The sequence below is a fragment of the Monodon monoceros genome, unplaced genomic scaffold (assembly GCF_005190385.1).
Source record: "Monodon monoceros isolate NGI ecotype Baffin Bay Population unplaced genomic scaffold, NGI_Narwhal_1 Super_Scaffold_18, whole genome shotgun sequence".
NCBI classification, from domain to species: Eukaryota; Metazoa; Chordata; class Mammalia; order Artiodactyla; family Monodontidae; genus Monodon; species Monodon monoceros.
The window spans coordinates 58,610,664-58,682,752 of NW_021703774.1; the positions used below are offsets into that span (position 1 = coordinate 58,610,664).

The following is a 72,089-nucleotide window of genomic DNA, read 5'->3' on the forward strand; positions in this document are numbered from 1 at the left end:
TTATCTCTCATTTTACAGATAATAAAACAGGTTTGTCTAACTCAGTGGTTCTCAACCAGAGATGATTTTATTCCCCAGGGAATGTGTGGCAATGTCTGGAGGTATTTTTGGTTATCACATTTTGGAGAGGGGAGACCTACTGGCATCTAGTGGATAGAGGCCAGGGATGCTGCTAAACATCCTATAATGTACAGGACAGTCTCCACAACAAGGAATTATCTGGCTCAAAGTATCAATAGTGCCAAGCAAGATATTCTGGTCTAATGTCATTTCATTTACTTGTTGAACCAAGATTCTAACCCAGATATTTGGAGTCCAGGAGCCCCTGCTCTTTTTAGCATCGTGTGCCACGGATTTCAGGCCCTGCCACTACCTTGGTTAATATCATCTCCTCATTAAGAGAAAAAGACTGATGAACTCCATGAAGTTCCCTTGGTGCTTTGTGCTAGCTTTGAAAATTGTGGTTGTTATTAATTCTCTCCGAACCTAATTTTCCTCAACCATAAAAATGGTTAGCCTAGAACTATTGGAAGATTAACTGGTCTGTCACATGTAAAGCACACGGTTGAGTATCCAGCACACAGTAGGTGCACTTTATTCTACCCCTCCCAATTTTCTCTCCTCTCTCTTCTTAACTTCAGCTCTTCGTGAACTTCTTTAACTTTCTCTGCTGCCTGCAGTATGAGCATTTTTAACATTTAACATTTTAGCTCTCAAGCTCTCATTTAGCTTCAAATGGCAAAAATGTGGGTTCCATCATAGGAAAGAAAAGGATCACACAAAGAGAGGCAAGCTTGAGGAAGAGGAGGACAGACTGGGTATACCAGGGTTATTCAAGATGTTCCTCAGCTAAACGGTGAAGCTGGCAGATATTCTTGTTTGGAGGAAAATATGAACGGTTCAGCAGACACTTGCCATCTTTCCTGAGAGTACATATATAAAGACCCTGTATTTTGGCCACATAGCGCTGCAGCCAAATCCTAATTATACACAGAAGTTAAAAGGGAAAAAAGAAAGTGCCCCCAAATGGAATCCTCCAATAATTTCCAGTCAATATTTTAGGTTAAGTATCTGTTCATCTGGGGCTACCACCTTCTCCCAGGCACTAGGATGAGCCATGCCTTCTGCCTTTCCGATAGCTTGTCCACGGAGCCAACAGGTCTTGTCCAGATTGCTCTAGTAGATGTAGATCTGCTCTAGAGTGACATCGTGAGTGTATACTGTTTTAACCAGCAATGTACAACAGGATCTGCCCCAATCCTAAAGTAACTCGCTCAGAGGGATGTGTTGATTCGAAGGCCTTTGTGGAGGCTCCCCATTGAAATCAGGCCAAACAGCATATTCAGAATTTCTCAAGAAGGGATTACATGCCTGAGGAGGCTTCCAGGTAGGAGTGGATCCAGGTTCTAAAAAGTCTCACCAGAGGAGCTGTGGCTTTCCATAACTTTCCGAAGAACTTAGGCCTAATAGCAAGTATGGGTGAGGATGTAGAGAAATTGAAACACTCATACCCAGCTGGTAGGAATGTAGAACGGTGCAGCTGCTTTGGAAAGCAGCCTAGCAGTTCCTCAAAAAGTCAAAAACAGAGTTACCATATAGCTCCAAAACTCCACTCTTAGGTACACATCCAAGGGAAATGAAAACATACGGCCACACAAAAACTTGCATGTAAATGTTCATAGCAACATTGTTCATAGCCAAAAGGTGGAAACAACTCAAATGTCCATCAATTTATGATGGATAAATATCATGCAGTATGTCCATACAGTGGAATATTGTTTGGCAATAAAATAAATGAAGTACTGACACATGCTATAACATGGAAGAACCTTGAAAAAATGCTAACTAAAAAAAACATCACAAAAGACCACATACTGAATGATTCCTTTTGTATGAAATATCCAGAATAGACAAATCCACAGAGACAGAAAGTAATTTTGTGGTTACCTAGGGCTAAAGGTTGAGGAAAAATGGAGAGTGATTGCTAATGGGTACAGAATTTCTTGTTGGATGATAAAAATGTTCTAAAATTGATTGTGGTGATGGTGGTAGAACTCTATGAATATACCAAAAGTCATTGAATTATATACCTTCAATGGTGAATCGTATGGTGTATGAAGTATATCTCAATAAATCTATTAGAAGGAGGAGAAGGAGAAGAAAGAAAAGGAGACAAAAAGGAAAAGGAAGAAGAATCATCAAGGCATTGGAATACTCATTGGCAGAGTCTCTCCAAAACATCTCAAGTTCATTACTACTAGGAAGTGAGACAGTCCAGTGATTATGCTGTGGGCTCTGGAATAAGTATGATTGAGCTGGGGTCAGATAGGCGTTAGCATGACTGTGTTACTCCTTACCAAGTGACTCCTGAAATTTAGGTAGAGTTTTCTGATATAACTTGTGTGTAGTGGTTCTACAGCATGCATCAGGTCACCTGGAGGGCTTGTAAAAATGAATATTGCTGGGCGGCACCCCAGAATGCCTGATTCAGTAGGTCTGGAGTCGGGCCAGAGAATTTGAGTTTCTAACAAGTTCTCAGGTGATGCTGATGCTGCGGGCCCTAGAACCACACTTTGAAAACTACTGATCTAATACTGAGTTCTTGACGTTCCCCAGGGCCTACTGAGCATACTTTGCCAACAACAGCAGAAATTCATAGTGCAAATTAATTCGTATGTGTGATTTAATATTAATAATTTTATCAATATTTTATTTGGCGATTATTATTATTATTATTTTTGCAGTACACGGGCCTCTCACTGTTGTGGCCTCTTCCATTGCGGAGCACAGGCTCCGGATGCACAGGCTCAGCGGCCATGGCTTACGGGCCCAGCCGCTCCGCGGCATGTGGGACCTTCCCAGACCAGGGCACGAACCTGTGTCCCCTGCATCGGCAGGCGGACTCTCAACCACTGTGCCACCAGGGAAGCCCGGCAATTATTTCTAAATGTTGATATATAATTAGTGGACTGCAGTTTTGATGAAATGATGAAAGGAACCACAGTCTAGGAATCAGAAGACCTGGGGGTCATGCCCTTCCGGCCCTAGGAATTTGAACCAAAAAAGTTCCTGACCACAGTTTCCTCACCTGTGAAAAACAAATCCCAATAATGCCTCACTAATATATACAAGGCTGTGAGAAAGATAATATGATAACCTAGTTGAAAATGCATGGCAAATTGCATATGCGTTAAACGTACATTCTTAATGTCTGTTCAGGACAACCAGTCTCTGGGAAACCTCCAGCAATGGGCTGCAAGTCCTCAGTTTCTAGAATCCCCTGAGACACTGCATGAGTTAGGATGCTATCAACTCTAAGTAACAAGAATCTATACCCAAACTAGACTAAACTCTAAAGATGTTTACTTGTGCACATTACAGGGGGTCTAGCCATGGAAGCTGTAAACTGTAAGATAAAAGAGGTCTGCAGAGAATGGGGAACAGGAAGGGCCTGGAAATTGTTGGGAAATGAATGTGTGATAAAGATGAGTGCTTACAATGATTTGCATTGTCTCTTGGAGCTCTTTAAATCTTAAGACATATCCAGAATGCAGGATATAACTCATGAGCATCAGGATGATCCGTTTTAAAACCTCTACAGTAGTGGTTCTCAACCTTGGCTGTACATGCAAATCATACAGGAAGGTTTTAAAGGATACTCTTGTCTGGGCTTGGTTCAAAAGCTTCTGATCTGATGGATCTGGGGTGAGGCTCAGACACTAGTGTCTTTCAAAAGTTCCCCAGGTAATTCTTAAGTGCTGACATGGTTGCGAATAATTGCTCCAGCATATCATAAACCAAAGTGGTTGCCCTAAGCTTGGAGGACTCCAGTTGCCAGCACTGGGGAGTTACTTAGGGATAGGAGTGATAGGACAGTGGTCCCTAATCTTTTTGGCACCAGGGACCGGTTTCAAGGAAGACAGTTTTTCCACGGACCGGCGGGGGAGGGGAGCGGGGGAGCTGGGAATGGTTTCGGGATGATTCAAGTGCTTTATATTTATTGTGCACTTTATTTCTATTATTATTACATTGTAATACATAATGAAATAATTGTACAACTCACCATAATGCTGACAGGAGGTGGAGCTCAGGTGGTAATGAGAGCAATGAGAAGCAGCTGTAAACACAGATGAATCTTCGCTCCCTCTCCCGCCATTCACCTCCTGCTGTGTGGCCAGGTTCCTAACAGCCTGCAGACCAGTACAGTCCGCAGCCCAGGGGTTGGGGACCCCTGTTATTGGAGAAGGTGGTACTAAAACAAACTGGGACTCATGCCTATTCAGCCCAGAGCCTCTTCCCCTCCCTTTGATAACTACATCCTCAGAGCAAATTACACGCTTGACACACACACAAATATACACACGTTTGCTTTCCTCCCATGTGTAACTTTCTCCTTCAAGGTTACCTTAATTTAGCCTGAATGCCATCTGGTAAATATGCTATAAATTGACAAGGGGTGGACTTCATAGTGTGATTTTTTTCCCCTGGATCCACATTCCTTTAGGAAAGTGGTTCTTAAACTTTGGTGTGAATAAGAATCACGTGGAAGAATTTTTTAATGTAGATACCTGGGCATCACCTGTGAGGTTATGATTTAGTAGGTCTGGAGCCCAGGAATCTGCATTTTAACAATCTTCACGGGAGCTTGAGAAATCATTGGTCTACAACCACAATTTTAAGAAACTTCCTGAGGGACAGCCCTGATGAAAAATGGGAAATACTACCCACTTAGGAGATGCCCAAAGGGCTCAAGAAATTTGAACAGCTAAATCACCAAAGAAAACAGACAGATGACCAATAAACACATGAAAAGATGCTCAAAATCATTAGTCATTATGGAAATGCAAATCAAAACCTCACTGAAATACTACTGGAAACCTAGTAACTTGTTAAAATGGTTAAAATAAAAGAAACTGCAATTTTTCTGGGAGGGATGCACTATAGTTCAGCACCTGAGAAATCAGGTAGTTTCTTACAAAGTTAAATATACACTTAATCCAGTACTCTCACTCCTAGGTATTTGCCCAAATGAAATAAAAATTTCTTCTCACAAAAACCTATTCATGGACGTTTATAGTAGTTTTACTCATAACTACTAAACACTGGGGAAAAAAAACAAATGTCTTTCAACTGGTAAATGTATAAGCAGTCTGTAGTAGAGCCATACCATAGAATACCACTCAACAGTGTAAAGGAATGAACTATTGACACTAACACACAACAATATGGATGGATCCAGAAAGCATTTTTCCTAGTGAAAGGAGTCAGACAAAAGGCAACATATTGTATGATTCCATCTATTTGACATCCTGGAAAAGGCAAAACTACAGTGACGGAAAGTAGATCAGTGGTTACCAGGGGCTGGGTATTGGGAAGGATTTGACTACCAAAGGGCGTAAGGGGACTAGAGGGTTGAGGGAACTGTTCTGTGTCTTGATTATGGTACTGGTTGAACGACTGTATGCTGAACATTAGAAGAGATGAATTTTATTATATGTAAGTTATACCTCATTAAAAAGAAAACTCAACACAGAGGGGAAAACCACCAAATGATAAAAAGTGGCTTTATTCAAATTAAACTCATGACGTATTTGTCAGCCCAGCACGGTTTCTAGGTGTAGATGGGTCAAATTTCAGCAGCTCGGAAGGATGTTTAAATGTAGCGATAATGCCCAATTTTTCTCTCCAGGGGCCCATAGTACTTCCCTATGTGACTTAAAAATTCTCAGAGTAGCCTGCAAACTGGCATTCCATGCTTATAACTCAGGGTTAAAAGATGTTGGGCTGAGAACTTAAAGTAGGTATCTAGCCTTGCAGAAATGTGAATAACTCTGACCCTTCAACCTATTATTTTGGTGTTTTGAAATCACTTTCTGCATATTTGTGTGGTCCTGGAAGGCTGGTTTGGAGAACAAATACAGGGGTTTGCTAGTGGTGGGGTTGGGGGGGGTAAGGAAGAGAGAAGTGAAGTGCTAAGAGATGAGGTACAAATTTGCTCCTTTTTTCAAGTGAATGTTTCTGAGGTGTGTGAAGCCATTTGCTTTTATAATCTATCTGCTAAGTTGTTCCTCCTCTAGGGAGTTTCTTCCATTTGCATGTTCCTTACATTTTCTTAGAATTCCACCTTAAAACAAACTGAATGTACTTATGGCCAATATCTCGGCGCTGAAAAGTTTTGCTTAAACGATGACACACTGCAGTTGGAGCCTGCTTGCTCGCCCACATCTGGAAGCCACATGTCAGCAGCAGCTGTATAAAACCAGCAGCCCAGCAGACATAGGGTGACATTTTTTGCCAGAAACCCAGACAGCATGGACCTCACTCTTCTGTGGGTGCTTCTGCCACTGGTCACTGTGACCTGGGGACAGTATGGAGACTACGGGTACCCATATCAGCAGTACCAAGACTATAGTGATGATGGGTGGGTGAATTTGAACCGGCAGGGCTTCAGCTACCAGTGTCCCCATGGGCAGGTGGTGGTGGCCGTGAGGAGCATCTTCAACAAGAAGGAAGGTTCTGACAGACAGTGGAACTACGCCTGCATGCCCACGCCTCAGAGCCTGGGGGAGCCTACAGAATGCTGGTGGGAGGAGATCAACAGGGCTGGAATGGAATGGTAAGAGACAGCGGGCTGCACACGGCCGGTATTATCGCAGCATATCCCTCTCACTGGGGGATGCTTGATGCTCAGGGAATAGCACTTACTAGAGTCTGGGCAAGTTCTACCAGGAACCTTTCCATTGCATGCTCTGGGTGGGGCAGGGTCACTGCTGAGCAGACCGCATTACAGGACAAAAACCCAGAATGGGAGGGTGTCCATGGCAGGTGGACTCTTCTGTGGTTCTGTTCCTTCCAGAAGCAGCCCTACTCTCAGTTTGGTCCAGGACTAGTAGGGGTCTGCGAAACGTTTACCAGTTCGCCAAAAGTTAAGTACAGAAATTCAAAGTATTTATGGAACTTTATAGCAATTTAACATTATTGTGACATCCAAGTGACATTTTAGTTTGGTAGTAATTTATTTTGACTGTTTTACAAAAGTATTGGTACCCAATAGTTTGGGGAAAATAAACAATGGGACGTTCACCACAGACAGTTTGAGAAATATTGATATAGAGCAAACGAATGGGGAGAGGGGTCAAAGAAGCTTAGGCAAAGAGAAGTGAAATTAAATAGCTCTCTCCTGCCCCGATTAAATGTGCTCTCTCAGTTTTGAGTACCAAGGTCCTTCTCTCTGTCTGAATTTAAAATGGGTTTCACTGCTGGGAAATAGTTTACTAAAGTCTTTTGGGGAGAAGGAATGTTCTCTTCTGACTGGGCTCTGCCATGGTTAATGACATGGAAATGGTCTGAGCCTGTGTCTTCACTGTGGGGTGTGACTGTCTCACCCTAGTACTTGGTCAGAACCCATCCTAGGAGCTATGGTCTGTGAGGCCAGTTAATCACAGCAGCCAGGATGAAAGCAGCACCACTGGGTGGGTCGGGGGAATGGGTGGAAGCAGGCCCTGTGGAAGGCTGTCCTGGGGAAGAGGAAGCCCACCTGGCAGGCTGCTGTTATGGTAACTGTAGAGAGAAGATTCTTTGAGGACTCCCAGCATGCATGTGGTGTAATGGGGGTTAGGGATGGTCAAGCACAAAACTCTGAGGATCACTCCAGCAGCACACAGAACAATGATGGGAGATCAAGAGGAAAAGACTGATGGGTGGAGGGGACCTCTCAGTAATAAAAACAGCGGCCATTGATTGAGTGCTTACCCTGAGCAAGCACCATGCTGGGTGATTTCTATGGATTATCTCATTTAATGCTCAAAACAAATCTCTAAGTCATTTTATAGGTAGATAGAACGCAGTCTAGAGATCAGGGGTTTCCTCAGCTAGGAAGTGGTAGAGCAAGGATTTGGATTCAGTGAGTCTCAGCTCCAAAGTGTATGTGCTTAGCCCTGGTGATGGGTGAGACAGACTTGAGAGTCTGCTCCCTCTGCCCATTGTGGGCTCAGTCAGCACAGCCAGGGCCACAGGACTGGACTCAGGGCAGTTCTTCATCCTGAGGATGGAGGGCACTGCAAATCACAGCAGAAGCCAGCCCTGGAGGGATTGGACGAACTTGTTTACTACCATGACTGAGGAGGGGCTCAGCCAGCCTGTGGAAGGGATGGGGAGAGGGTCACACAGGCAGCTTCAGGTCAGGGGCCCCATTATTGGGCCTTTCTCATCCCCCTCACTGCCCCTAGTGAGCAGATTTAATTATCCAAACCCCCTTCTGACAGATGGCTGACTCCGAATCCAGCCTCACCTCAATGACTGACAGTCTCCAGTGGTTCTCTGTAGCCAGGCCAGTTGCCTGGCACAGAGCATGGGGATGCCCAAATTACAACTGTCTGTCTAGTCCTCCAACTTAGGGGGCTATTATATGGGTGGGGCCCCTTTCTAATGTTCCCCTTGTAGAGCCACAGCAAAACACACTCAGATGATTTCTTAAGCCCCAAAGGAAGAGCCCTGGGCTCTGAATCAGGAGGCCTGGATTTAGATCCTGGTTCTAAAGACAACTTGCTGGGTGACCTTGAACCACGGGTTCAGCTCTCTAGGCTCCCACCACATTTGGAAAGTGAGCAGTCAGACTGCATGATCTCGCAAGGTTCCATGGCTCCAGTTCTCTTTCCTCTGCTTGGCTCTGAAAAGACAGTTGGATTTTTCTTTCATTCTGTTGATTCTTGTGTTTACCCCTGCTAGGGAGAGAAGGCAAATTATGTTTAGTTTCAAACTTGCCAGAGTGTGACTGGTTTGTCATTAACTCCCAAACTGTTTGAAGAAAAGTATGAGAGGGAGTAGAAAGTATATGATTTTGTTTGACCAATGCGAGTCGAATGAGAAACTGACAGGCACGATCTCTCTTCCACCTTCTCTTCTTCCACATTTTTGAGTATGCAGAGTCAAGTGATATTTTTTTTCTTTCTCCCTTTCCACCCTCTGTTTTCTCATCTCCTCCTCCATTAATCACAGAGTAAAAAATGTACAAACATGAAAAACAGTAGGACTCAGCTGTCCCAGGACTGATCTCAATTATTCCAGAGGCATTTTTGTTGGATGATTATTGCTTTGAGTTTAGACTCCAGTCTCAGTGAAAAATCTGGAAGGAAAGAAATTGCTCATAAACTGGGGAACAGTTATATCTTCCCGTTGGCTGCAGGGTCTTAATCTGTTCCGGAGGAAGAGTTGACAGTTTTGTGCAATTTGGCTGCCTTGTATAACTACATTAGTTGCAGGCTTATTTTAAAAGGGGATGAGGAATCTTGAACACAGATGTGACAACAGTACATAGGGTCTGCTAAAGACACTTGCTAATTGGAGCACAGTCTTTAAAAAGTGCTTCCGCCGTGGTTGAGTGACTTGTAACACTGCTGTTTGGCTAGGGTTTCTCTGTTGAAAATCACTTCTTCAGTTGGCAGATTCTGAAGTGTGCATGCTTGTCCCTCACTAACAACTGCTTGGAGGCTTTATCTGGGTTCCATGAGTGGCATTTTGCCATCTCAGAGCATGCCTCAGTTGTTCTTGGGGAGTCTTCTCAAACCTGGGTTGACCCAGGCTGCAGGACATGTGGGTCCTGTGTGGAATAGGATGAAACTGGAATTTTGTAGTGAGGCTGAGCTGGAGTGAGGTGGAAGGGGCTCTGGTCTTAGAATCAGGAAACTTTGACTTGCAGCTCCTGTTTCTATCATATCTGAGCTCTGTGGTCTTGGGCATTCAGTTTCTCATTCTGGAAAAAAAGAAAAGAGTGTGACACCCACCTCACAAGCTGTTAGAGGGTGTTACCATGATGCTTACAGGAGAAAGTGTAGGAGAACTCTAAAACAAATCTAAATCTAAAACAAATTCTTGGCACATCATGGACAGTCAATAAAGATTTTGTGAATCTGAAATTTGATGAGGCTAATTTGAGGCAAACCAGCTTTTTACATGGAGTCTGAATTCAGAAGAAGAGCATTCAGTATATTGGCATCTGCTTTTTCCCCAGGGCTTCAAAGAATTCCCAAGAAGATATTTCAAAAAGGTAGCTTCTTTTAGAGCTAATTATTTGAATTTATGAATTTACCAAAGATAAGTCGCATGATAGAGAAGAGGAAGCCATGTTACTTCCACAACATTCCAAAATCATGAGCTACTCCAAATTTTGGCAGTTTTATCCTTGGCTAAGGTACAAGCCCACGTAAGAGCATATAATTCAGCCTGTTAGGCTGAAGTAGCCATAGATGAAGGTACTGCCTCAACAATATCAAAAGAAGTTGCAATAGCATACTCAGCACAGCAGTTGCCATTGTCACCTTTTAAATAAGAACTACTAGTGAACCATGACTAGTCAACATTCCCCAAAGAATTTCCTACAGATCATTTACAAGGAGTCAGTAGGTGATCCATCAGTGTTAAGCAGTCAAGAGGAACTTCATCAGTGACAGAGGGGAGAAGAGTAGCAGAATTAAGATTATTACAGCATAAAAGAGTGATGTGAGGAACAGCTAACAAAAGGACTTCTTATGAAGTGAGGCAGCTGAGAAATGTTGAGTGTGATGAGAATTTTCAGGAGAGCTTCTACTGAAATGGTGAAATGGTCCTGGACAAACCTCAACTCTAAGTCCTTAGGTTTTCTCACCAGTAAAATAAGAGCATTACAGGGACTAGTTAAGGGACAGTGAGGCCTTGAGCCTTGTAATCTTCTAAGATGGTTTTTATGCCTTGAAGGGCTTCTTTACTTACAGGATGTTGATTAATTCTGGGAAGAGGTTTTAAGAGATCTATCTGAGTCTTGATGGGAGGTGGCCTGTGAATTTTGCCAGTATCAGCTGTAGATTTTGCCTATGCGGAGGGTGGTAGTTGATTCAATAGGGGTAGATGCTCAGTGTTTCCAGAATAAACTCTAGTACCATCAAAAACAAAGCAAATAAAAGATGTCAAAGAGTCATTTAACTCACCTGGTTGGCTGCTTGTATAACTACTGTCAATTCTAGAATTGCTTTCTCCTTTTGGGAGAAAGAAAGTTCTATATACTTCTCTAAGAAGTCTTGACCTAATAAATGGATGGGCAGAGAAACTAAGGAGAAAGGGGTATGTGTCTTTCAAAGGGCCTAAACAAAAGGGAATACGTCCAAGGACAGAAACCTCTTGAGGTTTATTAGAGATCCCTACTATTTGAATTGTTTTAGCGCTACAAGGCAAGGGGTGATTGACAGTAGAGGGGTTGAGTACCAGGAGTGTGGCTCCAGTGTCAGTGAGGTCTGGAAGAGATTTATCCCCGATCTGGAGAAACGTTCTTCAAGTCAGTTAAGAGGGAGGATTGGGAAGAGCTCCTATAGTTCCCAGGAGCTTAGTCACTGAGAACCGGGAGGATGTTGGAAAAGGCTGATTAGAGGGCTGAAGGCACCTAAAGCACTTAAATTTGTAGCAAATTCTTTTCCAATGTCCTGGCTTTTTGCAATAATAGCAGAAACTCGGGGTGGGTGGGGGATCATTTAGGGGCCTTCACTTGCTGGAGTTGAAGGTTAAGAATTTTGTCAGTCTTCCTTTTAGGTGACTCATTTAAAGTATGAGAGAGCTGGTTTATCAGATTAACTAAACCTGGAGTGGACAAATTTTCCTGTTCTGTCCTGGTCCTTTTTACCAGAAGGGAGATGTTCTGGGTCAGCGTATGACTAAACATAGAGTTACAAGCTACATGGGTGGAATCAACATCTGAAGAAAGACCAGAATTTGCTTTAAAAATAATATGAAATCTATTGTAATAGTCATAAACAGGTTCATCAGATTTTTGTGTGCAAGCCTGAATTTTGTTCCATTCAACACAACAGTCTTTGGAAAAGCCCTAGGAATTCCTCAACGAAGTCACTTATTGATTGCCTGAGTCTGATCATATAATAAGTTAGTGGGCTGGTCTCATGGTTGTAATTCTAGAGAACTGTCGGGCTTTCCTCTACTAACAGTTTTCATTCAATGCTGGGCCTGGCCTTCATCTACAAGCATATGAACAAGCTGATGTTAAGTCTTAGAAACCAGGTTGATAAATCTGAATGACTATATTAATTCAGCAAATCTGTGAGGATCTCCAGTTACTTTGGGAGAATCTCTGACCTTGACTCGCAGTTCAGCATTAGTCCAGGAAATATAAGAAATTAAGGGTTTGTCCTCTGGATCCCCCAAAGGCTTAATTTTAAAGGGATAGGTTCTGATAAGTTCAGAGGAAAAGGGAGTGAGGAGAGTTTCAGAGAAAAGGGGAAGTCTGGCAAGAGAATTAGTATTGGGGAACTGGGGATGTAAGGGAGGTGTAGGCAGGCAAAAAGAAGGGAAGGGGGAAGCTGGCACTGGAGGTGGGACCTGAGCAGGAGGAGGAGTGAGACAAGATGGTGCTGGAGATGGAGCCTGAGACAGAGAAGCCAAGGAAGAAGAGCCTGAGGCTTTGGGAGCCATGTTACCTTTCTTTAATTGTTTACCTTAGTTCATCTTAAAATCTTATTTTGCAAAGATCCAATTTTAGGCTGCTGATAATGTTTGGAAGCCTAAAAATACCAATCGAAATAGGCATTCCATTTAGTTTTGGAAATTTTAGAGCTATGGTTGTCCAATTTGGTTTTAAGAAAAGAACGTTTAGGGATTTCAAAATTCCTCATAATGGTCATTGATATTCTAAATTGCTTTCAGTTAGGTCAGTCCAGTTTGGTTAGACATGCACATGAAGAAGGACCTTGGTTTTCAAACATAAAATGGGCCAGGATCCCTGTAGGAAAGGGGTACCCTCAAAATATTTAGATAACTGGGATCCTATTTCTCAGAGCTTTTTCTGTAGAGTAAAATAATTCTTTTCAAACAACTTAAGCAGCTCAAATAGCTCAAACAGCCTGCAGGCCTAATACCAGCCAGTTCTAAGGGAACAGTCTAGTCCTGGAAGAGCCAGGCAGGAAGCTGCTCATCACAGTTCCAATAGAACAGCCCCTATTCCTGAAGGAATGGGCTGGTGGCTAGCCAGTTCAAGCTGGATAAGTCTGATTTCAAAAATCAGGCCGAAGTGCCAAATGAGTAGTCGCATACAGAACAAGGTCTTAACCAAAAAAGATGAAACCTTAAAACAGATCCCAAATAAAACCTGGAGAGCTTCAAAATGCAAAGAGGATGAAGCTCAGATCCAGGAGAAAGACTTGCCCTCAAACCCCAGGGTAAGTTAGAAAAGCAGTGAGCAACAATGAACTCAATGTAGTACCACACCTGTTTGCTTACAAGCCTCAGAGTAATCAGGGGTCTTCACTGGACCCACATATGGAACAACAAAATGTTGACCTAAAACAAATAGACAGCCAGTTATAACTCCAGAAAAAAATGGGTTTATTTGGAGGAGCAAAGAATTGCAATTTAGGGTCTACAACTATAGTGAGGCATGCACAAGTCCCCCACAAAATGGAGAGGAGAAAACTCTTTTATAGAGGGGAAAAGGAAGTTGGGGGGCCTATATTAAACAAAGTTCATGGCTTTTCATTGGTTGTGTTATGACGATCTCTCATTGGCTGAGCTCTTGCCAGGCAAGAAGAGGAAATCTTTCTTCTTCTATTGGGCTCTGCTATGTTTGAAGGGTATGAGAGCACCCCTTTCTGGTCTCCTGACTCTAATTGAGGTTTCTGCTTATTAATTTTTTACAGTAGGAACTCAGTTTTCCATAATCTGATTCTAACTGAGGCCAAGGTTCTGTCTAGAGCAATCCGTCCTGATTCATTATTCTGATCATTCAGTACACACAGTGCTCACCTCTTCAGAGAAGTTTTCCCAGACCACCTCCTCTAAACCAACGTCTCTCACACTCTACTCCCCAAACTGCGTTACGTTTCCCGCAGTGCTCTTGTCATTACATGATTTGTATTTATAGTTTGTCCCCTTCAGATTATAAGCTTCAGGAATGTAGGGACTTTGTCTCATTCACCACTGTATAGAATATTGCCCAGCACTAGAATAATGCTGGCACATAGTGGGCCCCACTAAATATGTAGCAAAAGACCAAGTAAGACTAGTTAGTGCATCGAGCAGCTCACAGTGCCCTCAACAAAGAAGCCTGAGATCTTCCTGCAAGGGAAACCATTTTGCTTACATTTTTTAATTTAATTTTTTATTTTATATTGGAGTATAGTTGACTTACAATATTGTGTTAGTCTCAGGTGTACAGCAAAGTGATTCAATTATACATATACATATATCCATTCTTTTTCAAATTCTTTTCCTATATAGGTTATTACAGAATGTTGAGTAGAGTTCCTTGTGCTGTATAGTAAGTCCTTGTTGATTATTTTCTATATAGTAGTGTGTATATGTTAATCCCAAACTCCTAATTTATCCCTCCCCCCCAGTACATATATACAGGGGAATACTACTGAGTCATAAAAATGAATGAAATAATGCCATTTGCAGCAACATGGATGGACCTAGAGATTATCATACTAAGTGAAATAAGTCAGACAGAGAAAGACAAATACCATATGATATCACTGATATGTGGAACCTATTGATACAAATGAATTTATTTACAAACAGACTCACAGACTTCAAAAACAAACTTATGCTTACATTTTTGATTCTCAATATTCCAGTGTCTATAATATGGGGCTCAATTTTATTGTACACATCTCATTTTGGCTTCTTGCATTCACCACCATGCAGGATGGTCTTTTTTGACTTCCTGAAGTTCTCTAAACCATGTGCAGAGGATGGCTGACACACTTGTTAGCTCAGGATAAATTCTTTATTAGGTTTCCATTATCCCACAAATCTTAATGTCCCAATATGCTTTTAAAAATACAATAGCAAAACTTTTTATTGCAAAAGCCATACAGGCTAAATGCTACATGGTATCCTGGTTTGGATCCTGTAACAGAAAAAGTACATTAATGGAAAACCTGGTAAAACCTAAATGAAGTCTGGAGTTTAGTGATGTACAATGTTAATTTCTTAGTGTTCATAAAGGCACCAGAGTGATGAAAGATAACTTTAGGGTAATCTAGGTGAAGGGCATACATGAATCCCATGTATTATCTTTACAAATCTTCTGTATCTCAAAAATTATTTCAGAATTAAAAGATTAAAAAATAAGGATGCAGGCTGGTAGAGTATATATTGGGAGTTTAAAAGGCAGAGTGTAACAGAATCACAAAATCTCAGCGCTGGGAGGGATCTCATGTAAAATCCAGAACAACCTCCCTACATCATAGATTAGGAATTAAAGCCAAGAGTGAAGCAATTGAAAAAGCAGTGAAACAAGTACATTAAGTATAAGTGCTATTATCTTAATCCTAATTGATATGGTGCTTTATAGTTTATAAAGTATTCCTCAGTCATACATTCATTTGCTTATTCATTCACTACCAAATGTTTATTATCACAAACTTTGCCAGACTCCAAGATTATGAAGATAAATAACATACAGTCTATGCCCTTGTGCTACTCATGGTCTAATCTTATTAGATCTTCACAATAATACTGCAAGGCAGCATTACTATTTCCCCCATTTTATATATGAAGGAACATGGTTCAGAAGCATTAGGAGACTTGCCTGCTCATAGATAGTGCAGAGGTGGAACCCAAGCCACAGTGCTGATGCCACAGTGCTGCCGGTGAATATTAAATGTTGGTGGTATTTTTGGTCTTGAATAAAGTTGTAGTCAGTTCTGGTCTAAAGAAGATATCACGCCTATGTAAGATTGACCTCTGAGGGAAACAAGGTTGAGTGTGGGAGAATAGAGTTATAGCAGATCTAGGATTCTTGCCAACTTTCCATCTTGGTCACTGTCCTGAGATCTAGCAATCAATTGTCTGAGGGAACTTGGGCTTTGCAAAATGGCTCTTGGCTGTGCTCATAGGATGGTAAACGTTCACTCCTCCCAGTAGGGGATTTGCTTCTGTCTGCATACTTGTCAGATATAATATTCCTAATGAATAAGAGATTTCCACAGAATTAGGATACCTTTCTTTCTCCTCTCTCTCTGTGTGTATGTGTGTGTTTCTTCAAGGTATCTTGAAGTAATTGAAAGAATATGGACTTTGGAGACAAACAGAACAGTTCTCAAAATGCAGCCCCACTACTAACTTTAGGCAAGTCATGTCAACTTTCTAAGCCTCAGCTTCTACTTCTACAAAGACAATGCCCCAGAATTGTTGTGAGAATTAAATGAGATAATATATATGTATTATTGGCTGTGTGTCCTTTGGGGAATTACTTAACCTCTCTAAACCTGAGTTTCCTTATCCATCAAATGGTGGTGGTGGTGGGGAACTGATTATCCAAGCCCATTTCACGGGATTGTTTTCATGATTAAAATAAATAATGCAGGTATAGTGCTTAACACAATGGCTGGCACATGGTAAGTCCTATATAAGAGTTATTTATCCTTACTATAATGACTACTCCCTGGAAACTGAAACTCAAAGAGATAAATGTCACACAGTTGGTAAATTATAAAGCTGGAGTTGAAATATACAAATTGCTAGATTACAAAGACCACTGATAGGTAACATTTCGTTTTGGGAACATATAATTCAGTATACATATTAAGTGTACAATATGAGTGTCAAATATTTTTCACATTTCAGATAACACAGTGGTAGTATCAGATCTCTTGGTTAACAAATATTGTAAATAATTGACTTCAGGAGCTCCTGTGGTTAATTAAGCCTGAAATCCCTGCGTGACCTGGAACTGTTCTCAGGCCAAAAGTGATCTCAGGACACAAATGCATCTCATAATATAACCTGGATCTTCTCAGAGGCCTTTGGGTTAGCCTCTACTGCTTGTATTTTTCTAAAACAGGGCAGGAGTTTGTGTTTTGGGAAGAATTTCTATTTCTCCCTTGTCCTGTCCTATGGCTTTCTATCCAGAGAAGCTGTTCAGCAGTTCATTTCTGATTCACCATCTTGAAACCTGCTATATACTAGCAGAATTAAAACCCGACATGGAGAAGATAGCAGAACTCTTACCCAGATGTGGGCAGGAAGAGAGCAGACAGCATATAACTCAGCATTATTTAAAGAGACTGTTCATATCCCCATCATTGTGGCAGGGGGGCCAGTAATCAGTGGTACAGTGTTTACCTTCAAAACCCGTGCACTATCCCACGATGAGATGGTTCAGAGATAGTACATGTTAGGTGAAATGTGTGATGGTGACATCAATGTATCATGAGGAAGAAAAATCAGCAAGAGTTACAATTGTCAAGAAAGGAAGATTTCTTGGAGCAGGTGAGCTTCAAATTATGTTTTATCATCTACTTTCTGAGGCTAATCTTACTGCCCCACTGGAAGGGTTCAACCTTGATAATTCCTAATGTAGGCTCCAACAGAAAGTGTTTTGTGGAGACTAAAATGTAGCTTCTCTTTCCATTTAATTGCAAATATTTATGATAATAGTAATAATAACAACTACTACCTTTCCTGCCTTCCTGCCTTTTTTTTTTAAACATCTTTATTGGAGTATAATTGCTTTACACTGTTGTGTTAGTTTCTGCTGTATAACAAAGTGAACCAGCTATATGTATACGTATACCCAATATCCCCTCCCTCTTGTATCTCCCTCCCACCATTCCTATCCCACCCCTCTAGGTAGTCACAAAGCACCGAGCTGATCTCCCTGTGCTATGATAGCTTCCCACTGGCTATCTATTTTACATTTGGTAGTGTATATACGTCCATGCCACTCTCTCACTTTGTCCCAGCTTACCATCCCCCTCCCCGTGTCCTCAAGTCCATTTTCTACATCGAATCTTTATTCCTGTCCTGCCCCTAGGTTCATCAGAACCAATTTTTTAAAGATTCCATATATATGTGTTAGCATACAGTATTTCTTTTCTCTTTCTGACTTACTTCACTCTGTATGACAGGCTCCATCCACCTCACTACAAATAACTCAATTTCGGTTCTTTTTATGGCTGAGTAATATTTCTTTGTATATATGTGTCACATCATCTTTATCCATTCATCTGTTGATGGACACTAAGGTTGGGCCCATGTCCTGGCTATTGTAAATAATAGTGCAAAAATGAACATTGTGGTACATGACTCTTTTTGAATTATGGTTTTCTCAGGGTATATGCCCACTAGTGGAATTTCTGGACCAAAGAGTAGTTCTATTTTTAGTTTTTTAAGGAAACTCCATACTGTTCTCCATAGTGGCTGTACCAATTTACATTCCCACCAACAATGCAACAGGGTTGCCTTTTCTCCACACCCTCTCCAGCATTTATTGTTTGTAGGTTTTTTGATCATGGCCATTCTGACCGCTGTGAGGTGATATCTCATTGTAGTTTTGATTTGAATTTCTCTAATGATTAGTGATGTTGAACACTTTCATGTGTTTGTTGGCTACCTTTATATCTTCTTTAGAGAAATGTCTATTTAGGTCTTCTGGCCATTTTTGGATTGGGTTGTTTGTTTTTGTGATATTGAGCTGCGTGAGCTGCTTGGAAATTTTGGAGAAAAATCCTTTGTCAGTTGCTTCATTTGCAAATATTTTCTCCCATTCTGAGGGTTGCCTTTTTGTCTTGTTTATGGTTTCCTTTGCTGTGCACAAGCTTTGAAGTTTCATTAGGTCCCATTTGTTTATTTTTGCTTTTATTTCCATTTCTCTAGGAGGTGGGTCAAAAAGGATCTTGCTGTGATGTATGTCATAGTGTTCTGCCTATGTTTTCCTCTAAGAGTTTTATAGTGTCTGGCCTTATATTTTGGACTTTAATCCATTTTGAGTTTATTTTTGTGTATGGTGTTAGGAAGTGTTCTAATTTCATTCTTTTACATGTAGCTGTCCAGTTTTCCCAGCACCACTTATTGAAGAGGCTGTCATTTCTCCATTGTATATTCTTGCCTCCTTTATCAAAGATAAGGTGACCATATGTGCGTGGGTTTATCTCTGGGCTTTCTATCCTGTTCCATTGATCTATATTTCTGTTTTTATGCCAGTACCATACTGTCTTGGTTACTGTAGCTTTGTAGTATAGTCTGAAGTCAGGGAACCTGATTCTTCCAGCTGCATTTTTCTTTCTCAAGATTGCTTTGGTTATCCAGGGTCTTTTGTGTCTCCATACAAATTTTAACATTTTTGGTTCTAGTTCTGTAAAAAATGCCATTGGTAATTTGATAGGGATTGCATTGAATCTGTAGATTGCTTTGGGTAGTATAGTCATTTTCACAATGTTGATTCTTCCAATCCAAGAACATGGTATATCGCTCCATCTGTTTGTATCATCTTTAATTTCTTTCATCAGTGCCTTATAGTTTTCTGCATACAAGTCTTTTGTCTCCTTAGGTAGGTTTATTCCTAGGTATTTTATTCTTTTTGTTGCAATAGTAAATGGGACTGTTTCCTTAATTTCTCTTTCACATTTTTCAACATTAGTGTATAGGAATATAAGAGATTTCTGTGCATTAATTTTGTATCATGCTACTTTACCAAATTCATTGATTAGCTCTAGTAGTTTTCTGGTAGCATCTTTAGGATTATCTATGTATAGTATCATGTCATCTGCAAACAATGACAGCTTTACTTCATCTTTTCTGATTTGGATTCCTTTTATTTCTTTTTCTTCTCTGATTGCTGTGGCTAAAACTTCCAAAATCATGTGGAATAATAGTGGGGAGAGTGGGCAACTTTGTCTTGTTCCTGATCTTAGAGAAAATGGTTTCAGTTTTTCACCATTGAGAATGATGTTGGCTGTGGGTTTGTCATATATGGCCTTTATTACGTTGAGGTAGGTTCCCTCTCTGCCTCCTATCTAGAGAGTTTTTATCATAAATGGGTGTTGAATTTTGTTGAAAGCTTTTTCTGCATCTATTGAGATTATCATATGGTTTTTACCTTTCAGTTTGTTAATATGGTTTATCACATTGTTGATTTGCATATGTCGAAGAATCCTTGCATTCCTGGGATAAATCCCACTTGACAATGGTGTATGATCCTGTTAATGTACTATTGGATTCTGTTTGCTAGTATTTTGTTGAGGATCATTGCATCTATGTTCATCAGTGATATTGGCCTGTAGTTTTCTTTTATTGTGACAACTTTGTCTGGTTTTGGTATCAGGGTGATGGTGGCCTCATAGAATGAGTTTGGGAGTCTTCCTCCCTCCTCTATATTTTGGAAGAGTTTGAGAAGGATAGGTGTTAGCTTTTCTCTAAATGTCTGATAGAATCGCCTGTGAAGCCAGCTGGTCCCAGGCTTTTGTTTGTTGGAAGATTTTTAATCACAGTTTCAATTTCAGTGCTTGTGATTGGTCTGTTTATATTTTCTATTTCTTCCTGGTTCAGTCTTGGAAGGTTGTGCACTTCTAAGAATTTGTCCATTTCTTCCAGCTTGTCCATTTTATTGGCATATAGTTACTTGCAGTAATCTCTCATAATCCTTTGTATTTCTGCAGTGTCAGTTGTTACTTCTCCTTTTTCATTTCTAATTCTATTCCTGGTTCAGTCTCGGAATATGCTTTTCTAAGAATTTGTCCATTTCTTCCAGGTTGTCCATTTTATTAGCATATAGTTGCATTTACTAATCTCTCATGATCCTTTCTATTTCTGCAGTGTCAGTTGTTACTTCTTTTTCATTTCTAAATCTGTTGATTTGAGCCTTCTCCCTCTTTTTCATGATGAGTCTGGCTAATGGTTTATCAATTTTGTTTATCTTCTCAAAGAACCAGCTTTTAGTTTTATTGATCTTTGCTATTGCTTCCTTCATTTAGTTTTCATTTATTTCTTATCTGATCTTTATGATTTCTTTACTTCTGCTAACTTTGGGGAGTTCTTTGCTCTTCTTTCTCTAATTGTTTTAGGTGAAAGGTTACATTGTTTATTTGAGATTTTTATTGTTTCTTGAGGTTCGGATTGTATTGCTACAAACTTCTCTCTTAGAACTGCTTTTGCTGCATCCCATAGGTTTTGGGTTGCCGTGTTTTCATTGTCATTTGTTTCTAAGTATTTTTTTATTTCCTCTTTCCTTTCTTCAGTGATTTCTTGGTTATTTAGTATTGTATTTTTTAGCTTATATCTGTTTGTATTTTTTCACATTTTTTTTCCTGTAATTGATATCTAGTCTCATAGCATTGTGGTCAGAAAAAATGCTTGATACAATTTCAGCTTTCTTACATTTACTGAGGCTTGATTTGTGATCCAATATATGATCTATCCTGGAGAATGTTCCATGAGCACTTGAGAAGAAAGTGTATTCTGTTGTTTCTGGATGGAATATCCTATAAATATTAAGTCCATCTTGTTTAATGTGTGATTTAAAGCATGTGTTTCCATATTTATTTTCATTTTGGATGATCTGTCCATTTGTGAAAGTGGGGTGTTAAAGTCCCCTACTATTATTGTGTTACTGTTGATTTCCCCTTTTATGGCTGTTAGCATTTGCCTTATGCATTGAGATGCTCCTATATTGGGTGCATAAATATTTACAATTTTTATATCTTCTTCTTGGATTGATCCCTTGATCATTATGTAGAGTCCTTCTTTGTCTCTTGTAATAGTCTTTTTTTTTTAAGTCTATTTTGTCTGATATGAGAATTGCTATGCCAGCTTACTTTCGATTTCCATTTGCATGGAATATCTTTTTCCATCCCATCACTTTCAGTCTGTATGTGTCCCTAGGTCTGAAGTGGGTCTCTTGTAAACAGCATATATACAGGTCTTATTTTTGTATCCATTCAGCCAGTCTATGTCTTTTTGTTGGAGCATTTAATCCATTTACATTTAAGGTAATTATCAATATGTATGTTCCTATTACCATTTTCTTAATTGTTTTAGGTTTGTTTTTGTAGGTCTGTTCCTTCTCTTGTGTTTCCTGCCTAGAGAAGTTCCTTTAGCATTTGTTGTAAAGCTGGTTTGATGGTGCTGAATTCTCTTAGCTTTTGCTTGTCTCTAAACGTTTTATTTTCTCTGTTGAATCTGAATGAGATCCCTGCTGGGTAGAGTAATCTTGGTTGTAGGTATTTCCCTTTCATCACTTTAAATATGTCCTGCCATTCCCTTCTGGCTTGCAGAGTTTCTGCTGAAAGGTCAGCTGTTAACCTTATGGGGATTCCCCTGTATGTTATTTGTTTCTTTTCCCTTGGTGCCTTTACTATTTTTTCTTTGTATTTAATTTTTGATAGTTTGATTTTATGTGTCTTGGCATGTTTCTCCTTGGATTTATCCTGTATGGGAACTCTCTGTGCTTCCTGGACTTGGGTGACTATTTCCTTTCCCATGTTAGGGAAGTTTTCAACTATGATCTCTTCAAATATTTTCTCAGACACTTTCTTTTTCTCTTCTTCTTCTGGGACCCCTATAATTTGAATGTTGGTGTGTTTAATATTGTCCCCAAGGTCTCTGAGACTGTCCTTAATTCTTTTCATTCTTTTTTCTTTATTCTGCTCTGCAGTAGTTTTTTCCACTATTTTATCTTCCAGGTCCCTTATCCATTGATCTGCCTCAGTTATTCTGCTATTGATTCCTTCTAGAGATTTTTAAATTTCATTTGTTGTGTTGTTCATCATTGTTTGTTTGCTCTTTAGTTCTTCTAGGTCCTTGTTCAACATGTCTTGTATTTTCTCCATTCTATTTCAAAGATTTCGGAGCATGTTTACTATCATTACTCTGAATTCTTTTTCAGGTAGACTGCCTATTTCCTCTTCATTTATTTGGTCTGGTGGATTTTTATCTTGCTCCTTCATCTGCTGCATATTTCTCTTTCTTCTCATTTTGTTTAACCTAATGTATTTGGGGTCTCCTTTTCACAGGCTGTAGGTTCATAGTTCCTGTTGTTTTTGGTGTCTGCCCCTAGTGGGCAAGGTTGGTTCAGTAGGTTGTGTAGGCTTGCTGGTGGAGGGGACTGGTGCCTGTGTTCTTGTGGATGAGGCTGGATCTTGTCTTTCTGGTGGGCAAGACTGTGTCTTGTGGTGTGTTTTGGGGAGTCTGTGACCTTATTGTGATTTTAGGCAGTCTCTCTGCTAATGGGTGGGGTTGTGCTTCCATCTTGCTAATTGTTCGGCATTGGGCTTCCAGCACTGGAGTTTGCTTGCTGTTGGGTGGAGCTGTCTTAACGTTCAGACGGAGATCTCTGGGAGAGCTCCTTTCCTGCCCTTTCATAATAAACTTTGTGCTATGCTCTGGGGTAGACACTTGACATATAGCTTCTCTTTAATCTTCACGTAATACTATCAGGGTAGAAATTGTCATCTCCATTTTGTGGAAGTAGGTATAAATGTCAGCAGAAAGGACAAGATGGGGAATGGAGTCATTCTGTTGGGGTTTAAGAGAGAAATCCAGAACTTTTAAAGCTCCTTTAAGTAGGCAAACGTGCTCCCAAATTGGTTTGCCTCTGCCCCTTGCCATTTCACTGTCCCACCATCCCAAGCCAGTCTCTTGTTTCTCTTTTCTGTCTTTAGTACAAATATACTTCTCTCCAATATCTGTATTGTTGTGGTGTCTCTTATTAGCACAGTTGTCTAGAAAGGATTGCAGACCAAGTACAGCACCTGACATAAAGTAGGTTCTAATGACTATTTGTTGAAAAACTTAACAAACATTCTGAAACTCTGTGACCCATGTTATAAATGTCTTATAGCAACTCAAAGGATTATTCTGGGGAAAACAGAATTTACAGGAGTCAAACTTAACTCTAAAAGAATGAGTCCCCCTTGGTGGAATTTAAACCCTCATCAAGCTGGGTTGGGAGAGAAACACTGGGGAGTAAGAGCTTTGCCACATGGTCTCCCGGTCACATGGAGTGGCCACCAGCCTGGATGATGATCAAAGCTGCTCTTATTTCATATTTGCCGTGGAGCTGAAGACTGGATAGCAGTCCTGGAAACACGTCTGTATGTTTATAGAGCTGGAAGAAAGCTACCAGCACAACCAGCCCACCCATCTGATGGGACTGTAAAAGCTCTTAACCAAGATAGTGCTGCTTTCCTTTACCCTGTTCTCCACTCAACCCAATGCCACCCCCAACTTGCTAAGAGTTTGGACTTTCTTTGAGTTGGGACTGAGACCAGCAGAGACTGGAAGGAGAGACTAAAACTTCACAAAGGAGTTCACCAGCAAAACCAGATATGTGCACACCTTCCAGTCCTGGCCTCCATCATTGGGCCTGACCAACAGCCCTGGATCCAATGAAGAACACAAAAAAACAGTGAGAAAGCCTGGCTGGAGATTGGACCAAAAGCAGAATGACAATCCTGGAGCAGCAGTTTGTGCTCCCTGAAAGTTCATGACCAGGAGCTTTGGCCTCAGAAAAATCTGAGTTTGGATCCTGGATCTTCCTGTTTCTATCTTCGCCAAGATTTTTGCAGGCATCATTTTATTTCATCCTCACAGTGACTTAGATGAGGCTCCACACAGCATGTGAAGGTCAGGGCTAGGACCAGAACTCATGCTGCTGATTCCTCAACAAGGGCTCTTTCCCCTGCATCCTATCACTTCCATGTTTTGTTATTGTGGACACAGGAGAAGGTTTTGTCTTTGCTTTTAGGGTGAAGGCCCTGAGAGAAACCACTTTCAGAAAGACCACTTTCTCAGAAAAGGTCCATGACTATTGTCAGAGGAGGAGTAACTGCCTGCTGATTTTCCTTCTAGAAAGTTTCTAGTGTCAGATGGAGCACAGCTAACAGTGCTCCAGTTTGTGAAACTGAGCCTCCAGGCTTCAAAGAGATGATAAGAAAGAAAATATGGCTTTTCAAATGGAGAGGAGAGAGTCCTGAATGAGGGCACCCCAGGGTCCTGAGACTCTGAGGGAATGTTCTCAGGGAGTCTGTGCCTAGGGCTCAGCTGGGGTCCTATCACTGTACACCAGGAAAGCTACAGTCTTGGGCTCAAACTCTTTTCTGTGGACCATTCAGGAGAAACAACCAAGTGCTGGGAAGTAAAGCAGATCCTCAAGAATGTCTTTTCACCATCAACCTTTTTTAAAAATTGAATCTGGGGCTTCCCTGGTGGCGCAGTGGTTGAAAGTCCGCCTGCCGATGCAGGGGACATGGGTTCGTGCCCCGGTCCGGGAGGATCCCACATGCTGCAGAGCGGCTGGGCCCGTGAGCCATGGCCGCTGAGCCTGGGCGTCCAGAGCCTGTGCTCCGCAACGGGAGAGGCCACAACAGTGAAAGGCCCGCATACCGCAAAAAAAAAAAAAAAAAAAAAAAAGCATCTTGATTAGTTGCTAATAAAACTCTTTAAAAAAAAATTGAATCTGAATCACTTTAATGATTCAAGTTTTCTCCAACTTCCCCCGCCACTCCCATTGACAGGCTGCCCTCATTTCCTTTCTCACCTGCCTGGTTCCTGTGTTTGCAATCCTGCAGTTTGTGGCCAAATGTTTAACTGAGTCTTATTAAATAAGGTACTTTTTAAAAAGGTGATTGAAAGGGAGAGAAACGCCTAAAGCTATATTCATTTTTCACCCTCGTCCTGGAGTAGGCTTTGTTCCTGAAAGAGAAGGTGGAAGTGGGAAGATGGATTGCTCAATGTGAGTTCCTGAGAACTACTTGGAGGGAGTTTCAGGGCCCTTCCTGGATTTGAATGACAGGCTTTTAAAAGTCCATTCTGCCTCTGATAATGGAAGATGCCCTGATCATTCATTTGTTCATCATTCTTCCATCAAACATTTGTTAGACCCCATTGTCAGGCACTGTGGGGAATTCAAATTGAAGATTAAGTGATCTTTCTCCTTCAAGGACTTTACCATCTATTGGGGGCAATAAGTCATACTCAATTATCTATGCTGCAAAGTGGGTGTGTCAGTGACTAAGACAGTCGACTGCTGTGAGCTTTGTTTTAGGGAAACAGCAGCTCAAGGAACACATATGAGTCCACCAGCTTTCCACTGATGGAGACTGGGGAGCCAAGGGCAGATTTCACAGAGTATACTCACAAGTGCCGTGTGGACTAAATGAAAGTATGATGAAAATAGTAAGTAATTTATTAATCATTTAGACACTATCCCCAGAGTTGTATATACATCGCCTTATTTGGTCTTCACAATAACTTTAATAAGTACATACTGTTATTATGCCCATTTTACAGATGAGGAAACTGAGACCATTAGAGGGTCTGAAGCCTGTCAAAGGTGACACAGTCAGAAGTGGTTGGAGCACCAGTCCAGCAACATAGCCTATGCTCTTAACCACCCTGCTATACTGCTCCCACATGAGTGTGAAAATGTACCCTTACAGAAATCCAATTCTAGAAGGAATAATTTCATTGTGTTGGCCTCATGTACTGCCAAACTCCAGTGCAGGCTCACTCTACTAAAATGTGAGTGCAATGGGACAGAAGCTGGGGGAGGTGAGCTCTCTTTGGTTGTCTAACTTTCATCATATGTTCTTAGGCCCTGGGCCTGTAGTGTCCAAATAATCTTCACAGGGCAGTGTTATCTGAGGTGGTATGTGAAAGAGTGACACACACACTTCCCATACAGGACTATGGGGTCAGCTGCCTGGCTGGCAGCCGGCGGAGAATTCATGGAACTTGGATAGCCTTCAGAACTGGTACCCCGTGAAATCATTCAGCTTATCTTGCTACATTTATTTTTGCTTATGGGAACTCACCACCCTGGGAATGCTATCCCCGTGATAGTCTGAGTGCACAGGACAAACCAAGACAATGGAACAACAGCTCCAGGGAAACCACAGCCTGGCTCAGTTCTGAAAGGGCTGTTTTAGAGGAAGGCAGAATTTTAGTGATGGTAAGGAGGAAGCTCACAGAGAGCACCAGTTTGCTGCACCGTCTCTCTTTGGACACATATGAGCTTTGTTTACAACTCTTAGAGCTTTCTGTTGAAGTTGGCTTTCACTCACATTGCTAGGATTAGGATAGAATAAGACCATGCTGGAAGATCAGCCCCCAAGGCTACCCTTCAGACCTTGGTTGTCCATTCCAAGTGTGTGGCTTCCTGATACATACCAGGTGTTTTCCAAGGCGGTAATACTCCTGATGAGATGCGAGTACTGGTAGAGCAAAGAAGACTAGATCATCAAAGGGCACAAGTCTCAATTTACGTCATAAATTGCACTATTGATCTCCTACAGTTGAGCTTTCTAAGGTCTTCCAGAACTTCTTACAGGTCCTGGGAACAGGGAATTCAAGCCAGTTTGTATGGTGACCGAGTACCAAGCCCATCTCTCAATTCTTCTTTCCACACAGAAGCACTGTGATTGAAACAGAATAGTGAGGGAGTACAAGTTTGTTGAATGAATGAATGAATGAATGGATAAATAAACACATGTTTGAATATATATAAGCATAAATGAATAAATGAATAATAAATGATGAAAAGTACAGATGCTTTCTGACCAGACATGAAATATATTTAATATCTAGTTTTGTCAGACCCAGAAGATCATTTCCAATAATTAAAAAGAATGAAATGAAATCCAGTCGCTGATGATTTTATAGTTTGTGTGTCAGCAAGGTCCCTCTCACCTATCAGCATCAGGTACTTATTCTTACTTTATCTATTATATTTTCTGCAAACTTACCTTTCCTTGAAAAGCAGGGTTGTATTCCAGCAGCTGTCAGGTTGTGACACAGAGACAACTGCCTTCTCTGCTTACTCATAAGAGGGAACATGATCAATGGCCAGGTGGGTAAAAATACAAAGAAGCAGAGGTAGCTAAAGACCTCCTTTGGAAGGTTTTATGAAAGCTCTCACTCTGCGCAAGGTGGGAGCCCACTGTGGCCAGGTGGAGAACAGCAACCTCATCAACACAGCAAAAGGGGCAAGCCTTAAGGCACCGGTGGGATATGGGGAAGGAGTGGGAGAAAGTGGGACAGGAGATGGAACAAAGGGAGAAATGATTACACTGTTCTAAGCCAACGCTTAGCTAGCAAGGTGCTGTGAAGATGAAACAGGCTGATTCCTAGACCAACAGCAGCCCAGATAGAATGAAACAGTGAAAATTCATGTGACTGCAGGGAGGGTCTGTAGACTAGAAGAATTAGAACTGAGCAGCTTAGACAGGAAAGGGACCCTTAGAGGATGTTTGAGGAGTTCAGGTGGCCCGTCACCACTCTGTAAGGACTGCCTCCATATGCCAGGACCCACAGCGGGCACTGGGGATAGAATTTTGACCAAACACTCCCTGACCACGTAGAGCTTGCTGTCTAGTGGGCAATAGAAAGATTCCTGGATAAGTTGTGAAAACTTGGGGTTGTGGTCCCAGCTCCCCACAGCTTGTACTGGGTCACCCTGTACAAATCGCTGTGTCCATCTGGGCTTTGCCTGCTGAGTATCCTTGTGCTCAGTCTCCAGGTTTATGCTTCTAAGAAGGTCTTGTGAAAGCTTCTCTTTGTATTCTTTTTATTTTAATTCAAGTAATGTGAATTATATTATCTTTTATTTTAAATGGCATGAACAATATAATATTGCATTTGTAAAAATTCTAGATGCCTCTATATCCATTCATTTATGCATTCTTCCATCTAATAATATATTCATAGAGGTCTAACAAGAGCAGAGTTTCCCAATTTTCCTTCGGTTGAAAGACTGTGAATCATTTGAATTTTAATGGCGAGTATACATCATTCCTACCAGTAAAACAAAGGTTTTTTATGATTTGCATAAAAATAGAATAAATTGTAAGGAATCTAGGTCATTGAAAGAGTGTCATGACTCAATAACTGAGGGAGCTGGGATCTTGGAAAGGGGGGCTCTACTTGTGCATCATTGTGGTTGGTTTACTTGGACTTGTTCTCTTCTCTTCAGGTACCAGACATGCTCCAACAATGGACTGGTGGCAGGGTTCCAGAGCCGCTACTTCGAGTCAGTGCTGGATCGGGAGTGGCAATTTTACTGTTGTCGCTACAGCAAGAGATGCCCATATTCCTGCTGGTGAGTTTAGCAGCCAAACGCAACTCCTCACTGCTTCTGGGGCTGGAGGGGAGCTTGCGGGGTGGTGGGGGGCGGTGCTCTGGTCCAGGCTTCTGGCTTCAAATAAGCCTGGGCTGTCACAAACAAGTTTTAAATATAGCATCTAGCCTATAGAAGGGGATGGATGGATGGATGGATGGATGAGTGGAAGAAAATGTCAGAATAATACTCACACTGGTAGAGAACTTACAGGTCATCAACCCACTGCTCCTATATCCCTCTTTTGGCAGAAAAGGAAACAAACAGAATAGAGCAAGGATGTGACTTGCCCGAAGCCACCCAGCTATTTCATGGGGGTTCACTTCTAAGCTGAAGTGTACTGACTCCTGTTTTAGTGCTCTTTTCCCTCTATCACAATAACTACTCATCACATCCAAGGCTGCTGAACCCATCTGGGAACTTATGTTTTCCCATGGGACTTCTTTGGAAGAAGCCAACCCTGTTCCAGGTCAGAGTGGCAAACATAGTATATAATTACAGACTGAAAAAGGAGGCTAGTGCTTTCTAGATAACTATGTAATTCCAGTCTGTGAAATTTTGTTCCTTTCCGGCTCCCTGGGCTGATGCCAAATATCCCCTGACCTAGACTTTGGGTTGACTAGGAGAATGTGTGTATATTTATTTACCCTGATAACTTACACTGGATGTTGACAACGTAACTTGTCCCAAGTTCTTCAGTCTGCAAACAAGTCAGACATTTCTGCTTTGGACAAAGGAATCCAAATGTGTCAACATTTGAAGGTTGGCTGACTCAAATGATGTATCTCTCCACAGTGTGATGCTTGGAAGAACAGCCTTGTGGGTTATGCTTATTCTCTGCAACCAGAGAGCATTATTCCACAGATGTCCACGTGGGGCACAATGTCTCTAGGGATATGCATCTCAAAACTCTTAACATTTTTCTGTTTGAAGCAATGATAAATGGTAACTTCAGAGATCAAGGTCAGCTGATATCAGTAGCTATCTGATGGAGCAGGGACCTCGTCCAGCTTTCCAAAATGCCTCCATAAAGCTGTTCTTACTCCACCACAGCAGGCAAACAGGCATGGCTAGGGTGTAGAATATAACTGTGAAAGGTCCTGAATCCAAGGCCAAAGGGGCTTCACATTCTGGGGTAGAGTAGAAGGAGCCCACCAATCATTAAGATGCTAGGAAATTAATGAACATGGAACTATGTAGGTAGGCACAAAGTCTTGATATCAAAGACTGACAAATAGAGATGTGCAACTTTTCTTAAGTTGCCCAAGACATTCAAATCTCTGGTAGCAGCATTTATCCTTGGCTTTGGTTTACAATGGTCTGCCCATCTTCCTTCACCACCCTACCCTGCCCCTTCCTCATCTCACTACATCACCCAGACATGTCACTGATGGTTGGTAGAACCAAAGGGTGGGGGGAGAGAGGAGAGAATTACTCAGAAAGACACAGCAAGTCAACTTAGAAGCGGTCCCTCTAAGGAAGGCTTCACTTGGCTGCACCTCTTTCTGGTTGCATGGTGTTAGAGCTGAGAGCTACCACGGTTGTCAAGGAAATGGTACTTTTTCAAAGGGACACTTGGAGCAGCAGCAGAATGAGACTGCCATATCACCATGGTAAGCAGTGCATGACTCACTATCCCACTGGTGTGTCTAGACATTTTAGTGGCATCTTTAAATTTCCGGAGTCATGACGGTATATGTTTTTCTAAATTGAATGAAACCTCTAGGGCATGAATTAGGTCATAGTTCTTCAGCATCTCAGCATATTGCCTGGCACAAAGTGGGCCCTTAATAAATTTCTCGAATGAATAACAAAACATCACAGGTGCATAGGAACTGTAACAGTGGTGAAACCTGACATTGATATGATGTTTTATAGTGGAAAAAGACTTCATTCACGAGCATCATTTTATTTGATCCTTTTAACAGCTCTTTGGAGTGAGAACTGTTTTCCCACACCTTCCCACAGTGAAAACTCCTGATAACTCTCTTATTTGAAACCTTCCCTTACATCACTTTAACTAGCTTGAATCACCTCCCAGGGAACTGGACATGTGTAGGTGGGGACATTTTTCTCTTCCCACTTTGAAGGCCATTCTGCAGCATTGAGCCTGACACTGAGAAGTGAGCATCTATCCTCTCTGTGCTTGCAAGCTTTTAGGGATTCAGGAATAGCACCACTCTGCCCAGGAAAAAAAAAAATCATCCAATCAACTCCCACATAAGTGCGGGATTTATTTGTTTGGTGGGAACCAAGGTGCTGCTCCCATTTCAGTCTCTGCAGTTTCTCATGAGATAATACAGCATCACTGAACTCTGGCAAGAAAGCGAATTCCTGATAGATGCAGACATGGCGTCACTCACCGGTCCCCACTGGGATTGGATACATATGTAAACATTACACATATTTATTTATATGTGAGAATTAATTCTTAGTCCATTCATCTGCAAACCACAAACACGTCACTGAGGAAGCCACAACCTTTCACAGACTGTTTGAAATAATTCCTCAGTCTCCAAACAGCTCCAGCGGCTGCATGCCATGCACCAGGCTGTCCCCCATCAGCATGCTAAGGCTGTCCATGTGGAGAATATGTCCCAGGAACCGACAGTTTTGAATTGAGCATGTGTTTCCTTTCCTAAATGGTTCTTCTCCAGATTCGTGACCTTACATCAGGTTCACTGGATAATATGTTTTGACCAAAAAAAAATGGCCTTCCTCAGAATTAACATAGATAACCTGTTAGTTTTCCTTCAGCCTTGAGTTTCTATGACTCTCAGATGTTGCATTCTATTTTCCGTTGCCTGGTCCCCCTCTCCCCTGCTCAAGTCATAGCCACAGAATTTTTCTTCTTAATTCCTAGATAGCTCTAGCTAACAACAACAAGAAAATCAGTTCATCATAATATTCTCCTCTGTCTACCCCAAAGCACTCCATCAAAGCTAATCTTTAACTCCTACTCTCATTATTCAGATTTTAATACAAGATGGATAGTCTCTGCATGACTGTTCCCCATGAAATCGTGGCAGACACAAGAATGACCTCATAGGCACCTCCACTGTGGCGTCTGTCACCCCCACCCCAGCTCAAATGCCTGCTGCGGCACTGTTCCCAGAGGTCTGGTGGGAAGGGCAGCTTCTACACTGGTTCTTGTGAGCAGGTGGGAAGCTGTTATTATAGAGATGGAGACACCCACACTTTGAGAAATAAGACTGAACGTTAACATTTAAAGCAGCTTGCATTGAGTTTAGATGCTTCGGTGCCCTGGATCAACCGTTGCCTGGCATTGCATGATGCACAAAGCACTCATTCGGGAGACAATGGCCCCTCTGAGCTTGAGCAAAATCAGTCATACCTTTCATCAGTTGGGGTGGCCATCGTAATTACTGTGCCATATTTATAATACAGAAATGTGTTTGCTGCATGCATATCAGTGCTGCCTCCCTTCTTATGCACAAACTTCAAGAGCAGAAATTTCAGGGATGTCGCTGGTTGTCTAGTAAGTATTGGGTAACGAAGGCCAGGCCCTACTTGCTACCTTAGAACAAAGTAAACCTCGCAATTTGAGACCAAATTTGTCATTTTGTTCTCTCTAGTCTGCTCTCCTTTACTGTTTTCTAGAAATAATCATTCATTCTTCTATTCATGAATTCATTTAACCAGACTGAATATAAATGAATATAAAATAAGTACAACTCATAGGCTTTGATTCAGTTCCTGATGATCACAATGATGATGATAATGATGATTTTTATTTATTGAGCACTTACCATGTTAACCCATTTACTTTTTTTTGAATTATATTTTATTTTTTAATACAGAAGGCTTTTATTAGTTATCTGTTTTATAAATATTAGTGTATATATGTCAATCCCAATCTCCCAATTCATCCCGCCACCGCCACCACCCCCGCTTTCCGCCTTGGTGTCCATACATTTGTTCTCTACATCTTTGTCTCTATACCCTGCAAACTGGTTCATCTGTATCATTTTTCTAGGTTCCACATATATGCGTTAATATACAATATTTGTTTTTCTCTTTCTGACTTACTTCACTCTGTATGACAGTCTATAGGTCCATCCACGTCTCTGCAAATGACCCAATTTCGTTCCTGTTTATGGCTGAGTAATACTCCATTGTATATATGTACCACATCTTCTTTATCCATTCATCTGGGATTGGATGGGGATTTAGGTTGTTTTCATGACCTAGCTATTGTAATAGAGCTGCAATGAAGTGTAGGGTGCATGTGTCTTTTTGAATTATGGTTTTCGCTGGTTATATGCCCAGTAGTGGGATTGCTGGATCATATGGTAATTCTATTTTTAGTTTTTTAGGGAACCTCCATACTGTTTTCCATAGTGACTGTATCAATTTACATTCCCACCAATAGTGGAAGAGGGTTCCCTTTTCTCCACACCCTCTCCAGCATTTGTTGTTTGTAGATTTTCTGATGATGCCCATTCTGACTGGTGTGAGGTGATACCTCATTGTAGTTTTGATTTGCATTTCTCTAATAATTAGTGATGTTGAGCAGCTTGTCATGTGCCTCTTGGCCATTTTATTGTCATACCGCTGCTTGTAGTAGTCTCTTAGGATGCTTTGTATTTCTGCGGTGTCTGTTGTAACTTCTCCTTTTTCATTTCTAATTTTATTGATTTGAGTCCTCTCCTTCTTTTTCTTGATGAGTCTGGCTAAAGGTTTATCAATTTTCTTTATCTTTTCAAAGAACCAGTTTTTAGTTTTATTGATCTTTGCTACTGTTTTCTTTGTTTCTGTTTCATTTATTTTTGCTCTGATCTTTATGATTTCTTTCCTTCTACTAACTTTGGGTTTTGTTTGTTCTTCTACCTCTAGTTCTATTAGGTATAAGAGTAGGCTTTTTATTTGAGATTTTTCTTGTTTCTTGAGGTAGGATGGTATTGCTATAAACTTCCCTCTTAGAACTGCTTTTGCTGCATCCCATAGGTTTTGGATCGTCGTGTTTCTGTTGTCATTTGTCTCTAGGTATTTTTTAATTTTCTTTTTGATTTATTCAGTGATCTCTTGGTTATTTAGTAACGTATTGTTTAGCCTCCATGTGTTTGTGGGGGTTTTCCTTTTTTTCCCCTGTAATTTGTATCTAATCTCATAGCGTTGTGGTCAGAAAAGATGCTTGATATGATTTCAATTAATTTACCGAAGCTTGATTTGTGACCCAAGATGTGATCTCTCCTGGAGAATGTTCCATTTGCACTTGAGAAGAAAGTGTAATCTGCTGTTTTTGGATGGAATGTCCTATAAATATCAATTAAATATATCTGGTCTATTGTGTCATTTAAAGCCTGTGTTTCCTTATTAATTTTCTGTCTGGATGATCTGTCCATTGGTGGAAGTGAGGCGTTAAAGTCCCCCACTATTATTGTATTACTGTCGATTTCCTCTTTTATAGCTGTTAGCAGTTGCCTTATGTATTGAGGTACTCCTATGTTGGGTGCATATATATTTATAATTGTTATATCTTCTTGGATTGATCCCTTGGTCATTCTGTAGTGTCCTTCCTTGTGTCTTGTGACATTCTTTACTTTAAAGTCTATTTTATCTGATATGAGTATTGCTACTCCAGCTTTCTTTTGATTTCCATTTGCATGGAATATCTTTTCCATCCCCTCACTTTCAGTCTGTATGTGTCCCTAGGTCTGAAGTGGGACTCTTGTAGACAGCATATATATGGGTCTTGTTTTTGTATCCATTCAGTGAGCCTGTGTCTTTTGGTTGGAGCAGTTAATCCATTCACGTTTAAGGTAATTATTGATATGTATATGCCTATTACCATTTTCTTAATTGTTATGGGTTTGTTTTTGTAGGTCCTTTTCTTCTCCTTGTTTCCCACTTAGAGAAGTTCCTTTATCATTTGTTGTAGAGCTGGTTTGGTGGTGCTGAATTCTCGTAGCTTTTGCTTGCCTTTAACGCTTTTGACTTCTCTGTTGAATCTGAATGTGATCCTTGCCAAGTAGAGTAATCTTCATTGTAGGTTCTTCCTTTTCATCACTTTAAATATATTGTGGCACTCCCTTCTGGCTTGTAGAGTTTCTGCTGAAAAATCAGCTATTAACCTTATGGGAGTTCCCTTGTATGTTATTTGTCATTTTTCCCTTGTTGCTTTCAATAATTTTTCTTTGTCTTTAATTTTTGTCAATTTGATTACCATGTGTCTTGGCATGTTTCTGCTTGGGTTTATCCTGCCTGGGACTCTCTGCACTACCTGGACTTGGGTGGCTATTTCCTTTCTCCTGTTAGGGAAGTTTTTGACTATAATCCCTTCAAATATTTCCTCAGGTCCTTTCTCTCTTTCTTGTCTCTCTGGGACCCCTATAATGCAAATGTTGGTGTGTTTAATGTTGTCCCAGAGGTCTCTTATTCTGTCTTCATTTCTTTTCATTCATTTTTCTTTATTCTGTTTCATGGCAGTGAATTCCACCATTCTATTTTCCTGGTCACTTATATGTTCTTTTGCCTCAGTTATTCTGCTATTGATTCATTATAGTGTATTTTTCATTTCAGTTATTGGATTGTTCATCTCTGCTTGTTTGTTCTTTAATTCTTTCTAGGTGTTTGTTCTTTAATCCTTCTAGGTCTTTTTTAAACACACCTTGCATCTTCTCTATCTTTGCCTCCATTCTTTTTCCGAGGTCCTGGATAATCTTCACTATCATTATTCTGAATTTTTTTTCTGGAAGGTTGCTTGTCTCCACTTCATTTAGTTGTTTTTCTGGGGTTTTATCTTGTTCCTTCCTCTGGTACATAGTCCTCTGCCTTTTAACTTTGTGTATCTTTTGTGAATGTGGTTTTCCTTCCACAGGCTGCAGGAATGTAATTCTCCTTGCTTCTGCTGGCTGCCCTCTGGTGGATGAGGCTATCTAAGAGGATTGTGCCTCGTTTACTTCTTATACATGCGACTCATGATATTATGACACAGATCAGAGAATAGAGGTGCAGAAATTGCGACTTGTTCAAAGTACTGAACTCAATTCCAACAGGTCTATCTGCTTCCCAATCCCATGTTCTTTGCAGAGAACTGAGCTCTGAGTGTTGATAAGGAAATAAGACCTGGACAGGTGAAGTATTAGGTAACAATAGAGTAGGCACCCAGTAGTGAAAACAGAGAAGAAAGTGGTTATTTTTGCTGAAGGGGAGATGTTGCAGATGGAGTTGCCCCCACTGATTGCAGGACCATGGCAACCATGATGTAAGTTGGCCAGTGAAAGCCAGCATGAATCAAAACAAATGTGTTTGCTGACCAGCCCTGAGCTTGGACAGCAAGCTGGAAACTCAGTTCTAAGAGAATAATTTGGAAAATACTTAGGGACTTTCCTCTTCTAATTTAAGTCACAGATATCTCTGGAACTGTGTTCCCCATGTTGTGATACATACTTGAACTGTTTGATATATAGATCTCCAAAATCCGCCACAAGCGGACAGACATGAACATACTGCATTCTTTCTCATACCCCCAGAGTTCAGGGTCTCTCTGCAGAGAAGGGCACTTTGGTGACTACAGAGTCATTTAGTCTCACTTGACCACTTTCCCCAGCTCTTTGCAGTAGAAGCCAGGGTGACTGTTCCCTTGAGGTTGCTTTCCTTTATGCATAAGTTTAATTGGGTTTTACTTCTCGCATTTTTGCAAAAATAATTCGAACAGGTTCTGGTACAGCACCTATTGGGGGTGCCAGACCACTGGCAAATTAGCCTAACCTAAAGTTTTCTCATTTCTTGTAGTTTACCTAGAAAAGCGTTTATTATGCAAGAGGATTGATCACAAAGAGATTCTGTTTATTTAAGACATTTCTCAATGATTTTCCTGTCAGAAAGGGGCATCCTCTTTTTGGCTGGATGCAGAATGTAGGCCAGCTTCAACACATCAAGTCTATAAATATTGAATTTCTCCTCCATGCCAACTGCTGAACTAGATCATAAAGGTGTATATGACTTCCATGTACCAATGACCCCTCAAAGAGTTCACTGTATTGATCATCATCGTGAAACAAGATGCTATACAGTATTCTGTTTTCAATCAGATGCTAAATATATGGTGCTAACAAGTAATAGAACATTAGAATATGATACTTTAAATAAGGTGTTAATTGGAAAGTGGAGAAAATAGGAGCAAAACAGAACTAGAGATTGGACTGACCAGAAGAAGCTTCTCTGAAATGTTGTTTGAGCATGGGCTGAGCTCTTAAAAATGGGATGGAAAACATTGTTTACTCTTGTCTTTAAAAATGCTGAAGTATGGCTTCCTCAGGTACCCCCTTTTGGTTTGTTAACTTGTAAGTGCTGAGTTTTCTTCCAGTTTTTACAGTAGAAGTCTGTAGTGTGTGCCTCTCTGGCATTTCACAAAGTGGGATAAGGTTAAGGATGTGACACTAGCTGACTTTGGGTCATGAGACATGGCCCCATTTGTTCATGTGCACTACAGTGGGGTGCATGGCCTGAAAGTGGAGCCTCTAGGATGACCCCAAATAATCCAGCTGTCCTACCTACCAGCAGGTCAGACATGTAACAGATAGATGCTGGTGCTATGAAGTCTGACTTTATGTTCAAGTCTCAGTAATCAATAATAAAGGTGAAGTTTGTTAAAATCTTATACTGAGTCACTTTCTGTTAAAGAATAGAGTCAAAACCCTTTAACTATTAAAAACTGCATAATTTCTTAAGCAAACCTCCGACAAAAAGTAAAATTGTCCTCTTTATCTAACTAAATTCTATCTCTACTCTCCTTTTTAAAATGAATGTGATAACATATATCTGAGTAAGCTCTGTGATATGTCCTAGTCTCACAGCAAAGGAGAATGCCATCTATCAGCTGCAGTTCAGTTTGTGGTAACGTATTGGAGAGAAGTCATTTATTGATTCTAGTTGGATCTACTGATAATTTCAGAGCTTTAATAACCTTAGACGAGAAAATCCTATATCAGTCTTAAAAATCCCTTCCATTTGTATGGGCTCTCTTCAGTTCATAACTAATTTCTTTCCATCTCCTTCAACCTTATCTAATACAAGAAGCTGTACAAGTGGTTCTATGTTATCAAGTTCTCACTTAGCTTTGGAACAACTTTCTGTCTGTCTCATCTTGCCTGCATAGGGCATAAAAAGTAATGTAAAGCGAGGAATTGTACCCCAATAGTCACTCATCTAAAAGTGATAGGAGGAACACATACACACAGATACGTACTTCTTTGTAAAGGGGTATGTAAGGTTCCTGATAGAAGAGCTTCAGTAATAGACTCATTTCAGTAAATTGAATAAAGACACGTTTCTGACTGAACTTTCCTTTCATCTTGCCAAGCTGAAGGCTTGTTTGATGGTTGTAATTGGCCTAGGAATGTATGGCAATGCTCAGTATGAAGTGTGCTTTGCCAAAAAGCTTCCTGAAGTGACCTGGTAATTCACAAGGAATCTGGAACCACACTGAACTCTCCCCTTCTCTCCCTCTGGAAGCTCATTGCCATAGCTTATGAAACCCTGATCTTCTGCTTCCCTGTAGTCTCTTAATTTCCTGACAAGTCCCTATGCCCTTGTCCCAATACCTAGTTCTGAAAGTTTAAATTCTTTTTTTCTTCTGAGGAGCCATTACTAGGGCTTTCATTTATTAGAATATTTTGTGTGTGCATGATGTCATCACAAACTAAACGGAGACACATCTATCTGGTTCTAAAATTCAGAATCCTGGACCATATTGAAACAGCTGCTCCCTCTATGAATGGTGTTTGGGAGGTTCACTTTCCTCCCAAAGGGGAGGAAAGGGGCCTTTCTCCTTATGTATTTTCAGTTTCATAAAGTAGGGATAATTTCTATCAATATCCAAACTCCTTCCCTAGCCCCTTTAATCTAGGATTCTGTAAGATAGTCTAAACTTTATCTCGTGATTTTATAACAAAAACAAAACAACACCAAACCCCAGAAATCAAGCAAAAACAAAAACTTGCCTGGGATCAAGATGGAAATACACAAATAAGCATGCATAATACCTTCGCCAGGGCATTCTAGAAATTCACTGAACAGCAGTCCCCCACAGAGAAATCTCCCAGCTGAACAGCAGGCCCTTTGGTCTGATCACCTCCAAAAATGAAGCAATAGGGAATGCTCGTTGAAGAAAGCGTTGGATGACTTTTGTCCCCCTTTGAAGCTTAAAATGTCATGATTTTTTTAAAATGCAAGCCTCTTTCCCACTTATTCCAAATGTATTTAACTAACCAAATCACCTGAAGGTAGATCAGTAAAGACTTAAATAAAAGTCTAGCCTAATTATTTCCAATAGTTTTGGCAATTGGATTTGGCCTAATGCAGTATTACCTTATGTAGATTTTGCCTCAGCAGGTATTTAAATGTTTGGCAATTAACTTTTATACACTGTATCTAAAGAATGCTCTAAAAGTTCTGGAAAATACTTTGTGCTTCCTGATGCAAGAAAAACACCTCCTACTCCATCTCTTTTAATCCTAATTTGCATTATCCACATTCTCAACCAATCCCTCTTTCTTTGGGTAAACTTGAATCTAGCACTTGTTAGGATCCTCAGGGATCATAAACCAATGGAATCCAAATGACAACCTATTAGGTCCACTTATGAGTCATTTAAGATTTTCATTAGAAAGATAAAGCCCCTGTTCATAAACCAATGGAATCCAAATGACAACCTATTAGGTCCACTTATGAGTCATTTAAGATTTTCATTAGAAAGATAAAGCCCCTGTTCTGGGTCTCTTTAGAAGCACAAAATAGACTTCTGCATTAGCCTTATTTCCCTTCATGAACATGTTGGGTCTGGCATCCTGATAGAGCATACTTATGTCTTAAGAAGAGAAAAATCAGAGAACAAGGACAACTGCATAATGTGGGAAAAGGGATGGTTATGAACAAAGACTGAATTTTTAGGGCTCTGGCTAACCCAGGTTACCCTGAGCTAACCATTGATCTTGTTGCATCTAAGCACTGAGATTCTCTTGGGAGACCTTCCAGTTTACAAATCAATCGTTTTAAGACTTCATGACAATCTTGCAGTATCATGACTACACAGGGAGAGATCTTTCTATCATCAACATACAATGATCTGTGACCCCAAATCACATTAAATTACTAACACTCACTATTTGTTTCCCAAGCAGCCTTGGGGGTGCAGATGAAGACTTTGGGGAACCTGTATCATACTGAAAGGACTATTTTGGTCCTGAAGAGCCCCAGTGGTTTAGCCTTATAAGAACCAGGAAATTCTAGATTTATTCCAGGATGGACCACAACGAACCTCTTCAGAGAGAGGCCCAGGATTGACGTAATTTTGGAGAAAGAAGGAAAGGAGAAGGAGGAAGAAGAAACAAAATTTCTCCTAATAATTCAACTCCTACCACGTGTCACACATATTTGTATTAGTGCCAATGACAAACCTATAAGGTAGCTTTCATTCTTCTATAGACCAGGAAACTGAGATTAAATGACTCTCCCAAGGCTATTTATTTATTCAGCAAATACTTACTAGGTACCAGGAACTGTTTTAGGTGCCAAAGAAACAATGGCAGACTAGGTGAAGACTACCCTTGTACAGCTTACCTTTTACTTTAATATTTTTCAAATACCTTTTTGATCATGACTCACAATAAACAATGCATATTAAACTATTACACAATACAAACATCATATAAATACAAACATGCATATATACTTGAAACAAAGTTTTTACACACACACCCAAGAACTTATCTTTAGTGTGTACAATGCAGTCTCTGATATTTTCTATTCTATTTCTTCTTTTTTTAAAGTTCATCTGGTACTAGCCAATTAAATTGATTTCATGATCTGCAACTAAGTCACAATCCACAGTTTGAAAACATGGTTCTAGTGGACTTGAATGGAATGGATTAATATTGATATTAATCAATATTTCCTCGAGGCCTGAGGAGTTATCTACATCTTTTTCAGTGTATAGTTTAACGGCAAGAAGGAATATGAGAAGTGCAAGGAAGCTGTCCATCATTTTGCAGCCTGGAATAGCTTGGTGGAGGCCATCCAACTCTGGTTTGGGTTCATAATGTTCAAACTCCATCTCTCCTTTATAGTATGTCTCTTGTTTGCTCCTGTTTTCCCCCAGCAATAATAGTTTTATCTTTTCCCTCTAACCTTTTGTTCTTCCCACATAGGCTGACAACAGAATATCCAGGCCACTATGGTGAGGAAATGGACATGATTTCCTACAATTATGATTACTATATACGAGGAGCAACAACCACTTTCTCTCCAGTGGAAAGGTGAGCCTTCACCATGGGCTAGGGTTAGCAAGGTCAGGAATTAGCTCCACACAAGGATCATGCCTGCAGGAACCTGGATCTGGGGTTTTCCCTATTTGAGTTTCCTACTTGGTAGGAAAGATTGAGAGATTGATGGGACAGTGGAAAGCAATGGGAATTGAACACATTTCATGGAGCAGCTCACCCTTGGAGATGAGGTTGTGTTCCAGCTTGCTCAGAGCAGGAAATTCCCAACTTGGTATTCCATGATGTTCTAAGCTCTTCCCTTTACTCAATTTCAAAGAGCATTTTTCCTTACCAAACATTAGGAAGAGAGCACAAAAATGGTTGAAAGAGTACCCACTGTCAAAATGAACCCTCTCCAATGCTATTTCTCCATATGGTCCCCACTTTGGGTTGTGGGAAGGGAGAGAGAAAAGAAGGAGAGGGGGCTGGAGGGGAGAAACACACAAAACTTACCAACCTTATTTAGAAATAAAAAAGGAGAATTTAAATAACGGAAAAGAAAACGACACTAAGTTTTTAAATCTGTTTGCTCTCACAATCAGCTCCCAATCTTATCACAAATATTGAATACATCAAAACAAAACAAGAAGAAGAGAATAAAAATTCTCCTCCCTACTAATAAAGAGATATGAATAAATTCAGGTGTTAAAAGTTTGATCTGTCTACTTTTAGTCAGGTGATCATCACTTTGCACAGCAAATGAATTCCTGAAAAGTTAGCAATAAATATTTTTCAAATAGGACAAAACCTAACTCATTAACTCATTAAATAATAGATTGACAAATTTGAGTGTGACTTATCTTTTGTGTATATTTATGCTTTTGAGTGCAATGATATCACACCTAACTGAAGTAACTTATTTAACACAATCCTTAATTTAAAAAAAGAAAAATAAAACAGAAAAAAAAAACCCATAAAGTAGCTCTGAAAAGACACAATACGTGTTGCCGGCTCCATGAACAAAAACTCTTACATTTGCTCATAGGAGAACTTCTTAGTTCTCACACATTAATTATTTGTATTTTAGATATGTTTTTATCTAGCTTAGTTACTATTTTCTAGAAGGGGCAAATTAAAAAATAAAGAGGGAAGATATTACTTAGAATGAGACTCACTTCACCAGTGAGAAGAAATAGCTGAATGATGTGACACACACAAAAACATACTTAAGAAAAAGAAAGAAAGAAAAGGAAAGACCTAAGAACTCAAAGACTATGGAAGCCCGGTGACATTTAGCAGGAGTGTGTATCCCCAACGGGCAGCACTGGATAACATTATAGCAGAGAGCTCAATATTCCTAATGATGTCTCCAAGTCATCATGAAAATTAGTTCTGCATTTCCTCCTTAAGAAGGCAGGAAGGAATACAGTAAAGAAAGCATGCCATCCAAAATTTCCACCAAATAAATACATTTTGGCAGTTAAAATGTCCAACTGCTTGGCTTGGAAATTTTCAGTTATGTGGTTTAGCTCAAAATCTTGGAAAACTGAGATACTATGTCATGCATTTGTTTAAAATGAATATACCCATGTGATTTTGCTGCTGTCACTAACAATCAGTGGCTTAAAGGTCCACAACTTGGATTTCTTCCACTCTGCTAAAAGAGGCTGAGGCCACTACCTTGGATAAATATTGTCAGTGCACAGGACTCACTGGGCAGGAGCTTTTCCTCTACATGTAAATCATAGTGGTTTCCTCCTGGAATGGAGTTGCTCATCTGGGGCACTACCGACAACTGGGGCCAGATACTTCTTTGTTGCAGGAGCCTTTCCTGTGCAGTCTAGATGTTCAGCAGCATCTGGCCCCTACACACTAGCTGGCAGTAGCAACCCCCGCCCATAGTTGTGACAACAGCAACAACGAACCCTGGGGAGCAAAACTGCCCCTGCTTGAGCACCACTGTCCAGGAAAGAAATCAGCGACTAAGGCTGATTTGAGTACCTTGATTCTTTTACAACCAAGTAGTCTACATTTTGCTTAGCATCAATTAAAAGCCTCGTAAAAGAGTAGTGTGAATGCCTGGCTGAAGATCTTATTTACCTGTGTCTGTTGGCACAGAGATAAATTAGACTTGTCTACAGTAATAAAATTCATTTGATAAATATGCATGCTACCAATTTTCTAACCTCCATCTAAAACAAGCCATGTCCTCTGTTGACAACTGCAGGAATAAATACTAATAAATAGTTGGTTATCCAGGCTCTTAAAGATCTCTACTGGAGGAGCCTATGCCCAATAACTCTAAACAAACAAGCTGGAGCAGCAGACTCAAATTATAAAGCCTGCCTTAGGCTGTTTGAGCAGCATGTACCATAGCTGCTGTTATCTCCCAGAACTGAGAGTAGTCAGCCCCACCTTCCAGATGGATGAAGATCTTACCACTGTTGGTGTTTTAGAGAAACTGATCTGGGAAGAGGCCTTTCAGATTGAAAAGGAAGAAGGATATTCTAAGGTTGAATGACCTCACTGTGCTTGGGAAGCATTTGTGTGATCGTATATGGAATGACTCTTTCTTTTTGCCCTTCATCAAGACTTTGCAAAGGATGTGACAGCCCAAGTCCTCGATGAGATTATGGGTATCAAGTTATGGAGGCATTCTGATATAAGATAAAGAGGAAGATTTGAGTTCAACAAACTTGGAACCTGAAATTGTCACCTAATTATGTTAATGAAGGTCACTTATTTCTCTGAGTCTGCTTCTTCACCTTAACAATGACTTATCATGAGGATTAAATGAAAAAATATGTAAAGCATCTAGTGCAATGTTGGATATATTGGAGGACTCAGCAAATGGTAGTTAACAATTGTCAATACCATCACCGTTATCATTGTTAAACAAAATCAGACCAGAAAAGTGCTGTGCAGAGTAGGATCTCAAAAATTTTTTGTTAAATGGGTGAACAAAAAAAAAAAAAAAAAAAAAAGGGTGAACAAAGAACTTAGGCTAGCCCTTAGCAAAGAACATTCCTTGAAATGTATCCACACCATGTTTTTTCAAAATTGAGCAATTCTATGTCCTCTCATACCCATGCCTGACCATTTAAACAAATACCCTTCAATTTGTTATACAAGAATGGCAGGCATTTTCTTTTTCACTTTATGGGTTTTAGAGTTGTTTCCCCTCCCTTCATTTCCCTATGATAGTGTCTTCTGAAGGGGAACACACAGGGTATAGCATGGAGCCTAGCACATGATAGGTATTTAGGAAAAGAAAGAATGAGCAGATGGATGGCCTAGGTAAGAGAAGATTCTTTACCATGAAATGGAGACAATGTTGAATAAATGCTTTTATTACAAGTTGTTAACCTATATGTCCAAGAGGTCCCTTTGAGACAGAGCAGTGGTGAACTGATCACTGGTGATAAACAGGACCTCAACATGCCAGTGACCTAGCTAGTCCCCTCCTAGGTGCAACTTGAACTAGGTGAGGCGGTGTCCAGGACTCCTGACCTCATAGACGGTTACTTGTAGGTTTTCTAGTGACTTCATAGATGTGTCTTCTGAGAGGAAAGTGAAACTAGTTGGCCCTAAATTCTCCAAAGGTTTTTCACTCCTTTTCTCTTAGCAGTGATTTTTCCTAAGGTGTCTTTTCTCACTGACGTTAGCTCTCTGACTCTCTCCCCACAGGGATCGCCAGTGGAAGTTCATAATGTGCCGGATGACTGACTACAACTGCGAATTTGCAAATGTTTAGATTTGCAACCTACCAATCTGGGCGAAGGGAAAGGGGCCAGGAGACCTGAGGATGTCCACTTATGTTAACATCAGTTGGGACTCCTAAATGGTTTCTACTGCTCTCTTTTCTTCTCCCTGAGCTGGTTGATAGTTGCTATGCCAGCTATCTGGGCCCTTCTGACTAGTATCACACATATAATAAAATCCACAGTTTCTCACTTTCAACATGTTCCATAGCAACCATTTTATATGAGTGACAATGGCTCTGTTGCACACCATATATTCTGTGTGCATGCTCACAGCCTGAAAAAATGCCTGGCTGCTGGAGCACCTGTCACAGGCTTGCTGCTGCTTTTACTACCCAATAAGCTGCCTGTTGCTGAGCGGTGTCTGTGAACAGGTTCAGTAGTGGAGTGAAGGGGCAGAAATTGAGGAAGGGGAAGGAAGGTCTGCAGCTATGACTGTCTGAAGGAAACCTAGGGTCCTCACCTAGAACAGACCTTCTGCCTTCAGGGGACATGCTTCCACTCTCCCCCACCACACGAGCCATGGTTGCCTAGAAGTTCACCTGCAGAGCTCTGTGCTCCAGGAGGGAGGAGACTGTGAGGTGAAATGGGGAGGTGGAAGAGTTTGGGGGCTGAAAGACTGAGGATTAGAAGAATTTCCTAAATTGGAAGAAGACTACTAGCACACCCAGTAATGAAAATGAGCATCGGAACCAGGGGAACCTGTGGGAATCAGTCTCAAGTAAGACAAAAACAAGAAAGAAGAGAGAGGTCAGAGAATGGAACTCAAATTAGGAACTTGGAAAGGGAGTGTGGTCAGGGTGCTTTGGAAAACTGAAAAAGGGGTTTGACTCACTGGCACCTGGAAAGGCTGGCATACACCCTGTAGCTGTGAGAGCTCTGGAAAACTCACTTGGATTGGTCTCAATATTCTGGATGGGAAGGTCTGTCCTGGGGGGTCTACTTCTCTTCTATGTGTAGTTTAGGAGTGTCTTTTGCAGAGGTGGCATTATCTTTCCTCCTCCTGTGATGTCTCCATCCCCAGCCCTTTTCACTCTCTTCGTCATAAAAGGAATAAAAATATTAACATTTACTATGCTGCAAATATTAAGGGTCAGCTTTTTTCTCTCTTCACGTCCGCTTTCTGATTATTCATCCATCCATTCAGAAAATATAGCTTAGCATTGTGATTTGTGCCAAGTACCATGCATGGCACCAGGAATACAATAACGATAATGACAGAATATGGTTAAGAAATCCAATACATAAAATATAAAGTGCTAAGTGCTTCCATTAAGGATTGGACAAAGGGTGGAATCACATTTCTTTGCCTTTAAATCCTCCTCACACCAATGCTTTTTAACCACAGGGAGCCCCTATTTCCTTTACCCGTACAGTTGGCCTTTTCTTTTCAGTTCTATGCTGCCCTCCCCTTCTTTTCTCTCTCAGGGGACCCAGGAGAGCAGGCAGCCAAGCAAAACCACAGGGGTCACCCACCTTGTCATGCAAGCCATCTAGGTGGCCAAGATAGTGAATCTCAGCCGGTGATGCTGCATTTCCCACAGTGAGATCCTGGTATTAGGAAGAGGAAGGCAGAGCTAAGGATATGTCCTCCTTTGCCTTAATGCTGAGGCCCTTTTTCATATTATGGTTTTGCTTTATTTCTTCCATTTCATTGTTTCCACCTCTCTGGCAATTTTACTTTACAGCAAGCTTCACAGTGTTGTTTCACAATGGGCATCATTAATATTTTAGCAATTGCAGCTCTGGGTCAGGATGGCAGCCAGGAAATGGACTTAGTTGGGTGTGTGGAACACAGCTGGAAGGGAGGCAAGCAACACAGACGGGCTGACTTAGGAGCTGTGATGAAAACCAAAGGTGTGTAGGGGGTGTTGCACTTCATCAGGGCTGAGGTTGGAGAGATGCAGCTGGGAGAAGCAGTCCAGAAGACTGCCAGACAGCACAAGTCGAGGAAAAAAAATAATAAAGCAATCCAATAAGTGTCTGTGCCAAGTAGACTACATGGAGAGAAAAACTATGAGAGAAGCTGTTTTTGCATATAGGCCAAGGACAATAACAGTAAAAACATTATCAACTTGGTTCAAACCTGAATAATTTATACTTTCTATCATGTCAGTCAGTAAGAACTGGGTGTCAGACTGGGGCTAAATCCCAGATCTTTTGACTGCAAGTTCTCTCTCTGTGCTCTCATTACTCCAATCTTTCTACTTACTTGTCCACAACCTTGGATGAGCTACCTCTCCACTCTAGGAGGGCATTTATCTAGGTAATCATTGTGTTTTCTTGCAATCCTAGAATTCCGTAAATGCTATCAGCTGCCCCAAATTGTTTACAAAGGGCTTTGCTAAGGCATTTTCTTCCAGAGAAGAAGCCTGGGATGAGAGTTGAAAACCTACGTCCTACCCTTGGCTCTGACAGAAAGTGGCTGTGCAATGCTAGACAAATCCCCGGGCCCACCCTTTCTTCATCTGCCTCGTACGAACAGGAATCCCTTTTCCAATAACTTCACAAGATGGTGATCACATAAAATGGGAAGAAAAGAGACATGATTCCTGCCTCACAGGGTCTACAGTCTGGTAGGGAGAGATGAGAAAATAGACAATGGAGACACAAGTGCAGCAAAGTTTCCTGAGGAAGCCAATCCTATGGTTAGCCCTGAAGGACCAGGAGAACTTGTGAGGTGAGTGGGAAAAGTGTGGGCTCTGGAGTCCAACTGTCTGGGCACAAATCCTGGTTCTGTCCCTTATCAGCTACATGACCTTGGCTCAGTCACCTACCTTCCCTGAGACTCTATTTCCTTACCAGTAAAGACAATAATAGTACCCACATCATGGGGTTGTTGTAAGGATTAAATGCAATCTCACAGTGTCTTATTATATTTATTATATGTACTTACTTATTATACATAATAAGTACCCAATAAATGTAGTAAGAGGAATGGAATATTATTAGTATATATTAGAAAAAATGTTCCTCAGGTAAGCTGGATATTAGTAGAGATAAAGAATAGGAAAATTCACAAAAGAGGTGGGACTTAAGTTTTGCTCTCATTCATTTATTTATTTGTTTATTCATATTCAGTCACTGAATCAATAAATTATTAAGTTCTTATTATATATTAACCCCTGTACTAGGCACAGTTCCTACATTCCAGAGGATTATAAACTAAGGGAGTCAGACAAGCAAACAAATCATTACAGTCCAGAATGATAAGTCAAGAATAGGTATCATTTCAATAGAGAGTGGTGAAAGGTTAGGGTGGGAAAAGGGAAAGTGGCATTTCAGGCAATAGAAACAACATCATGGAAGGCATAAAAAGATGTATACGCTTAGGAAAGCTTCCCTGGGAAACACTGATGTCACCAAGGTGTCTGGGAGGCACACATGCAGTCATAATGCCCTAAGGATGTACTGTACACCCTAAGGATGTGCTCACATCAGCACCATAAACTATTTATGCATATTAACTGCAATTTTTATATCTATCTAGAACTCAGATTGCAGCTGGAGCCTCCTAGAAATCTAGGGAGAGGAAATTTATCAACTCCCGTCTCTGCTCCTCTATTCTTCTCATATGCACAATACCAGGGCCTGGGAAGTTTTCTCTCCATCCTGGGTGTTCATCCACATATATTATCTTTACCATCAACGGCTTTGACCCAGACCAGAAACTCAACATTTTTTTTTAGTCCCTTCAGAGGAATGTATTCTCATAAAAGCATTAATGAATGTACAAACTCAAACAAAACAAAAAAACTTTAAAATTTAGACATTTCCTTCTGCCATTTTTTTTTTTTTATTGTCCATCATGTAGTCAGGGGTTTTCCCTCTCTCTAGCTGGTCCTCCATCTAGCTTCCAACCTACTTGATTCTCTTCTTACACTTCCAGATTCTTCTCCCCCTATTAATGAAGGAAAAGGTTGCTCAATACAGACCGCATCCAAACAGGGATGCATATCAAGGTGGCCAACACAAGCAAAGGCCATAGAGTCAATAGAGTCCACTCTTACAAAGAAAATCAAAGAAAAGAAAAAAAGAAAATCTTCCAAAGCTTCCATCAGTTTTAATTAAACGTGTTTAGCGCTTCTGTTTAGCTCTCTGAAGTTAAACCACTGTGTTAAGAAGTAGTACCAGAGCCTAGTTACCATTCTGGAAGCCAGAGTCATTTAGGTAAGTGAAATGAATATATTTTATCAACTTATTCCTTTGTAAAGCAAGGATAAGAAAACACACCTACCTCAAAAAGTCATTTTAAATAATAATGTATTCATGCACAGCACAGATTTTCATGGAACTTAAACTTTTCACAGGATGAAATAACCACAATCTCCTAAAAACTAAAAACCAACCAACACTACCTGTGTATTTTAAAACCTATTTATTAGATTCTGCTGTGCCTTGCTAAGTACTGGAAATGTACCATTTGTGACCTCCTTCTTCTCCTCTCCCCAATGCACCCAGAAGGAGCCCAGGTGTCTGTGTGAATGAATGAGTATCTGTATCAGTGAAAAATGTTGAATAGAAATATCTTTTAAAAAATGTAAATTCCTATATTCTCTGAATTCTCCGAATTGTAGCATTACTGTTTATTTCTCTGTTCTTTTTTATACTTTTCTGCTTTTCCCAACTTTAAAAAACAATTATCATTGATTGTGTTTATAATTTTTTAAAAAAAGTATTTTAATCTTATGGAACAAAAACGGTCACCAGCTGCCAAGCATTTCAGCCCCAGGACCGTGTTCCAGCTGAAAGGTGAGCATATGGTGACTTCACGGAAAGAAAGATTATAAAACCAGACTCTTTCATCTAACCGGCCACCTAGTGAATTATAATTTAATATGCAGAATTACCTGCTCTTTCCAACGTCTCTCACCATCCCCAGAGACAATGGAACAGATGTTCATTCTGTCATACGGCCAATGAGAAACTAATATTTTAAACTCCTCCACTCACCAAAGTCTAACTTGCCCTTCAGGGCCAAGCATGGGCTCAGTTTCCCCAGAAAACTTCCAGTGCTTTCTAAGACTGGTTCAGGGTCCCTCCCTGGCTCCCCCAGTACTCCACGTCTTTGTTTTCACTCTTCATGAAGGCAGGGGTCCTGCCTCTCTGGTTCATTTGTAGGTTTTTAGCGCCTAGCAAGATGTTTTACACATAGTGGGCATCCAAGACATATGTTTTAAAATTAATCTGGATTTCTAGTTGGTTTTCAGTTTTTATTGGGAAAACCTACCAAAGCTCTAAGCAATCAGTAATTGAAAACATGAGTAAAGGTACTTTGAAAATTGTGTAGTTCTATTAAGAGGCGTGGTATGATGCTGCTGCTGTGGTTTTGAGGGGGGTTAATGCCATCTCCTGGTCTTTCCCCAGCATCACTAGGTAATCATTAATTTCATCCTTTGCAAACCTACTCACTAATGATGAGGGAGTTGGAAAACACACCAGTCACAATTGTCACATGTTCAGAAAGTGTGTTACCACACTAATGACCAGAATGTGAATTTTGGTGTTTTTATGACCTTTTCAACTATATTGAAATCAATATCTGAGCAGCAAGGACAGGGCTAGGTATTTGTTGCACATGAGATAGAGCCTAGTTAACTAAGACCTGAAGAGACTTGGGGCTGAGGGGCAAAGGGGCTCAGGTTGGTAAACTGGTGTAACTCTGTATGAATTTGGATGCTTTTTGAGTCTTATAACAGCATATGAGTTCCAGGGGGGTGGAAGGGCAGTGATTTTTGTTTGATGCATCCCCGATACAACAAATATTTGATGAATAAATAAAAGTAGAGCCCTAAGACTAACGCTAACACAGATTAAAATTTCATGAATACAGACTTTATGACCCTTGTTTTTCCTGGTTATTCCCACTAAGAGTTACTTGTGGGATTAGCTGATGATAAACTGGACTGAAGCAGTGAAGCTAGTTTCTCAGAGTCAGGGTTTCCTGTTTATAAGGTTGCCTGGCAGGCATTCATAAGCCATGCTGGTGTGCCACATCTTCCCTCTCTGAGACTGGTGGATTTTAACTGACCTGGGTGTCTCCTTGGGCCTCTTTTGTTGGCAGACTCAAAGGTGAGTTCATTAGCCCTAACCCCTTGGAAAGACGTTTTGGAAATCAAACAGGCTCTGAGTCATACCTGCCTGTCCCCTACCGAGACAGTAGAATGTCATGCAAATTAGTTCTGCCCATTGCTCCCAGGAAAAAGGAATTGAAAATCTCTCACAGTGTAAAACAGCACAGTTCAAGTTGGAGAAGGACTTCCCAGAAATTCAGAGAGAAGTCAGGCTTAGTTCTCCACATGCGTAGGTAAGCCTTGATAAAAGTCCTTGCAGACGGATAGAAAAAGATGGAAAGATGTGGATGAGTGGATTATTGGGGCAGGGCATCAGGCTCAGCCCTTCCCAGAATGGCGCCATTGCTTGTTCTAAATCCATAATCTCACACATCTGTGCTGTTGTACATTTAATGTTGACTGTTACTTCAACAAGGTATCATTAATCACCTACTTTGTTCCTGGAACAAACTGAAGGAAGCCACAAAGCATAAAACACACTCCTGACTTACTTCCGCGATCGCCGGCGCTCCGGAGCCCAGACGCAGCCTCTGCGTCGCCCGGCACCTTCTGTTCGGTCAGCGGCGTGAGGGTCTCGCCGCAGCGTGTAGTCCGCGCGGCTCGGCCGGTTGTGAGCCCGTGTGCTCGCCGGGCCGGCCGGCCGGCGCAGCTCCAGCCCGTATCCCCCGGCTGGTCCGGCGGGTCCGGGCACCGCCTCGACGGCGGCGCCACCGAACGCGCGGACTGGACCGCAGCCCGCACCCCGAGCGGACGACGTCATGAGGCACCTGCCATACTTCTGCAGCGGCCAAGTGGTGCGGGGCTTCGGTCGCGGCTCCAAGCAGCCGGGCATCCCTACAGCTAAGTTTCCTGAACAAGTAGTAGATAATATTCCAGCTGATGTATCCACTGGCATTTATTATGGTTGGGCCAGTGTTGGAAGTGGAGACGTCTGTAAGACGGTGGTGAGCATAGGATGGAACCCATACTACAAGAATACAAAAAAGTCCAGGGAAACTCATATCATGCATACTTTCTAAGAAGACTTCTATGGGGAAATTCTTAATGTGGCCATTTTTGGCTACCTCAGACCAGAAAAGAACTTTGATTCTTTAGAGTCACTTATTTCAGCAATTCAAGGTGATATTGAGGAAGCCAAGAAATGACTAGAGTTACCAGAACATTTGAAACTCAAAGAAGACAATTTCTTCCCGGTTCCTAAAAGCAAAATAATGAATGGCCACTAATGGAAAAGCATTTTATTTATTCATTCACTATTCTCTAATATTTTACTGCTCATAACTCTACAGTCTCATCTTGGTTATATTTAAAAAATCAAACATTTTCCTACAGCTGTGAATTAGTTTAAACAGTTTAATGTAGTTACCATATTATGTTCCAACCGTTCAATTAAACCCATCATGTTACAGTACTAAAAAGCTTCATTTTAAAAATCGAGATTCTATTATATGTATGTTGATTAAAATGTACCACTAGAAAGGTCTTAAGTGTTTTATAATGGAAATGAAATATATATAAATATGGGTAACAGGCAAGTCATTAGTTTGAGATGAGAACTATAATTCTCATGGTAAAATTCTAGCATGCATGTACCTGCATAGCATGCTCTGCTAATCAGAAGGCTTATAAAAGCAACTATATTAAGCAGAGGTTTGACAGTTTATTACAAACCTAAGGGGAAAAATCCAGACTTCGTATTTTTGATATTTTGTGCATTTATATATTATTATAGACATGAAGACGTGCGAAATTTCATTTTAATTAGTCATTTCCTTTAAGGGCTCAAATCACTGTACTGTGTTCCATCTTTGTTACAGCTGCCTCAGTTTTAATTGGTCTACAGTCTGTGCCTATTATTTTTTTGTTTTTCTTTTAAAACAGTAAAACGAGCGTTTTTCGAATCTCTAGGTCTCATTTTTGTGTTGTATAACACTTCTCTCTTTTTAAGAGTAGATATTCTTCAACATTTTTCTTAACCTTTGCTTCCGGTAAACAATTGTCAGTGTCAGTTTTTCCATTTAGAATATCCTACAACTCTACATTTACAAAATGTAGTTTCATCTGAGTCTGTATGTGCCATCCCATCCCTTCACTATATAAACAGCGATTAAATGCATATCTCTTTTTTGTAGATTTCACATCCATTTTTATTAATTAATTACTTTGAGAATCATAATTTATTTAGCCATTAAGGGATTGGGTCCTGTCCCATTCTCAGAATCTTTTCACTTTTTTTGTGTGTGAATTTTATTTTATTTATTTTTTTATACAGCAAGTTCTTATTAGTTATCTATTTTATACATATTAGTGTATATATGTCAGTCCCAAACTCCCAGTTCATCCCACCACCCACCCCCCCTCCACTTTCCCCCCTTGGTGTCTTTATGTTTGTTTTCTACATCTGTGTCTCTATTTCTACCCTGCAAACCGGTTCATCTGTATCATTTTTCTAAGTTCCACATATATGCGTTAATATACGGTATTTGTTTTTCTCTTTCTGACTTACTTCACTCTGTATGACAGTCTCTAGATGCATCCATGTCTCTACAAATGACCCAATTTCATTCCTTTTTATGTCTGAGTAATATTCCATTGTATGTATGTACCACATCTTCTTTATCCATTCGTCTGTTGATAGGCATTTAGGTTGCTTCCATGACCTGGTTGTTGTAAATAGTGCTGCAATGAACATTGGGGTGCATGTGTCTTTTTGTTTTTTTTGTTATTGTTGTTTTTAACATCTTTGTTGGAGTATAATTGCTTTACAATGGCGTGTTAGTTTCTGCTTTATAACAAAGTGAATCAGTTATACATATACATATGTTCCAATATCTCTTCCCTCTTGCATCTCCCTCCCTCCCCCACTTCCTATCCCACCCCTCTAAGTGGTCACAAACCACCTAGCTGATCTTCCTGTGCTATGCGGCTGCTTCCCACTAGCTATCTATTTTACGTTTGGTAGTGTATATATGTCCATGTCACTCTCTCACTTTGTCATAGCTTACCCTTCCCCCTCCCCATATCCTCAAGTCCATGCTCCAGTAGGTCTATGTCTTTATTCCCGTCATACCCCTAGGTACTTCATAACCTTTTTTTTTTTTCTTAGATTCTATATATATGTGTCAGCATATGGTATTTGTTTTTCTCTTTCTGACTTACTTCACTCTGTATGACAGACTCTAGGTCCATCCACCTCACTACAAATAACTCAATTTTGTTTCTTTTTATGGCTGAGTAATATTCCATTGTATATATGTGCCACATCTTCTTTGTCCATTCATCCAATGATGAACACTTAGGTTGTTTCCATGTCCTGGCTATTGTAAATAGAGCTGCAATGAACATTTTGGTACATGACTCTTTTTGAATTATGCTTTTCTCAGGGTATATGCCCAGTAGTGGGATTGCTGGATCATATGGTAGTTCTATTTTTAGTTTTTTAAGGAACCTCCATACTGTTCTCCATAGTGGCTGTATCAATTTACGTTCCCACCAACAGTGCAAGAGGGTTCCCTTTTCTCCACACCCTCTCCAGCATTTGTTGTTTGTAGATTTTCTGATGCTGCCCATTCTAACTGGTGTGAGGTGATACCTCATTGTTGTTTTGATTTGAATTTCTCTAATAATTAGTGATGTTGAGCAGTTTTTCATGTGCTTCTTGGCCATCTGTATGTCTTCTTTGGAGAAATGTCTATTTAGGTCTTCTGCCCATTTTTGGATTGGGTTGTTTGTTTTTTTAATATTGAGCTGCATGAGCTGTTTATATATTTTGGAGATTAACCATTCTCCATTGATTCATTTGCAAATATTTTCTCCCATTATGAGGGTTGTCTTTTCATCTTGTTTATAGTTTCCTTTGCTTTGCAAAAGCTTTTAAGTTTCATTAGGTCCCATTTGTTTATTATTGGTTTTATTTCCATTACTCTAGGAGGTGGGTCAAAAAAGATCTTGCTGTGATTTATGACAAAATGTCTCCTTCCTATGTTTTCCTCTAAGGGTTTTATAGTGTCCGGTCTTACATTTAGGTCTCTAATCCATTTTGAGTTTATTTTTGTGTATGGTGTTAAGAAGTGTTCTAATTTCATTCTTGTACATGTAGCTGTCCTGTTCTCCCAGCACCACTTACTGAAGAAACTGTCTTTTCTCCATTGTATATCCTTGCCTCCTTTGTCATAGATTAGTTGACGAGAGGTGTGTGGGTTTATCGTTGGGCTTTCTATCCTGTTCCAATGATCTATATTTCTGTTTTTGTGCCAGTACCATATTGTCTTGATTACTGTAGCTTTGTAGTATAATCTAAAGTCAGGGAGTCTGATTCTTCCAGCTCTGTTCTTTTCCCTCAAGACAGCTTTCGCTATTCGGGGTCTTTTGTGTCTCCATACAAATTTTAAGATTTTTTTGTTCTATTCTGTAAAAAATGCCACTGGCAATTTGATAGGGATTGCATTGAATCTGTAGATTGCTTTGGGTAGTAGAGTCATTTTCACAATATTGATTCTTCCAATCCAAGAACATGGTATATCTCTCCATCTGTTTGTGTCATCTTTGATTTCTTTCATCAGTGTCTTATATTTTTCTGAGTACAGGTCGTTTACCTTCTTAGCTAGGTTTATTCCTAGGTATTTTATTCTTTTAGTTGCAATGGTGAATGGGACTGTTTCCTTTATTTCTCTTTCTGATCTTTTGTTGTTAGTGTATAGGAATGCAAGAGATTTCTGTGCATTAATTTTGTTTCCTGATACTTTACCAAATTCATTGATTAGCTCTAGTAGTTTTCTGGGGCATCTTTAGGTTTCTCTATGTATAGTATCATATCATTGGAAAACAGTGACAGTTTTATGTCTTCTTTTCCAGTTTGTATTCCTTTTATTTCTTTTTCTTCTCTGTTTTCCATGGCTAAGACTTCCAAAACTATGTTGAATAATAGTGGTGAGAGTGGACATCCTTGTCTAGTTCCTGATCTTAGAGGAAATGCTTTCAGTTTTTCACCATTGAGAATGATGTTTGCTGGTGGTTTGTCATATATGGCCTTTATTATGTTGAGGTAGGTTCCCTCTATGCCCACTTTCTGAAGAGACTCTTTCATAAATCGGTGTTGAATTTTGTCAAAAGCTTTTTCTGCATCTATTGAGATGATCATATGGTTTTTATTCTTCAATTAATATTAATATTAATATGGTGTATTAATATGGTTAATATGGTGTATCGCATTGATTGATTTGCATATATTGAAGAATCCTTGCATTCCTGGGATAAACCCCACTTGATCATAATTTATGATCCTTTTAATGTGTTGTTGGATTATGTTTGCTAGTATTTTGTTGAGGATTTTTGCATCTATACTCATCAGTGTCATTGGTCTGTAATTTTCTTTTTTTGTAGTATCTTTCTCTGGTATTGGTATCAAGGTGATGGTGGCCTCGTAGAAGGAGTTTGGGAGTGTTATTCCCTCTGCAGTTTTTGGGAAGATTTTGAGAAGGATGGGTGTTAGCTCTTCTCTAAATGTTTGATATAATTCACCTGTGAAGCCATCTGGTCCTTGACTTTTGTTTCTTGGAAGATTTTAAATCACAGTTTCAATTTCATTACTTGTGATTCTTCTGTTCATATTTTCTAGTTCTTCCTGGTTCAGTCTTGAAAGATTATACCTCTCTAAGAATTTGTCCATTTCTTCCAGATTATCCATTTTATTGGCAGAGAGTTGCTTGTAGTAGTCTCTTATGATGCTTTGTATTTCTGTGGTATCCGTTGTAACTTCTCCTTTTTATTTCTAGTTTTATTGACTTGAGTCCTGTCCCTCTTTTCCTTGATGAGTCTGGCTAAAGGTTTATCAATTTTGTTTATCTTCTCAAAGAACCAGCTTTTAGTTTCATTGATCTTTGCCATTGCTTCTATTTCATTTATTTCTGCTCTGATCTGTATGATTTCTTTCCTTCTACTAACTCTGGGTTTTGTTTGTTCTTCTTTCTCTAATTCTGTTAGGTGCAAGTTTAGACTGTTTATTTGAGATTTTTCTTGTTTCTTGAGGTAGGATTGTATTGCTCTAAACTTCCCTCTTAGAACTTCTTTTGCTGTATCCCATAGATTTTGGATCATCATGTTTTCATTGTCATTTGCCTGTAAGTATTTTTTGATTTCCTCTTTGATTTCTTCAGTGATCTCTTGGTTATTTAGTAACGTATTGTTTAGCCTCCACGTGTTTGTGCTTTTTACATTTTTTTTCCCTGTAATTGATTTCTAATCTCATAGTGTTGCATTTAGAAAAGATGCTTGATATGATTTCATGTTTCTTAAATTTACCGAGGCCTGATTTGTGACCCAACATGTGATCTATCCTGGAGAATGATCCGTGTGCCCTTGAGAAGGAGGTGTAATCTGTTGTTTTTGGATGGAATGTCCTATAAATACCAATTAAATCTATCTGGTCTGTTGTATCATTTAAAGCCTGTGTTTCCTTATTAATTTTCTGTCTGGATGATCTGTCCATAGGTATAAGTGAGGTGTTAAAGTCCCCCACTATTATTGTGTTATCTTCAATTTCCTCCTTTATAGCTGTTAGCTTTTGCCTTATATATTGAGGTGCTCCTATTTTGGGTGCATATGTATTTATAATTGTTATATCTTCTCCTTGGATTGATCCCTTGATCATTATGTAGTGTCCTTCCTTGACTCTTGTAACATTCTTTATTTTAAAGTCATTTTGTCTGATATGAGTATTGCTACTCCAGCTTTCTTTTGATTTCCATTTGCATAGAATATCTTTTTCCATCCCCTCACTTTCAATCTGTATGTGTCCCTAGGTTTGAAGTGGGTCTCTTGTAGATAGCATATATATGGGTCTTGTTTTTGCATCCATTCAGCGAGCCTTTGTCTTTTGGTTGGAGCATTTAATCCATTCACGTTTAAAGTAATTATCAATACGTATGTACCTATTCCCATTTTCTTAATTGTTATGGGTTTGCTTTTGTATTTCCTTTTCTTCTCTTCTGTTTCCCACTTAGAGAAGTTCCTTTAGCATTTGTTGTAGAGCTAGTTTGGTGGTGCTGAATTCTCTTAGCTTTTGCTTGTCTGTAAAGCTTTTGATTTCTACATCGAATCTGAATGAGATCCTTGCCAAGTAGAGTAATCTTGGTTGTAGGTTCTTCCCTTTCGTCACTTTAAATATATCGTGCCTCTCCCTTCTGGCTTTCTGCTGAGAAATCAGCTATTAACCTTATGGGAGTTCCCTTGTATGTTATTTGTCATTTTTCCTTTGTTGCTTTCAATAATTTTTCTTTGTCTTTAATTTTTGTTAATTTGGTTACTATAAACATGTGTTTATAGTAATCAGCATGTTTATCCTTGGGTTTATCCTGCCTGGGACTCTCTGTGCTTCCTGGACTTGTGTGGGTATTTTGTTTCCCATGTTAGGGAAGTTTTCGACTATAACCTCTTTATATATTTTCTCAGGTCCTTTCTCTCCCTTCTCCTTCTGGGATCCCTATAATGCGAAAGATTTTTTTTCATTTAATATTGTCCCAGAGGTCTCTTATTCTGTTTTCATTTCTTTTCATTCTTTTCTGTTTGTTCTGTTCTGCAGCAGTGAATTCCACCATCCTGTATTCCAAGTCACTTATCCTTCTTCTGCCTCAGTTATTCTGCTATTGATTACTTCTAGTGTATTTTTCTTTTCAGTTATTGTACTGTTCATCTCTGTTTGTTTGTTCTTTAATTCTTCTAGGTGTTTGTTCTTTAATCCTCTAGGTCTTTGTTAAACATTTATTGCATCTTCTCAATCTTTGTGTCCATTCTTTTTCCGAGGTCCTGGATCATCTTCACTATCATTATTCTGAATTGTTTTTCTGGAAGGTTGCCTATCTCCACTTCATTTAGTTGTTTTTTCTGGGGTTATCTTGTTCCTTCATCTGGTACATAGTCCTCCACCTTTTCATTTTGTCTATCTTTCTATGCATGTGGTTGTCATTCCCTTCACCTCCACACAGCAGCATCTTTCTCTCCGCAGACCTCTGGCAGCACTCAAGTGCATATCTCTTACATTTTAGAAAAAACACCTAAAACTTCATGTTTAGGTTTCCTCAAAGTTTAAACGAGCACCTAGCAGCTCATTTATATATACCAGTTTCTTAAACAACACAAAATACTTGTTTCCCCCTTAGGAAAACTATTGACGAGCCAACTAGACTATGAAATACAAAGTTATTTGTTTTTAATGTGGTTATATGTTCCTGAGCAAATGCGAACTGTTGTAGTTGTGTGTGCACAATTAATTTAAGGCTAAAGAGTGCTATCTAGAAGCTAATTTTAAAGGTAACTCTTTATAAAACCATTTTCCTCTAATCCGTATAAATGAGAGAACTGATTTTAACAAAACAGTTTATATAATATTTAGAAAACCATCTAAAGCTAATGTTGGAGAAGGGGGAAGCAGCAATAAATTCAGCTGGATTACTTTGAATTTTTGGTGTGTGAATTTACAGCAAACAATGTAGTTTGTGTTCTTTTCATTTATCCTCTATAGAAATACTTAGAAAATGTAATTTAATGTTAGAAATCCTATACTTGAAAGAAGCCTCAATTATCAGTGGCTCTATGAAACACAGTTAAAAATGAACATGGAAAGTGTAAAACATATTTGTGTTTGTTCGAGTACCTTGCTGCTGATCCTGTCCTCATTAAGTGTGAAAATTCTTTGATATTGTGTTGTCACCTTACATTTTGTTAAATTACTATTGCTTTTGAAAAACCTATAGTGTGTGGTTTAGGAATTAGTTAATAGTGTCTACATTTTTAAAAGTTTTTTATTAAGTATTTATATATTATAAGAAATTGCAGTAGGGCCATTTTTGATTAGTCAATATTTTCAGGCCTTGAAGTTAATCTTGACCAAATGATGTTATTAAAAAAACAAAAAAGCAAAACACACACACACACACAGACTCCTTTCTTCAGGAAGATTTTTGTTCTAGATAAGGAGCCAAGACCTAAAATTCAAGAAAGGTTAAAAATTAAAAGAAGGCTGCTTATAATCAAGTGTCCAGTGAGTGACAATCAAGGGTACGGTGAGTGATACACCCAGGAAATCTCATGCTATTACAGAGGTAGGAGGATCACTATGGGCTGATGAAATAGAAGACATTGGGATAAGTGAAAAAAGAATAAGAGTCATGCCAGTAGTGGAGATTGTCTGGGCATACCTATGGAAGTGAGGTGCTTCTCAAGGAGCTGAGGGAAACCCTGGGGCCCATTAGTCCAATTCTTACCTCTTACCCATGGAAGGCTGGAGCCCACTGAGGTAAACGACTTGCTCAAGGACACCCCATGAATAAGTGGCAAAGTTGGATCTAGAATTCAAGGCTCTGGGATATTAGCTTGGTTATGTACACTCCCAGGTCCCTGTTCAGTGGTTTAGTGAGGTTAAATGAAAGGGTGATTCAGGCCCTTGAACTCTGTGCTCTAACAGGCTTTCCTCTCTAACAGGCTTTCCTGTTTAACACTTGCAGCTACTCTAGGTAGGCTTGCTTACTGTCATTTTTTAGATGGGTTCAAGGGTTTCTGAAATAGAACGTAACTTGCCCAAGGTCACACAGCTAGTGAGAGTGGACTTGGAACCCAAGTCATGCTGTTTGCAAAACCCAGTTTCTCTCTGCTGTATCAACTTGGAGTCAAGGGTTTCCAGTGAGAGTAAGGAGACAGAAAGTTTTTAGACTCTGTGTTTTATTTTTCCATAGCTGAATGTTGTACAATATAAAGAAAAGATTTAGAGATGTATTCCAATATTTTACATATTACCCTTGGAGAGAGAGATACATTGTACAGTAAGTGGAAGAATGTTGTTGGAGGTCTAAAAAGCCAGATGAGTGGTCTGAAAATCATAGCATTACTACTCTACTTTTTCATATTACTGTAGACTTTACGCATCATAGTAAATTCAGGAACAGATTCAACATCCCCTGTAGTTACAATAACTCTTTGTTGTCTGCCTTCTAAAATGACTCCTACATCACAAACCTTCAATTCCATAAGCTCAATCTAACCCAAGTAAGCAGGATTATTCTGACAACTGAGACAATAATTATCTTTGCTTGGTCCCCCAGCCTCCCCAATTATTTCAGCTCCACACAGAGTCACAGCCTCATTTTTCTTTACCACATGTGCCCTGGGAAGATTTCTGCCTAGAGAATCATCATGCTTAATAAGTACTACTGTTCTCTTCAGTTGATTAAACCCCAGGATACCCAGTGTGTTAGCAGACTGATAACTGTGTTGGGCTGATATCAAAGCTCTTCTCATGAGGCTCTTTTTCCATGAGAAGAGAGGCTCTTTCCAACATTATCATGAGGCTCTTTTCCAACATTATCTTGAGGGATGAAGGTTACCTGCATCATAAACCAAATTGATCACTAGAATTTGGTAATCACAACCTATTCAATAAAAATATAAATTATTTTCTTTATTAGCTTTAATCCCAGTGAAGGAATTTGGACCCCTAATCTAAACAAGTAGAATAAAGTGTCCCAGCTCCATCAAACATTGTAAAGATCTCACTTGCTAAAAGAAAAGCAGAAAATAAGCAAGTTAACAGTAGTGGCAGTTTTGAGGTCCTTGCACATGAAGTCAGTCGTCCTTAAAGAAGCTGCCTTTGACCTTACGTGTCACTTCAGCCCACACAGGCCTCAGTGAATTCAGAGTCCGTCTCCATGTCCTGAGGTAACCAGGTCTTTGATTTACATGTGGCTCTAAATATAGGTACCAAATTGTGATGATGATATCAATTATTTTGTACATACTCTGAGCCGGGTACTTAGCCCTTAAATGCACCTCATTTGAATATTCATAGTAGACTTACAAGGTGACTATCATTATTCTCATTCTATAAACAAGAAAAACAACAGAGAAATTGAATTACTTTTTCAAGGCCACATACCCTACACATCAGAGCTGGCTCAGACCTGGCTGAGTCCAGTGCATGAGTATTGTAATGTAGACTGCAATATGCTGCTCTTTGTAGGTGATGCTGTGGACCGCTAATTTCATTCTTTCTCTCCCCACTTGAGGCCTCAGCCAGCAAGAGTACCAAATCAACTCAACATCTGAAACTATAAAGCCAGTCAGTCTTCCCCTGGTAAACATGGCCCATTACTGTATTCCCAACACCTAGCAGAGTACTTAGTACATTATAGGAGATCAAAACGTATTTGTTGAGTGAATGAATGGCTTACTCAGTTGATTATTCTTGGCTAATGCCCTCAGTGGCAGCCCCTTTATTTATATCTTCTCTCCCATACTCTTTATTCATATTCTTCGAATCATATTATCTCACTATTGCTTTCATTCTCACATCCCCAAATGTTTTTACTACCTAAGCTCTTAGAACTTCTATCCCATGGCTCAAAAAAAGAAAATAAATAAACATACATTTTCCATCATTTTCATAGACTCATACCTCGCCTCCTCCTTGTTTTTAGTAACTCCTGGTTTTCCCTGCATTCCTCTTGAGTGGGGGCCATACATTCACATTTGCTCCCAGTACTATGGAATCATCAATTATAATTTTTGCCTCCTGAGCAATTCTTGGATTTGACCTATTCTATTTAATCTCCAACTACTACATTTATTTAAACCCTTATCATTGCCTCACAGTCTCCTTAGCTACAGTTTTCTTTTGAAATCTACCCATCTGCTGGAAGAAGATTTTTCTAAACATAAATCTAATATGTTTTGTCCTTGCTTAAAATCTTCACATGATTCCTAAACATATTCCTACCAGTGACATATATTCTATCACACTGTGCCCCTCGGGTGTAATTCTGCTCCAGCCATGCAGAATTATTCACATTTCCCTGAAGAGAACATGACATGTCCCTCCATGACTTTGTGTCTTTTATATATTATTTCCCATTCCTATATTTCCCGGATGCCTCTGTACCTGCACCTTCTTTCCCTGGCTGTCTCACAGTGCTGTACCCCTGATTCCCCAGGGTGAATTAGTAGTCCTTCACTGGTGCTGCCATAACACCTAACTATACCTACTTCACAGCATTTGTCATACTTTTGCATTTTTCCTATTTTGACAAAGACTAAATGTTCTCTTTGTCCCTTTGTACCCACTGTCCCACATACAGCAGGTATTTATTAACTATTAACTATATAAATATTTAAACTATGAAAGAAGTACCTTCCAACACCAGACAGTCTACAGTTCCATGAAAAATAACTACAAGTAGAACTTATCATCTCTTTCCCAAACTACTGCAACATTTTTCTATTTGGTCTCCTTATCTCCATTCTGACTTGCCTCCTTCAAATTCCACTTACACATGGCTGAGAGAGTGATCTAACATAGTGATCTTTAACTCTTACTTTCTATGCTCCCTATAGTGCATGGGTTTAAGTTCCATTTCCTAATAAAGCATCACTGTCTTCCATGGGATTGTCCTCTGCTTCTTGTCTCCCCATTCCTTGCCTTCCTTGATCTCTCCCAGTCTGGTTAGGAGGCCTTCATGGGGCATCATACAATACTGTGTACAGAACCATCACTACCTTTGCCACAATGCTTTATGGTAACTATTTAAAATGATATTCTCACCCTCCGACAGTAAAATCCTTGGGGACAGGGATTGTGTCATATTTATCTCTGAATCCTTGGTAGCTACTACAGTTTATGACCTATAGCAGGTGTTCACCAATGGGTGTTGAATTAATATTATCTGACAAGAGACAGAGTAGTTAGAAGGCAGGAAAAGTGTTGCAAAAGAAAGCAAACTTTTGAACAAAGATCAGGCCTTCCAGGAGACTTTAAATTTAATGTATCCCAGAATGGTAGGGGACTTGTATTTCTCAACAAAGTTTTCAACTGAAGACAATACTCCGGTACAAATTGAAATTTGATTATACCATAAAAGTACAGATAATCTTCATAAAATTCAATGAATTTTATAAAGCAAGAAGTTTTTAATATGCATTTTCAAAATAACCACATGTAACATTAACATCATTGCATTTATCGGTTAGTATGCACAGCAGCAGATTGCATTCCATTACATGCTCTGTGCCACTGTTTGCCACCACACAATGTCCCCCATCATCAGGTAAGGTTCCAGTCAATTGGTCAGCATGTATTTATTAAAAACATCTTGTGGGGACAGCACCTTTTTGGTTGCAGTGGGGGAATAATGAAATAACAGCACTCAAGCAGTATTTTGATAGAAAAAAGATACCCAATAGCAATAAAAGATAATATATAAATTCAAAATGCAGAAGCTGACCACTGCAGATCTGATGAAAGGAGGCAATCATTGAAAGCTTAAGGAGGAAATGGAAAGGATTTGGATAATTTGGAATAGAAAAAACAGCTCTTACAGGATTTGAGAGTCAATATATGCTTCATTGGTTTCTCTCTTTATTCATCTATCAAGTATGCATTGAAACTAAGAGTCCAGTGCAAATTAATCTCCAGATCCAAGGGCTAGTTTGGTCCCAGTCATGTGTATTCTATTCATGCTTATTACCAAAGAATGCAAACATAACAAATAACCTGGACAGCTACATGTAAATCAATGAAATTAGAACACTCTCTCCCACCATATACAAAGATAAACTCAAAATGATTTAAAGACCTAAATATAAGACATGACACCATAAAACTCCTAGAAGAGAGCATAGGCAAAATATTCTCTGACATAAATCATAGCAATATTTACTTAGGTCAGCCTCCCAAGGCAAAAGAAATAAAAGCAAAAATAAACAAATGGGACATAATCAAACTTAAAAGCTTTTGGACAGCAAAGGAAACCATCAACAAAACGAAAAGACAATCTATGGAATGGGAGAAAATATTTGCAAATGATGCAGCCAACAAGGGGTTAATCTTCAAAATATACAAACACATCATATAACTCAATATCAAAAAACAAAGAACCCAATCAAAAAATGGTCAGAAGACCTAAATAGACACTTTTCCAAAGAAGACATACAGATGGCCAACAGGTACATGAAAAGATGCTCAACGTAACTAATTATTAGAGAAATGCAAATCAAAACCACAATGAGGTGTCACCTCACACCTGTCAGAATGGCCATCATCAAAAAGTCTACAAACAATAAATTCTGGGGAGGGTGTGGAGAAAAGTGAACCCTCCTACACTGCTAGTAGGAATGTAAATTGGTGCAGCCACTATGGAAAACAGTAGGGAGGTTCCTTTAAAAACTAAAAATAGACCTATCATATGATCCAGCAGTTCCACTCCTGGGTATATACCCAGAAAAAAACAAAAACTCTAATTCGAAAATGTACATGTACCCCAGTGTTCATAGCTGCACTATTTGCCATAGCCAAGACACGGAAACAACCCAAGTGTTCATCAAAAGACAATTGGCTTAAGAAGATACGTATATATATATATATATAAAATTGAATATTATTCAGCCATAAAAAGGAATGAAATATTGCCTTTTGCAGCAGCATGAATGGACCTAGGGAATATTATACTTAATGAAGTAAGTCAGACAGAAAAAGATAAATACTAAATCATTTAGTGATATGTATCACTAATACATATCATTTCTAAATGATATTATTTATATGTGGAATCTAAAAATAATACAAATGAAAAAAATAACAACCATATAGCTCTTCTACAGACCTGTGTGGTAGGTATTATTGCCCCTATTTTACAAATGAGGAAGTAGACACCCAGAGATTGTGACTTGACTGAGTTTACATAGTTACATGAGATAGGACTAAGACTTGAACTCAAGACTTCTGATTCCAAAGCCCAAGCTCTTTCCAGCATTGTGCAAGAGGCAAATGTCAAATTTTTCCAAAAAGTATCATTGGTCCTTCCAAATTCCTTCCAGCATGAGATTTTATAGATGATACTTGTAAAAGTATAGTTGATTACAAACATTGGACAAGGAAATCTATACTGTGTTTTCCAATCTAAAAAGTATATAATCCTCTCTAGACCGTATTTATGGGCACCAATTCTGCCATAATTCAGCCATTATGACTGAACTGTTCCATCAAGCAACCAATCAGGGCAGTGAAGAAACAAACAATATATCTGATTTATTTAACTGGGTGATTTAAGCACAATGGTCAAACCATTTAAGAGTGAAACAAAACCATAGTTTTTGGCCAAGCTTTGTATTACCTCATTCTTTCAGTGTTATGACATACAATACGCTGGATTCCTGTTTGTAAACAGCACCATGCCCTCATTAAAACTGAATTTTGGCGATTAGAGGTTCTAAAAAAATTCACTTTGGCTACTCAAAAATATTCACATTAGTCTCTTCTGGTTTCTTTCATATCTCTATACTCTCACACAATACCCTATTATTTGTTTAATTTTTAATACACTGCTGAATGTGTTATTATTGCTATGACTTGAGCATTACATAATTACTAAATGTTCACAGAATTCTCCACTTTTCTGTGACATTATAAGTGTGTCTTAAACTATTAATCTGAATTGCTATGAAGAGAATCTTTTGGGACTTCCAGTTTCACATTTTTTTTCTTGATGGGAAGACAGTGTCAAATGATTGAGGCAAATGTTCAGCTTTCATCCAACTCCTGTATGTATGGGCATTCTTTTTCCCTAGGGTGTATCCCTGCTTCCTCAAGGAACCAGCATTATTAGGAATGATTTTGAAATAGCACAACAAGAGAGACCTCCTAAGCGTACCTCACGAGTAACAACCTCTTCGTCTTCAACAGCTTTGTGCTGGACTACAGCTACTAAGATGCCCCCTGGGCACCTGTTGGCTGCATTCTACCTTGCCCTGACTTCCAAGCTTGGACACTTGGTGTAGGTGCTAAATTCAAAGACAACCATTTTCTCTAAAGGGCAATATTTTAACTTAAAATGAAAACAATCCACCCCTAGCCAAGACCACGAGTCTTACGTAAATTTAGTTCAGAAAAGAAAAGCAGAAAAAGAATTTCTTTACAATGAGAGCTCTTGTTTCTAGGGCAAAGTATGACTCCTCATGCCTTGGTTCAGATGTACAGATATAGAAGAGATTTTGTAGGGAAATATTTCATCAATTGGGTTGGGAAGATAACAGCTCAGCACCATTGGGAGAGTATGGGATACAGAGTCAGGTTACCTGGTTCTCATTCTGCCTCTGCAATGTTCAATCTGCACAACTTTGGAAAAGTAACTCAATCCTCATGAGTTAAAGTCTTTCTCTGTAAAATGAAGGTAACTATAATAATTCCTCCCTGCCTCAATGAGCTGTTGTGAGGGTCAACTTAGATATAATAAAACATACTATAAATACCAAATGCTGATTTTGTTATTAGTATTAATTTTACATTCTGACCTGCCATTCAAGATTGCCTGAGGAAATCCTTCTTTTCAGACCCCCTAAATGCTTTCAGTTTTGAATAGGAAAGAGTTTGAAAGCAAGTATTTGTTGAGTACCAAGTGTGGGTCCCACACTCTGCTAGGAGCTACAAGGATTAACAATAAATAAATAAATATATAGTAATCCTAACCTTAAGAATCTCATAATCTAGTCATAGAGAAGGTATGTATACAAAAGATAACTGAAAAAATGAGGATAATGTAGATTTAGAGCCAATTAGGTGAGACCTATTGGATGGAGTCATACATAGCAGAGGTGGAGGGTAGACAGTGCTGAGGCAAAAATTTGTGAAAGAGGCACACGAGCTGGGTGCAGATATGGGCATCTGGAGAGATTAAACTAAGGGAAAACTCACCCCTTAGTTGAGCCACTCCTGAGCTGAGACCAGTGTTAAAAGATAAACTGAGGCATATTTAAAATGTTTGAGTTTATTGAGCAAAAATTGATTCAAATTGGGCAGTATCCAATCTAGCAGATAGAAAGGAGCTCTGATAAGTTGTACAAAATGAAAGACTTTCATAGGCAGAATGCAACAAGGAAGTTACACTAGGAAAAAAGTGCATTGCTTATTGCAGTTACTTTCCTTTAGGGGATGGTAGAGGTCTATCAGGCAGTTTACCTAACTAGTGCTGATCAGGCAATTTTTGATTGACAGGTTTCAGATTTCATCCCTGGAAAAGCTGAAACTATAATTAAGTCTCAGTCTGGTGACATGGAACTTAGCATGAACAGCTCCACTTTGGGCTGGTTTTCTCTTTTTTAACACCAGAAAGGAATGACAAAATAATTGAAGAGAAACAAAAAGATGGAATCCAAAATTAAGATCTTAGCACAGGATTTCTATCTTCCTAGAAAAAGGTGGAAACGTTGGCAAATGTATAAGAAAACATATTCAGTGAAGTTGACTGCAAGGTTGAATAGAAAATTCAGTGAAACCAAACACAATGAAATTCTCACCCAAGTACTAATTCTATCACACAAACTAGGAAAAAATATCTTACTAGAGGATTACATTTCATATTTTCAAGTATCCATATCTCTTTTAAAAATGATGAATATTTTTTGAGTCTGTAACTTGTCCAAGATAACTATACTAAGGTCTTTACAGATATTATCTAACATATTATCTAGTTTAATATAACTACCCAGTGAGCTAAGTTTTATATCCCCATTTTACTGATGGTAAAACTAACTGAAGCTTTAGAGCAGTGGATTAACTTGCCCACATGAGTGAGGATTCCAAGAGATGTTTTCAATCATCTTAACAAATATTACTTTTTCTTTTTCATGAGCTACTTGTCCATTCAGATGTTGAAAGGTCACCAAACATTTATGAGAGAAACAGCTAAAATTGGATAGCTATTCTGTAATTTTGTTTTCTCTGTGAATTGGGATGTAACCTCCATTATTCTATTTTAGTGACAGAACACTTCAGCACTAAACATTTCAGACAAGGAACATGGAATGTTCCCTGTAGGAGCTTGGTTTGAAAACCACTGCTAAGCAAATTAAAAAGGCTGAGAAAGACAGAAGCAAGAATCATTGCCTGGCACCAAGAACATCCCTGGCAGCAAATTAATTGGCCTTCTTTAGCATTTTTGCAATGCCAGGGGCTGGGATTCCAGGCAGCACCAAGAAAAGCACTGCTGGGCTTTGTGAGATCTCGTCTCCATTACCGACATCTGGGTAAAATATGGTTTTAATAACCCCAACATTTTTTTTCCTACATTGTCCTGAGTTCTAGCCAGCAGCTCTGGATATTTCCACCTCTGTCACCACTACTAAACTGAAAATCTCCCAATATCGAAGGAAAACCATTCCACCTAGCCACAGCAGCTCTTCCTCTCTGTGAAAGTTTCATGCATGCTGCATTAGCCTGAGCAGCCTCGTATCATGGGGATGAGGGAGGTCACAACCTTCGAGCCTTGCTAGACAGCATCTTCTCTTTCCATTTGACCCAGACTCCATTTGCCATCCCTGCAGGTACTTTTGTGTTCCACAAACATGCTCATAGGTCACGGTGTAATTCAGTGTGGCTGAAATATTATTCAGGGAATAGATTGCTTTTTGTTGTTGTTTTAGATTGCTTTGTTTTGTTTTCATAGAAGTGTTCGAAGTTTTGGAGAAACATTTTTATAGCCAACCAGGTGTCTAATAACACACTCCATCCTGACTCAGGCCCCTGAGTGGAGAGATGGGATTGGGACCTCATCAGTAATGAAATAAGGGGAAGTTCATTTCTGGAGATGAGTGGTGAGGACCACTTGTAGGCAGACCCTTAAGAAATAAAGAAATCCATGAAAGGTACAGGGAATTGAAGAACAAAGATGATTCTTAAGAGGTCTAGCCAGAGCTTCTTATATTGAATAATACTCCTGAGGGAGAGAGCCTGTTTTCCTTGTTGGCCTTGATTGGAGCATTTCACAGACAGCTCTAGCTCAGGACAAACTCCTTCTTTTGCATGTACCCAAATATATGGAAGACAGCAATGATCAGATTATTCACGGCCCACGCGCACCTCTGCCTAGTTTCAAGTTGCCAACACTAACAAACCTCTTTGTCTAGATTGTCCAGACAACTGCCTCAATTTCTCCTTTCTGTTGTGAAGCTCACTAACACATTTTTAATTTGCTTCTAAGTGAATGGCCAGCTTAAAGTGTGCTGAGAGGGAAAAGGAGAAACAGAGTGGATAAAGAAAGGTATCCTTTGGGAAACCTGTGGCAGAATCTTGGTGAGCAGAGGTAGTTATGCCAAATTGGAAAAAGGGTCTCACAGTGTGTATTTATCAACCAGGCAATAACTTTGATTTTTTTTTTTTTTGGAGTATAGGGACTTCTTTATAATGCAGGATGACCAACCATCCCAGTTTGCCCAGGATTATCCAGTTTTAACGTTGAAAGTCTCCTGTCTGGAGAAACTCTTCCCCAGTAAGCAGAAAGTCCAAATGGCCATGGGTGTGGAAAGTTAGGGAAAAAGTACAAAACCCATACAGTGACCAAAAACACAGGGCTGAAAGTAACACTGTTTTGTGTGTCAATTGAAAGCAACACATTATGTGCCTTCTATAGCTACTGTTGCTGCTTTTTGCCATGATCTCTCTTAGTCTGTGCTGCTCTAACAAAATACCATAGATTGGGTAGCTTATAAACAACAGAAATTAATTTCTCACAGTTCTGGAGGCCAGAATTCCAGGATCATGGCAGGGGCAGATTCAGTGTCTGTTGAGATCCAACTTTCTGCTTCATAGACGGTGCATTTTGGCTGTGTCCTCACATAGCAGAAAATTGCAAAAGAGCTCTCTTGGACATCTTTTTTTTTTTTTTTTTTTTTTTGCAGCATGTGGGCCTCTCACTGTTGTGGCCTCTCCCGTTGTGGAGCACAGGCTCCAGACACGCAGGCTCAGCGACCATGGCTCACAGGCCCAGCCGCTCCGCGGCACGTGGGATCTTCCCGGACCGGGACACGAACCCGTGTCCCCTGCATCGGCAGGTGGACTCTCAACCACTGCACCACCAGGGAATCCCCTCTTAGACATCTTTTAAAGGGCACTAATTCCATTCAAGAGGCAGGACCCTTGTGTCCTAATCACCTCCCAATGGCTGAACCCTACCTTCACCTTCGAGGTTAGGTTACATATTTGGAGTTCACAATAATGGGTCATCCTCTGTTGCATTGCTCCAGGTAGTAACATTTAAGTGGGCAACTTAAGAGCATGGTAATCGTAAGAATTAACAGTCCATTTTTTACTTTGCCTATGGATCAACAATTGTGCTTTGTATCAATATAGAGCTAGTTAAATTTTTTCACATTGTGACTGTTTTGACTCTGTTTCCTGAGTACAGATAATGAAAATAAGAATGATTACAATACCTTTTGAATTATGGTTTTCTCAAGGTATATGCCCAGTAGTGGGATTGCTGGGTCACATGGTAGTTCTGTTTTTAGTTTTTTAAGGAACCTCCATACTGTTCTCCATAGTGGCTACACCAATTTACATTCCCACCAACAGGGCAAGAGGGTTCCCTTTTCCCCACACCCTCTCCAGCATTTGTTGTTTGTTGATTTTTTTCATGATGGCCATTCTGAACAGTGTGAGGTAATACCTTACTGTAGTTTTGATTTGCATTTCTCTAATAATTAGTCATATGTACCCCAATGTTCATGGCAGCACTATTTACAATAGCCAGGACACGGAAACAACCTAATGTCTAATGATAGCTGAATGGATAAAGAAGATGTGGTACATATATACAATGGACTATTACTCAGCCATAAAAAGGAATGAAACTGGGTCATTTGTAGAGATGTGGATGGACCTAGAATCTGTCATACAGAGTGAAGTAAGCCAGAAAGAGAAAAACAAATATCGTATATTAACGTATATATGTGGAATCTAGAATATATATGTGGAATCTAGAATCTAGAATACAGGAATCTATTCCTGCTCCGGGGCATGTGGGATCTACCCAGACAGGGGCACGAACCCGCGTCCCCTGAATCGGCAGGCGGACTCTCAACCACTGCGCCACCAGGGAAGCCTGCATGTGTCTTTTTGAATTATGTAAACCACAGAAAAATTTTTTAAAAAAAGATTGTTGTTATCTTATCAAACACAAACTAGACTTTGCTCATGTACCTGCATGTTTGGAAGACTGTGAAAATGTAAACTTTACTTCTTACCAAAGAAAATGGAAAGATCTTCCTACTAAATGTATATACCTTGTACAAAACACTGCTAGAAGAAGTAATGATTTCCTATCTGTGAAACTGTGGCTTTTATAAT

At 39.8% G+C, this 72,089-nt stretch overlaps 1 protein-coding gene and 1 pseudogene across 1 annotated transcript; both read left to right on the plus strand.

Annotated features, from left to right (window-relative positions):
• Positions 1–5,648: 5,648 nt before the first annotated feature.
• Positions 5,649–45,942, plus strand: DPT (dermatopontin). Its single transcript, XM_029230724.1, has 4 exons — positions 5,649–6,616; positions 28,727–28,852; positions 41,044–41,151; positions 44,785–45,942. Exons 1-4 carry the CDS (start codon positions 6,312–6,314, stop codon positions 44,849–44,851), a joined length of 606 nt encoding a protein of 201 aa, XP_029086557.1. The 5' UTR covers positions 5,649–6,311; the 3' UTR covers positions 44,852–45,942.
• Positions 45,943–51,429: 5,487 nt separating this feature from the next.
• On the plus strand, positions 51,430–52,158 carry LOC114899719 (annotated as a pseudogene).
• The last annotated feature ends 19,931 nt before the right edge of the window (positions 52,159–72,089 follow it).

What these genes read in the sequence shown, in the direction of transcription:
- DPT (XM_029230724.1), top strand. Translation starts at nt 6,312, where the DNA reads ATGGACCTCACTCTTCTGTGGGTGCTTCTGCCACTGGTCACTGTGACC. An exon ending in AACAGGGCTGGAATGGAATG is followed by an intron (nt 6,617 to 28,726) that starts GTAAGAGACAGC and finishes TCTTCTCTTCAG; the next exon opens with GTACCAGACATGCTCCAACA. An exon ending in ACTTTCTCTCCAGTGGAAAG is followed by an intron (nt 41,152 to 44,784) that starts GTGAGCCTTCAC and finishes CTCTCCCCACAG; the next exon opens with GGATCGCCAGTGGAAGTTCA.